The following is a 72,089-nucleotide window of genomic DNA, read 5'->3' as shown; positions in this document are numbered from 1 at the left end:
TTCTGCTACAGTCAGTACCTGTGGATAATACTTCCCTGTGTTCTGCTACAGTCAGTACCTGTGGATAATACTTTCCTGTGCTCAGGTTAGGTAAACATCTCTCATCCAACTGAACCTTATAGATACTCCCTACCTATCTCCCAACTCATAAACCGGTTCCCTAGCCACCAACATCCCCAATGACTTCCTGTGTTCTGCTAGTCAGTACCTGTGGATAATACTTCCCTGTGCTCAGGTTAGGTAAACATCTCTCATCCCAAGGCCGATCTACACTCACAGTGTAAACACTTACAGTGTAAACTTTGGGTCTAACGGTTGATAAGCAGCCACCTGACACTTTCCGTTTACCATCACTCGGTCCCAATCTTCTGGGAGATATGTCAAGTGTTTACATATTCTCCCCTTAGGATGTTGTCAAGAGTATAATTACCCCAACAAGCTATCTTTCCCCAGGTTCGTGGTCTGCTGGTGTCTAAAACTTTCCTTGACCACTTCACTCCTCTAGTTGCTATACTAAAGGGCATCACCGGTGAATAAATCTCCTTTTACGAGATGGCACTTCCCCCACACTATCCTTTGCTGCTCCATCGCCAGCAATGGATGTGTCCACGCTGTCAGCCTCCTGAAATGTTTTTAGTTCTGGTAGCATTAATCTGAAAGTTATTGACTGACCTTCAGCTGATTGAAAAAGTGACAATCTAATTTCGTTCTTTAGACTCTGTGTCATTACGTTCCTTCCACACTCCTGTCTGTAATAAAACTACACCTTGGTCTGAACAGCCTATGTCCAATGTACTAGTCTTGTTATCAAGTCGCTCCACCCAGATCACCATACCTTTGACTAGTGATCTGTCTGGTATCTGTAGCATTAGTACTGACTCTACCCTAATGCATTCTCTTGTCTTCATATTTGGCAACCCATTCTATGCTAATAGTAAATCTATCCTTTTTCATGGTTCAGTAAACATTAAAGCAACTGACACAAAGACTATGGCGGTTGAAGTAGCTCCCAGAACCCACCCAACTGCTTGTTTACAGTGGAATCTAGTCTTCCTCACTCTCTTTAGCTCCTCTTCCTCTGTCATGGCGGCTTCCAGCTCACCCATTATGCAGCTGGACCTCATTTCACGTGAGAAGTGTGAACCCACCGAGGAGAGGCTGTGGGCTTTACTGCTGCAGGTGCTGTAAGGAGAACTGTGTTGTCCAGACCAATGCCGTCCCAACACCCCTGCCTGGTGATCTTGATGTACATTCGGTCTCCAGGATTCAGCCCGTGCTCTCGGTTATCTCCTGGTGCCTGCTCCTCATGTGCTGCTTTCACCTGGGAATATACACACTGCAACGCATGGGTAATTTTCTGACAATAGGACAACATAGACTCTCCCATTATTGCCAGATCAGTAATTTGTGACGTGAATAACAGCTCCTGGTACTCATCGGTTACCCCGTTACCACTTCATGTGGTGTGAGTCCTGTGGTGGCGTTAGTTGATGCCCTCATTGACAGTACCACGGTTCTTCCCTGTGGCTCAGTTGGTAGAGCATGGTGTGTGCAACGCCAGGGTTGTGGGTTTGATTCTCATGGGGGGCCAGTACAAAAAAAATAAGAAATGAAATGTATGTATTCACTACTGTAAGTTGCTCTGGATAAGAGCGTCTGCTAAAATGACTAAAATGTAAATTCGTAACCCAGTCTTTCCCTTCGGTGCTCAACGTCTTGAACAATTTTTCTTTAATCGAACGATTCTGACGCTCCGTAATCCCCACCGCTTGCGGACTATATGGACAATGAAAAGCATGGGTGATTCCCAAAGCCTTACACACCGCCGGTGATACTTTGGAGGTGAAATGTGTCCCTTGATCAGAATCTAATGTCCGGAATAAGCCCCATCTCGGCATCACTTCCCTTAACAAAGTTTGTGCTACAAAGTTCGCTGAAGCTGAGGAAGTTGCAAATACTTCTGTCCATCTGGAGAATCTGTCCACCACCACCAATGCATTAGTCTTTCCCCTGCACCCATGTTCTAACCACTCCCACATTTCTTTCTTGTTAGTTTGCTGCTGTAACTCTTTTAGACTTGAATCCCAGCCCTTATATTCACAATATTTACATGCGGTTCCTTAACACCTTCCCATCAAATCAAATCAAATTTCATTGGTCACATGCAGATGTTAATGCGAGTGTAGCGAAATGCTTATGCTTCTAGTTCCGACAGTGGAGTAATATCTAACAAGTAATCTAACAAATTCACAACAACTACCTTATACACACATGTAAAAGGGATGAATAAGAATATGTACAAATAAATATATGGAGTGATGGCCGTGCGGCATAGGCAAGATGCAGTAGATGGTATAGAAAACAGTATATACATATGAGATGAGTAATGTAGGATATGTAAACATTATTAAAGTGGCATTATTTAAAGTGACTAGTGATAACTTGATTAAATCCATTTAGTAAAGTGGCCAGAGATTTGAGTCTGTATGTTGGCAGCAGCCTCTATGTTAGTTATGGCTGTTTAACAGTCTGATGGCCTTGAGAAAGAAGCTGTTTTTCAGTCTCTCGGTCCCAGCTTTGATGCACCTGTACTGACCTCGTCTTCTGGATGATGGTGGTTGTTGTCCTTGATGATCTTTTTGGCCTTCCTGTGACATCGGGTGCTGTAGGTGTCCTAGAGGGCAGGTAGTTTGCCCCCAGTGATGCGTTGTGCAGACCGCACTACCCTCTAGAGAGCCTTGCGCTAGAGGGCGGTGCAGTTGCTGTACCAGGTGGTGATATAGCCGACCGGATGCTCTCGATTGCGCATCTGTAAAAGTTTATGAGTGTTTTTGGTGACAAGCCATATTTCTTCAGCCTCCTGAGGTTGAAGAGGCTCTGTTGCGCCTTCTTCACCACGCTGTCTGTGTGTGTGACCATTTCAGTTTGTCTGTGATGTGTATGCCGAGGAACTTAAAAAACCTTCCACCTTCTCCACTACTATCCCGTCAATGTGGATGGGGGGGGCGTGCTCCCTCTGCTGTTTCCTGAAGTCCACGATCATCTCCTTTGTTTTGTTGACGTTGAGTGAGAGGTTATTTTCCTGACACCACACTCCGAGGGCCCTCACCTCCTCCCTGTAGGCCATCTCTTCGCTGTTGGTAATTAAGCCCTACCACTGTAGTGTTGGAGTTGAGTTGGAGACGTGCACGGCCACACAGTCATGGGTGAACAGGGAGTACAGGAGAGGGCTGAGAACGCACCCTTGTGTGGCCTCTGTGTTGAGGATCAGCAGGGTGGAGATGTTGTTTCCTACCTTCACCACCTGGGGGCGGCCCGTCAGAAAGTCCAGGACGCAGTTGCACAGGGCAGGGTCGAGACCCAAGGTCGCGAGCTTAATGACGAGTTTGGAGGGTACTATGGTGTTAACCTGTTGGGGATAGGGGGCAGTATTTGCACGGCCGGATAAAAAACGTACCCGATTTAATGTGGTTACTACTCCTGCCCAGTAACTAGAATATGCATATAATTATTGGCTTTGGATAGAAAACACCCTAAAGTTTCTAAAACTGTTTGAATGGTGTCTGTGAGTATAACAGAACAAAAACCTGAGAAGATTTCATGCAGGAAGTGGCCTGTCTGACAAGGTGTTGTTGTTCTTGCCTCTGTTTATTGAAGAGTCAGGATCTTAGCTGTAACGTGACACTTCCTACGGCTCCAATAGGCTCTCAGAGCCCGGGAAAAAGCTGAACGATGTCGAGGCAGCCCCAGGCTGAAACACATAATCGCCTTTGCCAAGTGGCCGATCAGAGGACAAAGGAATTAGGCGCGTGCCCGAGTCGACCCAGTGATATATTTTCTTTCGGCTGTTTACCTAATTGCAGATTCCCGGTCGGAATATTATCGCTTTTTTACGAGAAAAATGGCATAAAAATTGATTTTAAACAGCGGTTGACATGCTTTGAAGTAAGGTAATGAAATATTTAGAAATCTTTTGTCACGAAATGCGCCGTGCGCGTGACCCTTATTTACCATTCGGATAGTGTCTAGAACGCACAAACAAAACGCCGCTGTTGGAACATAACTATGGATTATTTTGGACCAAACCAACATTTGTTATTGAAGTAGAAGTCCTGGGAGTGCATTCTGACGAAGAACAGGAAAGGTAATCAAACTTTTGTAATAGTAAATCTGATTTTGGTGAAGGCTAAACTTGCTGGGTGTCTAAATAGCTAGCCCTGTGATGCCGGGCTATCTACTGAGAATATTGCAAAATGTGCTATCACCAAAAAGCTATTTTAAAATCGGACATATCGAGTGCATATCGAGTTCTGTATCTATAATTCTTTAAATAATTGTTATGCTTTTTGTGAACGTTTATCGTGAGTAATTTAGTAAATTGTTAGTAAATTCGCCGGAAGTTTGCGGGGGGTATGCTAGTTCTGAACGTCACATGCTAATGTAAAAAGCAGTTTTTTTTATATAAATATGAACTTGATTGAACAAAACATGCATGTATTGTATAACATAATGTCCTAGGTGTGTCATCTGATGAAGATCATCAAAGGTTAGTGCTGCATTTAGCTGTCTTCTGGGTTTTTGTGACATTATATGCTAGCTTGAAAAATGGGTGTCTGATTATTTCTGGCTGGGTACTCTGCTGACATAATCTAATGTTTTGCTTTCGTTGTAAAGCCTTTTTGAAATCGGACAGTGTGGTTAGATTAACGAGAGTCTTGTCTTTAAATAGCTGTAAAATAATCATATGTTTGAGAAATTGAAGTAATAGCATTTCTAAGGTATTTGAAAATCGCGCCACAGCATTCAACTGGCTGTTACGTAGGTGGGACGAATTCGTCCCGCCGGTCCTAAAGAGGTTAAATGCCGAGCTGTAGTCAATGAACAACATTCTGACACAGGTATTCCTCTTGTCCAGATGGGATAGGGCAGTGTGCAGTGTGATGGCGATTGCATCGTCAGTGGACCTATTGGGGCGGTAAGCAAATTGGAGTGGGTCTAGGGTATCAGGTAGGGTGGAGGTGATATGGTCCTTGACTAGTCTCTCAAAGCACTTCATGATGACAGAAGCAAATGCAATGGGGTGATAGTAATTTAGTTCAGTTACCTTAGCTTTCTTGGGAACAGGAACAATGGTGGCCATCTTGAAGCATGTGGGGATAACAGACTGGGATAAAGATTGGTTGAATATGTTCGTAAACACACCAGCCAGCTGGTCTAGGGGACGTGGCTAGGGATGCCGTCTGGGCCGGCAGCCTTGCGAGGGTTAACATGTTTAAATGTTTTACTCACGTTGGCCACGGAGAAGGAGAGAACATAGGCTTTGGTAGAGGGCCGTGTCAGTGGCACTGTATTGTCCTCAAAGCAAGCAAAGAAGTTGTTTAATTTGTCTGGGAGCAAGACGTTGGTGTCCGCGACGTGGCTGGTTTTCTTTTTGTAATCCGTGATTGACTGTAGACCCTGCCACATACGTCTGTAACAGCTGTCGTAGAGAGGGGACCAAGATGCAGCGTGGCACGTGTTCATGATCTTTTATTTGAATCAAACAAACACTCTAACAAAAATAACAAAAATAACAAAGGGAAAACGAAAGCGCACAGTTCTGTCAGGTACAGAAAACTAAACAGAAAACATCTACCCACAAACACAGGTGGGAAAAGGCTGCCTAAGTATGATTCCTAATCAGAGACAACGATAGACAGATTGCTCTGATTAGGAACCATACCTGGCCCAAAACAAAGAAATACAAAACATAGAATGCCCACCCCACACCCTGACCTAACAAAATAGAGAAATAAACCATCTCTCTCAGGTCAGGGCGTGACAACGTCTCGTGTTTGAGCCGTTGAATTGCGACTCTACTTTGTCTCTATACTGACGCTTTGTTTGTTTGATTGCCTTGCGGAGGGAATAGATGCACTGTATGTATTCTGTCGTGTTTCCGGTCACCTTGCCATAATTAAAATCAGTGGTTCGCGCTTTCAGTTTCACGCGAATGCTGCCATCAATCCACGGTAATATGCTCGGAAGCGGTGGATGGTCTGCTTGCCTTCTGAGTCTGACAAATAAGCCGCTCTGTCTGCCTCTCCTGCGGCGACCGCGTTGTTTTGGGTCGGCCTCAGGGATAAGATCGCATGTTCAGGGTGGAGGAATTAGTAATATTTGAGCGCAGGTATCTATTCGAAAGTTGTGTGAGACGTGACCTCGTATGTCCCGCTTCACATAGAAACCGTCATCTCTATGAACCATTATACACCGCTATGTGAAGGTTCCCTGCCCCGCTGCTTTGAAGAGTGTTTACTCCTGTTCTTTTGTCAAAGATGCAAACGCTTACATCAAAGCATTCACTCCAAATGCAGCGGGTGCAGTAGGCTCCAGTACTACCCTACACTCCCTTTTCCAATGACCAACAGCCCACACCTAAAACAGGGCTCTGATGATTTGCCCTTTCCTCACTGTTTCTTTGTCTTGGGCCATTGAAACCACTGTTAGTGATTCACTGCCCAAATTTAACTGCCTGCTTCTCATGCACAGAAGGTAGGATATGCATATTATTAGTAGATGTGGATAGAAAACACTCTGAAGTTTCTAAAACTGTTTGAATGATGTCTGTGAGTATAACAGAACTCAAATGGCAGGCAAAAACCTGAGAAAAAATACTACCAGGAAGTGACTTGTAGTTTTTCTATCTAATCCCTATCAAAACTACAGTGTCTGTGGGGTCATTTTGCACTTCCTAAGGCTTCCATTGGCTGTCAACAGCCTTTAGAAACTTGTTTCATGCGTCCACTGTTACTGGGAAGAGAATAGGAGCTCAGTCAATCAGTGGACTGCCTGGGACCAGTGAGTTGTTTACTGCGCAGGCACGCTGGTTTTGCGCTCTCGCGTTATGCCTTTGGATTAGTGATCTGAACGCGCGAACAAAACTGAGGTATTTGGACATAAATATGGAGTATTTCCTGGGAGTGCAGTCCTGGGAGTGCATTCCGACGAAGATCAGCAAAGGTTAGGGAACATTTATAATACTAATTCTGAGTTTAGTTGACTCCAGAACTTGGCGGGTAACTGTATAGTTTGCTTTGATGGCTGAGCTCTGTACTCAGAATATTGAAAAATGTGCTTTCGCCGTAAAGCTATTTTAAAATCTGACACAGCGGTTACATTAAGAAGAAGTCTATCTATAATTCTTTCAATAACTGTTGTAAATTTTATCAACGTTTATGATGAGTATTTTTGTAAATTGATGTGCTCATTCACCGGAGGTTTTGGTGGGAATACATTTTCTGAACATCACGCGCCAATGTAAAATGGGGTTTATGGATATAAATATGAACTTTATCAAGCAAAACATACATGTATTTTGTAACATTGAGTCCTGGGAGTGTCATCTGATGAAGATCATCAAAGGTTAGTGATTAATTTTAGCTGTATTTCTGGTTTTTGTGACGCCTCTCCTTGCTTGGAAAATGGCTGTGTGGTTTTTCTTGTCTCGACGCTGTCCTAACATAATCTAATTTTATGCTTTCGCTGTAAAGCCTTTTTGAAATCGTACACTGTGGTTGGATTAAGGAGAATCTTATATTTAAAATTGTGTATAATACAAGCTTTGAGAAATTTGAATGATGAGATTTTTGTTGTTTTGAATTTGCCGCCCTGCTATTTCACTGGCTGTTGATAGTGTGTACCGCGGGTGGGATGTCCCAGAGAGGTAAAAAAAAAATTCATGTTAGCAGGCAATATTAACTAAATATGCAGGTTTAAAAATATATACTTGTGTATTGATTTTAAGAAAGGCGTTGCTGTTTACGGTCTTCCCTGTGGCTCAGTTGGTATGGTGTTTGCAACACCAGCATGGTGTGTGCAACGCCAGGGCTGTGGGTTTGATTCCCACGGGGGGCCAGTACAAAAAAAATAAACATGAAATGTATGCATTCACTACTGTAAGTCGCTCTGGATAAGAGCATCTGCTAAATGACTAAAATGTAACGGTTAGGTACACATTGGTGCAATGACAGTGCTTTTTTCGCGAATGCGCTTGTTAAATCACCCGTTTGGCGAAGTAGGCTGTGATTCAATGATAAATTAACAGGCACCGCATCGATTATATGCAACGCAGGACAAGCTAGATAAACTAGTAAAATCATCAAACATGTGTAGTTAACTAGTGATTATGTTAAGATTGATTTGATTTATAAGAGCTAGCACCTTACCTTGGCTCCTTGCTGCACTCGCATAACAGGTAGTCAGCCTGCCACGCAGTCTCCTCGTGGAGTGCAATGTAATCGGCCATAATCGGTGTCCAAAAATGCCGATTACCGATTGTTATGAACACTTGAAATCGCCCATTGCGATTAATCGGTCGACCTCTAGTCAGAACCGTCCAGAGTAGTGATGCTAGTCGGGCGGGCGGGTGCGGGCAGCGATCGGTTGAAGAGCATGCATTTAGTTTTACTTGCATTTAAGAGTAGTTGGAGGCCACAGAAGAAGTGTTGTATGGCAATGAAGCTCGTTTGGAGGTTTGTTAACAGCGTCCAAAGAAGGGCCAGATGTATACAGAAGGGTGTCGTCTGCGTAGAGGCGGATCAGAGAATCACCAGCAGCAAGAGCGACATCATTGATGTATACAGAGAAAAGAGTCGGCCCGAGAATTGAGCCCTGTGGCACCCCCATAGAGACTGCCAGAGGTCAGGACAACAGGCCCTCCGATTTGACACACTGAACTCTGTCTGAGAAGTAGTTGGTGAACCAGGCGAGGCAGTCATTTGAGGAACTAAGGCTATTGAGTCTGCCGATAAGAATGCGGTGATTGACAGAGCCGAGCCAGGTCGATGAAGACGGCTGCACAGTACTGTCTTTTATCGATGGCAGTTATGATATCGTTTAGGACCTTGAGCGTGGCTGAGGTGCACCCATGACAAGCTCCGAAACCAGATTGCATAGCGGAGAAGGTACGGTGGGATTCGAAATGGTCGGTGATCTGTTTGCTAATTTGGCTTTCAAAGACTTTAGAAAAGCAGGGCGGGATGGATATAGGTCTGTAACAGTTTGGGTATAGAGTGTTTCCCCCTTTGAAGAGGGGGATGACCGCGGAAGCTTTCCAATCTTTAAGGATCTCAGACGATACAACATATTGAATACATAATTTAAACATTCATTTAAACATAGGTTGGAAAAAGTATGTGAACCCCTAGGCTAATCTACAAAAGATAATTGGAGTCAGGGGTCAGCTAACTTGGAGTCCAATCAATGAGACGAGATTGGATATGTTGGTTAGAGCTGTCTTGCCCTATAAAAAACTCACAAAATTTTAGTTTACTATTCACAAGAAGCATTGCCTGATGTGAACCATGCCTCGAACAAAAGAGATCTCAGAAGATTTAAGAGATTAAGAATTGTTGACTTGCATAAAGCTGGAAAGGGTTACAAAAGTATCTCTAAAAGCCTTGATGTTCATCAGTCAGCGACAAATTGTCTATAAATGGAGAAAGTTCAGCACTGTTGCTACTCTCCCTAGGAGTGGCCATCCTGCAAAGATGACTGCAAGAGCACAGCGCAGAATGCTCAATGAGGTTAAGAAGAATCATGGTGTGTCAGCTAAAGACTTACAGAAATCTCTGGAACATGCTAACATCTCTGTTGACGAGTCTACGATAGGTAAAACACTAAACAAGAATGGTGTTCATGAGAGGACACCACACGGAAGAAGCCACTGCTGTCCAAAAAAAACCATTTCTACATGTCTGAAGTTTGCAAAAGTGCACCTGGATGTTCCACAGCGCTACTGGCAAAATATTCTGTGGACAGATGAAACTACAATTGAGTTGTTTGGAAGGAACACACAACACTGTGTGGAGAGAAAAAAAGGCACAGCACACAAACATCAAAACCTCATCCCAACTGTAAAGTATGGTGGAGGGAGCATCATGGTTTGGGGTTGCTTTGCTACCTCAGGGCCTGGACAGCTTGCTATCCCAAGTTTATCAATACATTTTGCAGGAGAATGTTAGGCTATCTGTCCGCCAATTGAAGCTCAATAGAAGTTGGGTGATGCAACAGGACAATGACCCAAAACACAGAAGCAAATCAACAACAGAATGGCTTTAACAGAAGAAAATACGCCTTCTGGAGTGGCCCAGTAAGAGTCCTGACCTCAACCCGATTGAGATGCTGTGGCATGACATCAAGAAAGCAGTTCACACCAGACATCCCAAGAATATTGCTGAACTGAAACAGTTTTGTAAAGAGCAATGGTCCAAAATTCCTCCTGACCGTTGAGCAGGTCTGATCCGCAACTACAGAAAACGTTTGGTTGAGGTTATTGCTGCCAAAGGAGGGCCAACCAGTTATTAAATCCAAGGGTTCACATACTTTTTCCACCCTGCACTGTGAATGTTTACACAGTATGTTCAATAAAGACATGAAAACGTATAATTGTTTGTGTGTTATTAGTTTAAGCAGCCCGTGTTTGTCTATTGTTGTGACCTAGATGAAGTTCAGATAAAATTGTATGACCAATTTATGCAGAAATCCAGGTATTTCCAAAGGGTTCACATACTTTTTCTTGCCACTGTACATTCTTAAGGATCGGACCTTTTTTCAATTTTCACCTAAAATGACATACCCAAATCTAACTGCCTGTAGCTCAGGACCTGAAGCAAGGATATGTATATTCTTGATACTATTTGAAAGGAAAGACTTTGAAGTTTATGGAAATGTGAAAATAATGTAGGAGAATATAACACATTAGATCTGGTAAAAGATAATACACAGAAAAAAAAGTGTTTTTTTGTATTTTTTGTACCATCGTCTTTGAAATTTACATTTACATTTTACATTTTAGCCATTTAGCAGACGCTCTTATCCAGAGCGACTTACAAATTGGTGCATTCACCTATAATATCCAGTGGAACAACCACTTTACAATAGTGCATCTAAATCTTTTAAGGGGGGGGGGTTAGAAGGATTACCTTATCCTAACCCAGGTATTCCTTGAAGAGGTGGGGTTTCAGGTGTCTCCGGAAGGTGGTGATTGACTCCGCTGTCCTGGCGTCGTGAGGGAGCTTGTTCCACCATTGGGGTGCCAGAGCAGCGAACAGTTTTGACTGGGCTGAGCGGGAACTGTGCTTCCTCAGAGGTAGGGAGGCGAGCAGGCCAGAGGTGGATGAACGGAGTGCCCTTGTTTGGGTGTAGGGCCTGATCAGAGCCTGAAGGTACGGAGGTGCCGTTCCCCTAACAGCTCCGTAGGCAAGCACCATGGTCTTGTAGCGGATGCGAGCTTCGACTGGAAGCCAGTGGAGAGAGCGGAGGAGCGGGGTGGCGTGAGAGAACTTGGGAAGGTTGAACACCAGACGGGCTGCGGCGTTCTGGATGAGTTGTAGGGGTTTAATGGCACAGGCAGGGAGCCCAGCCAACAGCGAGTTGCAGTAATCCAGACGGGAGATGACAAGTGCCTGGATTAGGACCTGCGCCGCTTCCTGTGTGAGGCAGGGTCGTACTCTGCGAATGTTGTAGAGCATGAACCTACAGGATCGGGTCACCGCCTTGATGTTGGTGGAGAACGACAGGGTGTTGTCCAGGGTCACGCCAAGGCTCTTAGCACTCTGGGAGGAGGACACAAGGGAGTTGTCAACCGTGATGGCGAGATCATGGAACGGGCAGTCCTTCCCCGGGAGGAAGAGCAGCTCCGTCTTGCCGAGGTTCAGCTTGAGGTGGTGATCCGTCATCCACACTGATATGTCTGCCAGACATGCAGAGATGCGATTCGCCACCTGGTTGTCAGAAGGGGGAAAGGAGAAGATTAATTGTGTGTCATCTGCATAGCAATGATATGAGAGACCATGTGAGGATATGACAGAGCCAAGTGACTTGGTGTATAGCGAGAATAGGAGTGGGCCAAGAACAGAGCCCTGGGGGACACCAGTGGTGAGAGCACGTGGTGCGGAGACAGATTCTCGCCACGCCACCTGGTAGGAGCGACCTGTCAGGTAGGACGCAATCCAAGCGTGCGCGGTGCCAGAGATGCCCAGCTCGGAGAGGGTGGAGAGGAGGATCTGATGGTTCACGGTATCAAAGGCAGCAGATAGGTCTAGAAGGATGAGAGCAGAGGAGAGAGAGTTAGCTTTAGCAGTGCGGAGAGCCTCCGTGACACAGAGAAGAGCAGTCTCAGTTGAATGCCCAGTCTTGAAACCTGACTGATTAGGATCAAGAAGGTCATTCTGAGAGAGATAGCAAGAGAGCTGGCCAAGCACGGCGCGTTCAAGAGTTTTGGAGAGAAAGGAAAGAAGGGATACTGGCCTGTAGTTGTTGACATCGGAGGGGTCGAGTGTAGGTTTTTTCAGAAGGGGTGCAACTCTCGCTCTCTTGAAGACGGAAGGGACGTAGCCAGCGGTCAAGGATGCGTTGATGAGCGAGGTGAGGTAGGGGAGAAGGTCTCCGGAAATGGTCTGGAGAAGAGAGGAGGGGATAGGGTCAAGTGGGCAGGTTGTTGGGCGGCCGGCCGTCACAAGACGCGAGATTTCATCTGGAGAGAGAGGGGAGAAAGAGGTCAAAGCACAGGGTAGGGCAGTGTGAGCAGGACCAGCAGTGTCGTTTGACTTAGCAAACGAGGATCGGATGTCGTCAACCTTCTTTTCAAAATGGTTGACGAAGTCATCCGCAGAGAGGGAGGAGGGGGGGGGAGGGGGAGGAGGATTCAGGAGGGAGGAGAAGGTAGCAAAGAGCTTCCTAGGGTTAGAGGCAGATGCTTGGAGTTTAGAGTGGTAGAAAGTGGCTTTAGCAGCAGAGACAGAAGAGGAAAATGTAGAGAGGAGGGAGTGAAAGGATGCCAGGTCCGCAGGGAGGCGAGTTTTCCTCCATTTCCGCTCGGCTGCCCGGAGCCCTGTTCTGTGAGCTCGCAGTGAGTCGTCGAGCCACGGAGCAGGAGGGGAGGACCGAGCCGGCCTGGAGGATAGGGGACAGAGGAGATCAAAGGATGCAGAGAGGGAGGAGAGGAGGGTTGAGGAGGCAGAATCAGGAGATAGGTTGGAGAAGGTTTGAGCAGAGGGAAGAGATGATAGGATGGAAGAGGAGAGAGTAGCGGGAGAGAGAGAGCGAAGGTTGGGACGGCGCAATACCATCCGAGTAGGGGGAGAGTGAGAAGTGTTGGATGAGAGCGAGAGGGAAAAGGATACAAGGTAGTGGTCGGAGACTTGGAGGGGAGTTGCAATGAGATTAGTGGAAGAACAGCATCTAGTAAAGATGAGGTCAAGCGTATTGCCTGCCTTGTGAGTAGGGGGGGAAGGTGAGAGGGTGAGGTCGAAAGAGGAGAGGAGTGGAAAGAAGGAGGCAGAGAGGAATGAGTCGAAGGTAGACGTGGGGAGGTTAAAGTCACCCAGAACTGTGAGAGGTGAGCCATCCTCAGGAAAGGAACTTATCAAGGCGTCAAGCTCATTGATGAACTCTCCAAGGGAACCTGGAGGGCGATAAATGATAAGGATGTTAAGCTTGAAAGGGCTGGTAACTGTGACAGCATGGAATTCAAATGAGGAGATAGACAGATGGGTCAGGGGAGAAAGAGAGAATGTCCACTTGGGAGAGATGAGGATTCCAGTGCCACCACCCCGCTGGCTCGATGCTCTAGGGGTATGCGAGAACACGTAGTCAGACGAGGAGAGAGCAGTAGGAGTAGCAGTGTTATCTGTGGTGATCCATGTTTCCGTCAGCGCCAGGAAGTCTAGGGACTGGAGGGTAGCATAGGCTGAGATGAACTCAGCCTTGTTGGCCGCAGACCGGCAGTTCCAGAGGCTGCCGGAGACCTGGAACTCCACGTGGGTCGTGCGCGCTGGGACCACCAGGTTAGAGTGGCAGCGGCCACGCGGTGTGGAGCGTTTGTATGGCCTGTGCAGAGGAGAGAGAACAGGGATAGGCAGACACATAGTAGACAAGCTACAGAAGAGGCTACGCTAATGCAAATGAGATTGGAGTGACAAGTGGACTACACGTCTCGAATGTTCAGGAAGTTAAGCTTACGTTGCAAAAATGTTATTGACTAAGATGATACAGTACTGCTGGCTGGTGGAGTAGGCTAGCTAGCAGTGGCTGCGTTGTTGACTTTGAACGTGTAGCTGGCTAGGTAACCTCGGTAGTTTCAGTACTACACCTTGTCATGATACAAAGCAACTTTGTAGCTAGCTAGCTAACATAACACTAAGCAAGAGAAAGACCATAATGTATTCTTCCAGCCCAGACGCAAAGTTGTCTGGGCTGGATCCAATGAACCATTGCATATCTGTTCAAAATGTTGTATCAAGACTGCCCAAAAGTGCCTAATTGATTTACTGTTACATTTTCAAGTTCATAATTGTGCACTCTCCTCAAACAATATCATGGTATTTTTTCAGTAATAGCTACTGTAAATTGGACAGTGCAGTTAGATTAACAAGAATTTAAGCTTTCTGCCTATATCAGATATGTCTATGTTCTGGGATTTTTTTTTGTTACTTACAACCTCATGCTAATCACATTAGCCTACGTTAGCGCAACCATCCCGCGGGGACACACACACACACACACCAATCCCGTGGTGTAGCAAGTATTTGAAATTACAACCCAACAGCTACAAGTGGTAAGCATAGTCCAAATAGATTGTGACTGTGATGGGCTCAGAGATAAAAGTATCAGAAGCTTATATTGGGTTTAAACAAATGTCCCATCCTTTTGCAACCCTGTGTGAAATAAGAAACTAACCTGACCAAGTTGTCTGCCTCATGATAGAAAAGGAAAGTGTTCCTGAAGGAGCTAGAGCTGGACTATTGGTTTGAGGAAGAGGAGGAAGAGGCTCCACAAGGCAGGGGATTGAGGGATGAAGAGGTGAAGAAGCCACCAAAGAAAAAGGTGAAGCTTGGAAGACATCAACTCCCTGTATTTAAAAGACAATACCGCCATCTTTTGACATCCCACTGCACACGCTGGTTAAATTAACATTGTTTAGACGTGGAATAGACGTTGAATTGACGTCTGCACACAGTGGGGTGGATGCTTAATCATTTTTACCTTGATTGCAGTTAATTCCTCAAAACCATTGTTAGCAGTTGATGTTGTTCTTCAACAACACAGACCCCAAAGCAAATCAGGAGAAAAATGTATTTATTCAAAGAGAACAAATCATAGTTGTTATGCTTGAAAGTGGATGTTCGATGTTCGTCCTTTCCTTTTCTCGCTGAACAAAGAGACAAGATGTAGTTTATGCCAAACGCCTAGCCTGTGGTTGACCAATTAGAATTCATTGCAGTAAAATTGGGCCAATGGCCAAATACAAAGTATACCATTTCAGGCTTAAATGTAAAGATAGTTTGGCTAAATGAGAACTTGCCACACAGATTCTAAACAGATGATGAACTGAAAAACAACTACTTCCATTGGTCTCTAGTTCTCTGCGTTTTGTATTTGTCTTTGAATATTCTTAAACCGTTTTTCGATAAGAAAATTGGTATCCATGTTTTGCTGATTTTTAAGAATAAACTAACAAAGTAAGAGTGATAAAGAACCCACATTTTCAAAAATGGGTATTATCCTTTGTATTACAATGTTTATGTTACATTGTATTAACATGTTACATTAGAATGACATGCTATACAAGACTCAGCTTTTTCTTTCAGATATTGTCTGAAGCAAGGACAAAGGACAGTATGGAGGGGCTGTCCTCTCTGCCAAGGCATAATGTAAGCACTCTCAAAATGTTCCGCAGTTTTGTTTGATTTTCAAAATAGTTGTGTGTTTGTTTGATGCAAAGACACACATGACCAGCAAATGGACAATGATATACTATTTATTCAAGTCTTTCTCCTTAGAATCTTGAAAGTGACCACCTAAAGCAAAGAGTAGAAAGATTGGAGAGAAAACTAGATAAAATGGAACACATCACAAGACTGGAGAAAGAAAACAGAAGGCTGCTTATGCTTGTGGGAGACCAGCCAAGAGGAGGGTTTAGTTTTGTATCCATTTGATAATCCAAATGTTTGCCTTAATTTTTTTTTAAACAAAGCAAGCACATCAGTTGAAAACAAAAAACCTGAGCAGCTGGTGTGTGTGGTCACCAAAATGCCAGGTTTCAAAGAGAGAGGACTTGGTAAGTATAATAATTTCTAATAATAATAATCTAATTTGTTCAGAGAGTATGGTTCATTTCCAAATTGGCAATGTGACACATAACTGTTTTTTTTTTTTTCCAGAGCTACTTCATAGCTGTCCTGTTACTAATATAACAGATTACTATAGATCTCCTTAGTTTATGGAAAACAATAACCTGGCTCTTAAATTCTAGGTTGATCTGGGATTTGGTGTTCAGGTGGCCAAAGAGATGTCACTGGTCAACAAAACAAGATTCAAAAGGATGACGTGATACTCAGGGATGTAAACTGCTGAGGGCCCAAAAATGTGACTTTTTTTCTTCTCACTGAAACATGCAATAAATCCCTGCCAGGGGGAATTGCAGGTTTTAACTAATTAAACAACAAACAATATGATCTACATGATCAGTCTGTGTGTAAAATAAAAAGTGGTTAATGTGAACCTAACTCACAGCTAAAAAATTTAAAGAAAGCAATCCGATGTTATTTGTTGCCTAGACTTTACTGCAAATGACACTCAAGTCTTCAGAAAAAAACAATACTCAAATATTGCAGTTAGCCATGACAGCTTTTATAACAGAAGGCTTGTCACCAAACACAAATATTGCAGTTAGCCATGACAGCTTTTATAACAGAAGGCTTGTGTGGTGGATGAATCAGAATTAGTTGGGTAACATAGATAATTAAGATGTTTTATTAGGATAATATGCTTATGTGAGATACTTGTCAATAGAAAGTGTCCTTTGGACTCGGGTGTCTTTCAGTTGCACGTTTCCCTTAGCTGGGGCTCAGTCACTTGGGGCCCAAGAGAGGGGAGAGGTCAGACTTGTTTTTTACATGTCTCTGTTGCTATGCAGAATATCAGCAAGAGGACAGAATGAAATATTGTCTTCATATGTGAATGTGTCTTTACCTATTCTTAAACCATGTGAGGGGATGGCGTGATTCATGGGGAACCAATTATTTGTCTCCACAATGTCTGTGCGCAGGTCACTCCCCTCAGTGAGCTTGTCCAGGAGTGGGAACAAGAGGTGTCTTACTGAGGATGGGCCTCTATGAGATAGCACTGACAGAGGAGATTTATGGTGTATTTTGATAAGAACGCCTAAAAAGCATTCCAGAGGACATAAGCTAATGGTTCTGTTCTATACCGTACCAGGGAGGGACGGTTCTAGGGAGACCAGACACCGGTCTATATAATAAACACTGTTGAGATAGCAGTTGCTGTCTACTGTGTTTTATAGATATCTTTTCATACAAAACTTAACCTTGTGACCCATTTTATGTATCTGTGGTTCGTCAATGTACGTTGAAGGGGCGGATTCTTGGGTATAAAATATCTCAGTAGCCATTGTGCTGGAACCTTTTTCAATGGCATCATTGAAGGTCAAGTGCTTTTGCAAAAGTATCTTAATTATTAAAGATGTAGTTAACTCAGACTGGTGTGTTTGTAACTCTCCTCATTTGGTAATGCAGAAATTAGCCACCACATTTGTCACCAAACTTGGGGAAAAAACATCTTAATGTAGAAATAGAATGAAACAAATAGGCATTCTACTTTTGCTCTATTATAGTGGCTACTATAGACATCGATCAAGTGCACAAGGCTACATGTGTGCAAAAATAACGTTCACTGAATAAAGAAAAGTATAATCCCCCTCACATACACACGTGTTACTGTCAAGTTCAGCACAACAAAAGCACTCTCTTTGGGCTACACTGCACATTATTACATAGTACACTTTCTGCCTGTGGACATCTGTTCTACAATGTGCACGCAAAAGTGAGAAAGTGTGTGGTGTTCCTTTCACCTCTATAGTGGCATCCAGCTTAAGTCAGGCCCAGCTCCAGCTACACTTCATCCCTGAATCCACTTGTTTAATAACAAGCAACTCCTCATTTTCACCTAATTCTCATTCTGAAAATTAACCACATACTTACTATACATTAGTTAACAGATAGTGGTTAGTTCATTAGCTAGTTAACATTTCACAGATTGTCAGGGACCAGTAAGCAACTAACGCGTTATAAAACTTGAAGAACGGCAAGGAGTCGTATACCAGTTAACGAATTGGTTAGGTTACTAATGTCAGCTCATCTGATGTAACGTTAGCCGTTAGCTGTCTGACTTTATTAGCAAGCTAATTTTCACACCATAAATGAGTTGGCTACTGTTCCTCAACATTTCTCTGGCTAGCTAACGGAGAATTGGATCCAGGTAGCAAGTTACTTATCAATGCTAATACTTGTTCCACCACACTTTCTCCCTCACCTCAAACGTTCCAAATGCCAGTTGTTTTTCGGTTACAGCTCATGAAGTACGCTTCTTCACCTTCTCACCCACGTCTCCATGGTCAGGCTTCTCACCTAACCTAACCTCTTCGTTATCGTTCAGGGGACGCGCTGCTGTAACTGGCATGCTGCCTTTGCAGAGCACGGACTGATGCTCTAACCAGTAAATTGGTTGTCTCTTCAGGTGCTGCATTCTGTTGTTATGTAAACGATGGGCTGAGCCTTGGATACAGCCAGTATTGCTCCAAACGTGCATCACTCGTTCGCTTACAGCCAGTAGTGATGGTTAATGGTACCAAGACAAGCAGTAACAAGACAGATCTCTTTATTTCTGCTGACACCTTAAATCTATTTGTTTTCCATCTGGGAATGTAGGTGTACATACCAAATGGCACCCTATTCCCTACATAGTGCATTACTTTTGACCAGGGCCTTATGGGCCCTGATCAAAAGTAGTGTACTACATACGGAATAGGGTTCCATTTGGCACGCACCTCGTCCGCCTTGAATAACATAATATTATCAACATTGGCCATTTGCACATAATACCAACAGTCAAAGTACAAAACCTTTCAGTAGAGAACCAATTCATCTGGTGTAGTCTTCTCTATGGCCCCAGCCTTTGGAAGGAAAAAAAAAATGCCACAAACCATATATTTGTTGTTCATAGTCACTCACACAGATACCACATACGATACAGTGTCTGGTTCCACACACAGAGAAACAGAGGGAGCAAGCTCAGTATCTGCCTCTTACTCTGTCACAGTTCTTCTGTAGTCGACTTTACAGGAGGTTATAGAGACATTTATATTGCTCATTAATGATTGGACATGACTTGACATGTAGGTAGGCTATCAGAGGATGAAATGTCATGGGAACAGGTTTGATCAGAACAACAGTCCCATGGGCTGCAGAGATAATGTAATACAAAAACAAAATGGCCTCCTGTCCTGAAACAGAACGTCTCAGTCTTTCAAAAATTCTGTCCAGTTTATTTTCTCATTTCTCTTTATAAAGTCTTTTCTTTTATGCTTGTACGATGGATCAGGCTACAGCGACAGGGGCCCAAGGATCAAGAGTCCTCCAGACACTGAGAGGTAACTCAAGAGGAGGGCGAGGGTGGATGATCACCTTTCTGCTCTAAATGAAGGCATGACCAAATCCACACATCTCCCGCTCTTTCTTTCTCCCTCTCGGTCTCAGGAGTCTGAGTCAGATCCGTTACTGCTCTCCCGGCTGATCTCAATCTGTAGCGAGGGCAGGTTATCAAGCCGACTCTTCTTCATCTTGTGGGTCTGCCGTTCCTTCTGTTTGATCAAGGCCCCCCACACCTTCTGCAGTGCAGAGTCGTCCTCCTCCTCCTCCTCATTTTCCTCTTCTCCTTCCCGCCCCCCCAACCTGGAGCTGGCTGATCCCGAACCCGCACGGCGACTGGAAGGCTTCCGCTCGGGAACACCACCCTTATGGGAGGAGGGGCCGAGCCTGCTCCACAGACGACCTGGGGGAGGGAGCAAGGGTTCAATTTTAAAGCCCTTTCAGTGTCTTTTCAACTAATGTACTGCATTATTGACTAATAGCAGTAGATGTGTTTTTGTTCCTTACTTGATTTCCTGTCTTTGGACGAATCAGAATAGAGGCCGCGGGAGTCTAGTTTGGCCATGCCCAGTCGGCTGTGGACGTCTGTGATTGGCTCTCGGGGAGGGGGTGAGTCTCGGGAGGTGACAGGGGAGGCGGAGTGTCGTCTCTCAGGAGAGTAGGGTCTCTTCCCTAACCTCTGCCTCACATCTACACACAACACAAGGTTAAATACACTATACACACAAACCAGAAAAAAAAACATTATACCACATCATTGATATTAACCTGGTCCCCAGGATATTGCGCACATAAGTCTGGGACATCAACGATTCAAAGTTGGCCTAAGTGGGAGTGACCATAGATATCTTTAAACGGGTGGGTTGTTTAGCAACAGTGGAGCAAAACAGGTGGGTTGGCTTAGAATCAAAGGATTGTTGGCAACATGGAAACTATATTTCTTCTCCAAATCTTTATTGAAAACAAATACATTGTTACTAGGGATGTGCATCTTTCCCTTTCAAGACGATTCAATGCGTATCTATCTAGACACATGGGCTCCGATACGTTTAAGTTTGATTTGAGGAATGAATCGATGCGATTCGGTGCACTAACATTTGTTGCATAAACACATTACATTTCCATTCCAAACTGAAATCTGTTGCTGATGGAGCTCAAGAGCTGGGTGTCTCAGCTGGATCAGTCTGAGCCAACTTTGGTGTGTGTGTGTAACTTAAGTACAGTATATATCTATGTAGGCACCTGAGCTACGCCATAAGGGAGACTGGACATCTACCACCCCACTACCAGTTAGGGGGGGACAATGTTTGCATTCTGTCCCCCCCCCCCTTTTGATCTGAAATCAGATTAAAAGTGTTAATAGCTAGTAATGTATCAATATTTATCTTTAAAAAAATTTGCTATGACAGTAAATTAATATATAGCACAACTTTGGATTTCACCCGTCTCATAAATCACATGGTTTAGACCGTTTTGACAGTGAGCTTCTACTGTCCTCGTTATGAAATGATCAACTTTACCCTGTATATCTAAAAATGACAATATATACTGATTGTTCCAGGCAAAAATACCAAAACTATCGATGAACCTGAACAATCAGATGTAATGCAAGCTTCGATTAGCATGAAGCCGACCTATAGCCTGATGAGTTTAGGCTACTTTTAAATCTGGCAAAATAATTTTCAGCGCATTTGATTCAAAATAATCTAGCAAATTACATTGGTTGTCATTCAACTAATAAAGCATAATCTTGCGCAAGCCATTTTACAAAATGCTTAACCTGTTAGGGCTAGGGGGCAGTATTGACACGGCCGGATAAAAAACGTACCCGATTTAATCTGGTTACTACTCCTGCCCAGTAACTAGAATATGCATATAATTATTGGCTTTGGATAGAAAACACCCTAAAGTTTCTAAAACTGTTTGAATGGTGTCTGTGAGTATAACAGAACTCATATGGCAGGCCAAAACCTGAGAAGATTCCATGCAGGAAGTGGCCTGTCTGACAAGTTGTGTTTCATCTTGGCTCTTTTTATTGAAGACTGAGCATCTTTGCTCTAACGTGACACTTCCTACGGCTCCCATAGGCTCTCAGAGCCCGGGAAAAAGCTGAACGATATCGAGGCAGCCTCTGGCTGAAACACATTATCGCTTTTGGCAAGTGGCCGATCAGAGTACTATGGGCTTAGGCGCGTGCCCGAGTCGACCGAATGCTTTATTTTCTTTCGTCTGTTTACCTAAACGCAGATTCCCGGTCGGAATATTATCGCTTTTTTATGAGAAAAATGGCATAAAAATTGATTTTAAACAGCGGTTGACATGCTTCGAAGTACGGTAATGGAATATTTAGAATTTTTTTGTCACGAATTGCGCCATGCTCGTCACCCTTATTTACCCTTTCGGATAGTGTCTTGAACGCACGAACAAAACGCCGCTGTTTGGATATAACTATGGATTATTTTGGACCAAACCAACATTTGTTATTGAAGTAGAAGTCCTGGGAGTGCATTCTGACAAAGACAGCAAAGGTAATAACATTTTTCTTATAGTAAATCTGACTTTGGTGAGTGCTAAACTTGCTGGGTGTCTAAATAGCTAGCCCTGTGATGCCGGGCTATCTACTGAGAATATTGCAAAATGTGCTTTCACCGAAAAGCTATTTTAAAATCTGACACCGCGATTGCATAAAGGAGTTCTGTATCTATAATTCTTAAAATAATTGTTATGTATTTTGTCAACGTTTATCATGAGTAATTTAGTAAATTCACCGGAAGTTTTCGGTGGATATGCTAGTTCTGAACATCACATGCTAATGTAAAAAGCTGGTTTTTGATATAAATATGAACTTGATTGAACAAAACATGCATGTATTGTATAACATAATGTCCTAGGAGTGTCATCTGTTGAAGATCATCAAAGGTTAGTGCTGCATTTAGCTGTGGTTTTGGTTTTTGTGACATATATGCTTGCTTTGAAAATGGCTGTGTGATTATTTTTGGCAGGGTACTCTCCTGACATAATCTAATGTTTTGCTTTCGCTGTAAAGCCTTTTTGAAATCGGACGATGTGGTTAGATTAACGAGAGTCTTGTCTTTAAAATGGTGTAAAATAGTCATATGTTTGAGAAATTGAAGTTATAGCATTTTTGACGTATTTGTATTTCGCGCCACGCGATTCCACTGGCTGTTGACTAGGGTGGGACGCAAACGTCCCACCTAGCCCATAGAAGTTAAGGTGTCGGTATGCTTCAGTTCTGCTGGCGCCTAGCCCAAATCTGTGTGTGCTCGCATACTCCCTTAGAAGACCTTCACTTGACACATTTGAAAAAAGCGTCAATAGTACTCTCAGAATTAATCTAAGAAATGAATGACTGATTTCTTGAGTTATAAGTTTTGCCAAGGAGATCTTAGTCGCACAAGATGTTTGGCGCAGTATTTCTTTATGAACAAATATGCATGAAAACGAGCAGTCTCGTGGAATGACACCAAAAACTTTATTGAAGAATTCCTATGGTTAACCAATCACTGACGAAGGGGTGTAGACTGCAGCTACCGACTTCAGCTTGCCTCAAGAAACAATGTAGTGTGCCCGAATAGCCCAAAAAAACCTTACCGAAGTCCAAATGAACAAAAGCGTCACAATATATGCACAAACTCTTCTGAACTGTTTCGGCCGGGAATTATGCGGACAACTTTAGGGGAAGGAGTTGTGGTAGATGATTGGTTGGTAGATTAACCTGTTGGGGCTAGGGGGCAGTATTGAGAATTTTGAAAAAAATATGTGCCCATTTTTAACTGCCTCCTACACCAACTCAGAAGCTAGGATATGCATATGAACAGATTTGGATAGAAAACACTCTGAATTTTCTAAAACTGTTTAAATGGTGTCTGTAAGAATAACAGAACTCATATGGCAGTCAAACCCTGAGACAAATTCTGACAGGAAGTGGATACCTCATGTGTTGAATTACTTTTAAGCCTATGCCATTGAAACACATAGGGACTTAATCATTGAGCACTTCCTACGCCATCCACTAGATGTCACCAGTCTTTACAAAGTGGTTTGAGTCTTCTACTGTGAAAACTGACCGAACAAGAGACTTGGAACGTTGGTCATAAGCGGATGGCCGATACTACTCTGGCACGCGAGTGCATGTTTGGGTACTCTCGTTCCAATACGTTTTAAAAGAGAATGCAATCGTCCGCCTTGAATATTATTGAAGTTCTGATTGAAAAAGGCCCTAATGATTTATGCTATACAACGTTTGACATGTTTGAACGAACGTAAATATTTTCTTTCCCCTCTTTGGTGAAGACAAGTCCGGCGGGCGTCGTTCATGTTTTTGAGTAGTCTACAGGACGCGCTAACAACACAGAGCTTTTTGGACATAAATTATGAGCTTTTTCAAACAAAACTACATTTGTTATGGACCTGGGATTCCTGGAAGTGCCTTCTGATGAAGATAATCAAAGGTAAGGGAATAGTTACATAGTATTTTTGATTTTAGATCTCTCCAACATGGCGCCTAGTCTGTATCGCAAAGCCTATTTTTCTGGGCGCAGTACTCAGATTATTGCCAAGTGTGATTTCCCAGTAAAGTTATTTTTAAATCTGGCAATGCGGTTGCGTTCACGAGATGTTAACCTATAATTCTTTGAATGACAATACAATATTTTACCAATGTTTTCGAATAGTAATTATTTAATTTGTTGTGCTGATTGACTGGCGGTATTGGAAGGAAAATATTTCCTCAACATCAACGCCATAGTAAAACGCTGTTTTTGGATATAAATATAAACTTAATAGACAATACATGCATTTTTTGTTCTAACATAATGTCCTAGGAGTGTCATCTGATGAAGATTGTCAAAGGTTAGTGCATAATTTTAGCTGGTTTTCTGCTTTTGGTGACGCCTGTCTTTGCATTGACAAAACATTACACACAGCTATTTTCAATGTACTGTCCTAACATAATCTAACTTTATGCTTTCGCCGTAAAGGCTTTTTGAAATCGGACAACGTGGTTAGATTAAGGAGATGTTTATCTTTCAAAGGGTGTAAGATAGTTGTATGTTTGAGAAATTTGAATTATGACATTTAACCTGTTAGGGCTAGGGGGCAGTATTGACACGGCTGGATAAAAAACATACCCGATTTAATCTGGTTACCACTCCTACCCAGTAACTAGAATATGCATATACTTATTACATATGGATAGAAAACACCCTAAAATTTCTAAAACTGTTTGAATGGTGTCTGTGAGTATAACAGAACTCAAATGGCAGGTCAAAACCTGAGAGATTCCTTTACAGGAAGTGGCCTGTCTGACCATTTCTTGAACTTCTTTTCCATCTCTATCTTTTACTAAGGATCTCTGCTCTAACGTGACACTTCCTACGTCGTCCATAGGCGCTCAGAGCCCGGGAAAAAACAGAATGTCGTCATCCCAGCCCCAGGCTGAAACACATTATCGCCTTTCTCAAGTGGCCGATCAAGGGACACTGGGCTTAGGCGCGTGACCCGACCGCCCCCGCCTTTGTGATTTTTTCCTCTGTTTGCCGAAAAGGAGATTCCCTGTCGGAATATTATCGCTTTTCTACGAGAAAAATGGCGTAAAAATTGATTTTAAACAGCGGTTGACATGCTTCGAAGTACGGTAATGGAATATTTAGAATTTTTTTGTCACGAATTGCGCCATGCGCACGACCCTTCTTTACCATTTCGGATAGTGTCTGGAACGCACGAACAAAACGCCGCTATTCGGATATAACGATGGATTATTTTGGACCAAACCAACATTTGTTATTGAAGTAGCAGTCCTGGGAGTGCATTCTGACGAAGACAACAAAAGGTAATCAAACTTTTATAATAGTAAATATGATTATGGTGAGTGCTAAACTTGCCGGGTGTCTAAATAGCTAGCCCGTGATGCCTGGGCTATGTACTTAGAATATTGCAAAATGTGCTTTCACCAAAAAGCTATTTTAAAATCGGACATATCGAGTGCATAGAGGAGGTCTGTATCTATAATTCTTAAAATAATTGTTATGCTTTTTGTGAACGTTTATCGTGAGTAATTTAGTAAAATGTTAGCGAATTCCCCGGAAGTTTGCGGGGGGTATGCTAGTTCTGAACGTCACATGCTAATGTAAAAAGCTGGTTTTTGATATAAATATGAACTTGATTGAACAAAACATGCATGTATTGTATAACATAATGTCCTAGGGTTGTCATCTGATGAAGATCATCAAAGGTGAGTGCTGCATTTAGCTGTCTTCTGGGTTTTGGTGACATTATATGCTGGCTTGAAAAATGGGTGTCTGATTATTTCTGGCTTGGTACTCTGCTGACATAATCTAATGTTTTGCTTTCGTTGTAAAGCCTTTTTGAAATCGGACAGTGTGGTTAGATTAACGAGAGTCTTGTCTTTAAATAGCTGTAAAATAGTCATATGTTTGAGAAATTGAAGTAATAGGATTTTTAAGGTTTTGAAAATCGCGCCACAGGCTTAAAGTGGCTGTTACGTAGGTGGGACGAATTCGTCCCGCCTAGCCCAGAGAGGTTAATTGTTTTCAAATTTGGCGCCCTTGATATTTCACCTGCTGTTGATAGGGTGTACCAGGGGTGGGACGCTTCCCACCTAGCCCATAGAAGTTAAGCCAATGCATGGAGAGTTTTACCCAATCTTTCTGTATTGGCTAACAAAGGCCAAGTTTGATGTGTTGGTCCAATAGAGTTTGAAATGTCTTGGAACTAGATTACATTGATATTGAGTGTGTAGATTAGTGGATAACTGACCTGTCTTTCCACTACTGGCCACAGGGGTGTGCTGTCTATGCTGGGTTAGGCTCTGTCTTTTTTCCTCCAATAGCTGCCTCACATCCATCACTTTCTCCACTGCACTGCTTTTGGTCCCGCCCACCGATCCTCCACTTCCTCCTCCTCCACCAATCCTGTTCCGGACGCCACTACCCCCCAAGCCGCTGTCACTGCGAACAGAAGAGTGTCTGAAGAACAGACAGGGAGAACATCAACTATTAATTTACTATGTTACCTACGTTAAAAGGTCCGCATTCTGCACACAAAGACAAACCCACACTGTAGGCCCCTGAGGTTGGTCATCATTGCCTTGTAAGCATACATGGTCATGTCACCCACCTCCACACAAACTTTTGTCCACCACACACACCCACTGACCGTATAGTCTTGAGGTTGGTCTCGACCTCGTCTGCGTACATGGTCATCTTCATGCTCTTCTTGGGAGAGGGGGTTGAGATCATCTTGAGCTCCAGGTCATAGTCCATTTCGTCTGAGTCTGACGAGACAGAGGGGGAAGAGGAGGGCCTGCCCAAACGACTCCGCAGGGCCACCCCTGGACCTCCCCCCCTCTCCCTCTTCTCCTTCTCTTTGTACTCCACCACCCTGTCGTCTGAGTCCATGTCCTCCTCTTCCTCATCCTCCTCCTCCTCTTCCTCTATTGGTTCTTCTGGTAGGTTGACCAGGTCAGCTGGAGAGGGGAGAGACGGAAAGGAGGGGGAGAGGAGGGGGAGAGACGGAAAGGAGGGGGAGAGACGGAAAGGAGGGGGAGAGACGGAAAGGAGGGGGAGAGAGGGACGGAGGGATGAGAAGGAAAGGAAGGATGGGGAGAGAGGAGACGGAAAGGATGGGGAGAGAGGAGACAGAAAGGATGGGGAGAGAGGAGACAGAAAGGATGGGGAGAGAGGAGACGGAAAGGATGGGGAGAGAGGAGACGGAAAGGATGGGGAGAGAGGAGACGGAAAGGATGGGGAGAGAGGAGACGGAAAGGATGGGGAGAGAGGAGACGGAAAGGATGGGGAGAGAGGAGACGGAAAGGATGGGGAGAGAGGAGACGGAAAGGATGGGGAGAGAGGAGACGGAAAGGATGGGGAGAGAGGAGATGGAAAGGATGGGGAGAGAGGAGAGACAGAGGGGGAGGAGAGAGGAGAGCAAGAGGAAGTCACAGATTACCACAGGAGATGTGTAAATAAATGTTAGAGCATAACAATTAGGCCTGGTCTGTAAACGTTTGTGTGAATCTTCCCACTTCAGTGTCTGTAGGGTGGTATGAGTGTGTGTTCGTACCGGAGTGTCGGTGTGCGCAGGGCAGGGCGTGCGTGCGTTCTTACCAGGGATGGTGTGTGTAGGGCAGGGCGTGCGTGCGTTCTTACCAGGGATGGTGTGTGTAGGGCAGGGCGTGCGGCGTTCTTACCAGGGATGGTGTGTGTAGGGCTGGGCGTGCTTGCGTTCTTACCAGGGATGGTGTGTGTAGGGCAGGGCGTGCGTTCTTACCAGGAATGGTGTGTGTAGGGCAGGGCGTGCGTTCTTACCAGGGATGGTGTGTGTGTGTGTGTGTGTCCTTACCAGAGTGTCTGTGTGTGTAGGGTGATGTGTCCCCCATGCTGTCCCCTATCAGGGGTTTCTTGCTCTTGCTCACGATTCTGCGTGTGTGATACCGTCTCTTCCTGCAGAAGGTAACAGAGAGATATTAGCAACAACATACCCACCCATATACTTCTCCCCGTACAGTCTATACGTAACCTAAGACCCACCCTATACCTTCAAGGTCTAACCTAACCGTATCCCCTAAACCTTCTAGACCAGGGGTATTAAAATCTTACCCTATTTGATCTGGCGTATTGCTGGTTTTCTGTTCTACCTGATCATTTATTTAACACACCTGGTGTCCCAGGTCTAAATCAGTCCTGATTAGAGGGGAAGAATTAAAAACAAACAGTGGAACTGGCTTCCCGGTCCATATTTGAATTTGAGGGTTCTCAACTAACCAGCATGTCTTTTTTCCTGATAGCAGGAAGGGTGTCAAAAGGGGGAAAAAAAACAAAAAGAAAATCAGGGAAAACAGATGAGAAGTAGAGGAAATGAGAGAGATAAAAGTTAAAGATAGAAGGTGGGGGGGCAGAATGACATGGTCAAGCAGAGGACGATAAACATAGATGTTAGTACTACTATACACTAACGTTTTTTGCTGAATATGGGAAGGCGCAAACAAAGAAAAAGTGAGTGAAAGAGACAAAAAGCAGTACAATGTACAACAGTGTAGCAGCATATCAGTTCCAGTCAGCCATGGTGGTGCTGAGGATCTGGCTGTAACATGATGGTTTAGAACAAAGAAAAACAAGAAACTAATTAAAGGAACTCAGTCCAGCTTTCAACATACTCTTGAAGGTTGTAATAGTGGAATGCACAAATTGGGCAGTGCATCAGTTTTCCTCGTCATGTCAGTTATTGCATATCTTAGAAATCAATTTATAACTTGTCAGAAATGTCCAGATCAACTAGCCCATGTCAGATGTTTTTTAGCCCATAGATTTTGTTGTTATGGTTGTCACTCAAATATCACATGATTACACATTTGAAGTGGCAAAACGTATCAAATTGCAAGACAATTAGCTTTACAACAGCAACATTTTCTTTGCACCCCATGACAAAATGTGTAGAATTGCAGGAAATAACCTTTAAACCGGCAACATTTTCTCTCCCCCAACAAGAGGGGTGTGAACAGTTTGTTTCATGAACAGTGCTTGTGCCCATAGAAATAGACGGGGCACAAGCTATTCGTACATGCTGGAAGGGGGGCCTGAGTGAAATAGTTTGGGAACCCCTGGTTTAGCACACTGTCCCCCTGAATCACCATGGAGACACACCACAGGGTGCCTATCCAGCATGTATGAATAAAATCAGTGTTGGCCAAGGAAGCATCTGTGTGTGTGGTTACCAAGAGTTGCTGAGGATGCCCCTCATGCCTCCGTAGTTCGGGTTGCCGTACTTCATGTAATATCTGCTCTTCCTCGCAGCACCCAGCTCCTTCTTATCACCTGAAAACACAGAAGGAAAACAGTCACAATCCTAATACGGTGCCTTCAGAAAGTATTCATACCCCTTGAGCTATTCCAATTTTTTTTGTGTTACAGCCTGATTTCAAAATGGATAAAAAAAATATAAAAAAATGTTCTCATACACACAATCAGGTTGGGAAATGACGACCCACGGGTAGATTTTGGCATTGGCGTTTAAGAATGACTATTTCACCAGCCACATTGGCAGGTGGGGTCCCACAGAGCATTTGGGAACATTCAAAATATATATCTCTCCAAAGCCCAAATGTAGAAGTTGATCGAATTAACCCGAAAGGCTACTAAATTGTGACTTGTTCCTCGTGTTTCTTTGCTAGTTACATCGTTTTTATCACATGCTAGCATGTTTTCCAATATTACTTTGAGTTTTCTGCAATTGTCTGCTGCTAGCTAAGAGACAAGAAGATTCTCATGAGGGCCCCCATTACCACTGTAAACCCCTCACTTACAAGGGCAGCTGATCATTTTGGTCTCACCTAATAACTCAAATATTTGGGGTGCATTGTGTTTGATTGAGCATGGAACACTCCAAAAATCTGTATTAAACTTTTTGTAATTTCTTATTAAAACACACATACTTTCATCGTGCTCCTAAACTTCTGCCACTAAATTTCAACTCACAGTGCATTCGTAAAGTACTCAGATCCCTTCATTTTTCCCACATTGTTACATTACAGCTGTGCACCAGGGCCTCCCACTCTTTCTATTCTGGTTAGAGCCAGTTTGCACTGTTCTGTGAAGGGAGTAGTACACAGCGTTGTACGAGATCTTCAGTTTCTTGGCAATTTCTCGCATGGAATAGCCTTCATTTCTCAGAACAAGAATAGACTGACGAGTTTCATTAGAAAGTTCTTTGTTTCTGGCCATTTTGAGCTTGTAATCGAACCCACAAATGCTGATGCTCCAGATACTCAACTAGTTTAAAGAAGGACAGTTTTATTGCTTCTTTAATCAGGACAACAGTTTTAAGCTGTGCTAACATAATTGCAAAATGCTTTTCTAATGATCAATTAGCCTTTTAAAATGATAAACTTGGATTAGCTAACACAACGTGCCATTGGAAGACAGGAGTGATGGTTGCTAATAATGGGCCTCTGTACGCCTATGTAGATATTCCATACATTTTTTCCAGCTACAATAGTCATTTACAACATTAACAATGTCTACACTGTATTTCTGAGCAATTTGATGTTATTTTAAATGGACAAAAGAGTGCTTTTCTTTCAAAAACATGGACATTTCTTAGTGACCACAAACTTTTGAACGGTAGTGTATATACGGTTGCAGTCGGAAGTTTACATACACTTAAGTTGGAGTCATTAAAACTCGTTTTTCAACCACTCCACAAATTTCTTGTTAACAAACTATAGCTTTGGCAAGTCGGTTAGGACATCTACTTTGTGCATGACAAGTAATTTTTCCAACAATTGTTTACAGACAGATTTCACTTATAATTCCCTGCATCACAATTCCAGTGGGTCAGAAGTTTACATACGCTAAGTTGACTGTGCCTTGAAACAGCGTGGAAAATTCCAGAAAATGTTATGGCTTTAGAAGCTTCTGATAGGCTAATTGACATCATTTGAGTCAATTGGAGGTGTAGCTGTGGATGTATTTCAAGGCCTACCTTCAAACTCAGTGCCTCTTTGCTTGACAGCATGGAAAAATCTAAAGAAATCAGTCAAGACACCAGAAAAAAAATTGTAGACCTCCACAAGTCTGCTTCATCCTTGGGAGTAATTTCCAAATGCCTGAAGGTACCACATTGATCTGTACAAACAATAGTACGCAAGTATAAACACCATGGGACCACGCAGCCGTCACACCGCTCAGGAAGGAGACGCGTTCTGTCTCCTTGAGATGAACGTACTTTGGTGCGAAAAGTGCAAATCAATCCCAGAACAGCAGCAAAGGACATTGTGAAGATGCTGGAGGAAACGGGTACAAAAGCATCTATATTCACAGTAAAACGAGTCCTATATCAACATAACCTGAAAGGCCGCTCAGCAAGGAAGAAGCCACTGCTCCAAAACCACCATAATTAAGCTAGACTACAGTTTGCAACAGCACATGGGGACAAAGATCGTACTTTTTGGAGAAATGTCCTCTGGTCTGATGAAATAAAAATATAACTATTTGGCCATAATAACCATCGTTATGTTTGGAGGGAAAAGTGGGATGCTTGCAAGCCAAAGAACACCACCCCAACCGTGAAGCACGGGGGTGGCAGCATCATGTTGGGGGGTGCTTTGCTGCAGGAGGGACTGGTGCACTTCACAAAATAGATGGCATCATGAGGTAGCAAGATTATGTGGATATATTGAAGCAACATCTCAAGATATCAGTCAGGAAGTTAAAGCTTGGTCGCAAATGGGTCTTCCAAATGGACAATGACCCCATGCATACTTCCAAAGTTGTGGCAAAATGGCATAAGGACAACAAAGTCAAGGTATTGGAGTGGCCATCACAAAGCCCTGACCCCAATCCCATAGAACATTTCTGGGCAGAACTGAAAAGGCGTGTGCGAGCAAGGCCTTCAAACCTGACTCAGTTACACCAGCTCTGTCAGGAGGAATGGGCCAAAATTCACCTAACTTATTGTAGGAAGCTTGTGGAAGGCTAACTGAAACATTTGACCCAAGTTAAACAATTTAAAGGCAATGCTACCAAATACTAATTGACTGTATGTAAACTTCTGACCCACTGGGAATGTGATGAAAGAAATAAAATCTGAAATAAATCACTCTATTATTCTGCCATTTCACATTCTTAAAATAAAGTGGTGATCCTAACTGACCTAAGACTGGACATTTTTATTTGGATTAAATGTCAGGAATTGTGAAAAACTGAGTTTAAATGTATTTGGCTAAAGTGCATGTAAACTTCCGTGGACGTGTAATCTACTCAACTAAAATATTTTATTAAAGTAAAGTAATTGTGAATAAATGATTAGCAGTAATGGGCAGTCCCTACCATCATGGAACTTTTAATTGTTTTATTATGTGTTACAGCATTCTACCCACATAATGTATTAAAAAAAAATCTAAATTGAAAAGTGATCTTTTTTTTTTTATCTAATGGAAACTGAACCGACCTCAAAAAGCACTAATTGGTCAGCACTACTGTACAGTAACATCCTTTTACATGACAGAGCTCTAGCTCCGCGTTTCATGTCGCTGTATGGGGTTTGACTGACAGACATTCTGAACTTGAGCAATGCACGCTACAAGAAGTTGCCCCCATCCCACCCGGTAATTGGGCAACTTTTGCACATTTTCTGTTGTCCAAGTGAGGGAAATGCTGTAGATTATGAGGATTCTATTTATTTGGAAAGATATTGATTATAATAAATACCGCTTTCATGTCATAAAAGCACGCCAAAACGCCCGTGAGCCCAAATGTGCACTTCTACAAGTGTCCTTGCTCTAGTTTCTCAACGGCACAGCTAGGAAAGCAAAAAAAAGTACCTTATCGTTGATATTGCTTCGGAACTGTGCACACTTTGAAGGTGTGGGGCCACTTGGAGACACACGTTAGTCCTCTCACTCAAATCCTTTTCTAATGTTACTGAAGGTATCCAGAGTATTTTCAATTGGCTAGAAAAAAAATCTGTTATTTCGACCAATCGATTGGTTGAAAGTTTTTAAACGTCTATTTTTCTATATTTTTATTTATTTATTTTTATTTCACCTTTATTTAACCAAGTAGGCAAGTTGAGAACAAGTTCTCATTTACAATTGCGACCTGGCCAAGATAAAGCAAACAGTTTGACACATACAACACAGAGTTACACATGGAGTAAAACAAACAAAGTCAATAATATAGTAGAAAAATAAGTCTATATACAAAGTGAGCAAATGAGGTGAGATAAGAGAGGTAAAGGCAAAAAAGGGCATGGTGGCGAAGTAAATACAATATAGCAAGTAAAACACTGGAATGGTAGATTTGCAGTGGAAGAAAGTGCAAAATAGAAATAATGGGGTGCAAAGGAGCAAAATAAATAAATACAGTAGGGGAAGAGGTAGTTGTTTGGGCTAAATTATAGATGGGCTATGTACAGGTGCAGTAATCTGTGAGCTGCTCTGACAGCTGGTGCTTAAAGCTAGTGAGGGAGATAAGTGTTTCCAGTTTCAAGTTTCAGAGATTTTTGTAGTTCGTTCCAGTCATTGGCAGCAGAGAACTGGAAGGAGAGGCGGCCGAAGGAGGAATTGGCTTTGGGGATGACCAGAGAGATATACCTGCTGGAGTGCGTGCTGCTATGGTGACCAGCGAGCTGAGATAAGGGGGAACTTTACCTAGCAGGGTCTTGTAGATGACCTGGAACCAGTGGGATTGGCGACGAGTATGAAGCGAGGGCCAGCCAACGAGAGCGTAAAGGTCGCAGTGGTGGGTAGTACATGGGGCTTTGGTGACAAAACAAATGGCACTGTGATAGACTGCATCCAATTTATTGAGTAGGGTATTGGAGGCAATTTTGTAAATGACATCGCCGAAGTCGAGGATCGGTAGGATGGTCAGTTTTACGAGGGTATGTTTGGCAGCATGAGTGAAAGATGCTTTGTTGCGAAATAGGAAGCCAAATCTAGATTTAACTTTGGATTGGAGATGTTTGATGTGAGTCTGGAAGGAGAGTTTACAGTCTAACTAGACACCTAGGTATTTGTAGTTGTCCACATATTCTAAGTCAGAACCATCCAGAGTAGTGAGAGATAGATAGACAAACATCCTATCCATTTCAATCATATCAACTACATGCACTGAGTGTGTCTGAAGCTTTAAACGAACTGTTTGATTAAATAATTAAGACAAATGACTAGAGGGAGTCCGACCGCAATCTATTTTATTGTGCAGCCTGGCTCAGACTTGCTGCGCTTTGTTAAAAAAAGACATTGAGTGACAGAGAGTGACAACAGGTGCTAGTCAGTCACTCAATGGCTTCTTTTTTTTTTTTTTTTTTAACACAGAGACAACAGGTGCTTGTCACACTCTCCCTGATGCAGCAACCACCACACATCAACAGTGTGTATAGTGCTGTCCGTGTTGCTGAAGCTGCAACATTCATTTCTGAATGAAATTGTGTTACCGAAATCCCTAATTTGTTTAGGAAAAACATTCCCTGTTCCCTCAACCCTTGCTCTCCTTACGTGACACATGTATGCTTTGAATGCATGTGACTAATAGGGCCTGACCTATAGCATATCATAATCACATCAATACATTTGTTATAAACTCGGAACACTAACACATGACAGCAAAATGGATGCAGAGGACATGACAAACTCGAAAAGGAGGAATGTTTACTGTTTGCGCAGGAGGTAAAGGGGAAGTCAGGTGTGTGGAATAAGTTTGACTAGTTGTGGAAAATACTGGAGATCAAGAAAAATGAGTAAGCGCTGTGTGCATATTGTGTGTGCCAAACAGGTGCTGTTAGATTACAATTTCATTTTTTTGACTGTTCGGAAGAATGCAAATACTAAATAAATCATAAGTGTACCAGAGAGACTGTTGTAACATTTGTTGTAAAGCATTCATTACAGCAAAGACTAAAAACAGTCGCATTCATTCGTGAATGCAATTTCCGGCCTATTTATTATTTACGCTAATTATTCAATGGTCACTTTGTTATTTCAAAACTAAAAGGCTTGATTGCATTTCACATCATGAATGACAGGGATTTATACATTAGCCTAAATAAATACTGAAATATAGGCCTAATTATTATTTACATAAGTATTCAGACCCTTCGCTATGAGACTCAAAATTGAGCTCAGGTGCATCCTGTTTCCATTGATCATCCTTGAGATGTTTCTACAACTGTGGTAAATTCAATTGATTGAACATGATTTGGAAAGGCACACACCAGTCTATATAAGGTCTCACAGTTGACAGTGCATGTCAGAGCAAAAACCAAGCCATGAGGTCTAAGGAATTGTCCATAGAGCTCTGAGACAGGATTGTGTCGAGGCACAGATCTGGGGAAGGGTACCAAAACATTTCTGCAGCATTGAAGGTCTCCAAGAACACAGTGGCTTCCATCATTCTTAAATGGAAGAAGTTTGGAAACACCTAGACTCTCCCTAGAGCTGGTCGCCCGGCCAAACTGAGCAATCGGGGGAGAAGGGCCTTGGTCAGGGAGGTGACCAAGAACCCGATGGTCACTCTGACAGAGCTCCAGAGTTCCTCTGTGGAGATGGGAGAACCTTCCAGAAAGAAAACCATCACTGCAGCACTTCACCAGTCAGGACTTTATGGTACAGTGGCCAGACGGAATCCACTCCTCAGTAAAAGTCACATGACAGCCCGTTTGGAGTTTGCCAAAAGGCACCTAAAGACTCTCAGACCATGAGAAACAAGATTCTCTGATCTGATGAAACCAAGAATGAACTTTTTGGCCTGAATGCCAAGCATCACATCTGGAGGAAACCTGGCACCATCCCTACAGTGAAGCATTGTGGGGGCAGCATCATGCTGAGGGGATGTTTTCAGTGGCAGGAACTGGGAGACTAGTCAGGATCGAGGGAAAAATGAACGGAGCAAAGTACAGAGAGATCATTGATAAAAACCTGCTCCAGAACAGACCTCAGAACAGGATGAAGGTTCACAACGACACTAAGCACACAGCCAAGACAACGCAGGAGTGGCTTCAGGACAATTCTCCGAATGTCCTTGAGTGGCCCAGCCAGAGCCCGGACTTGAACCTGATCGAGCATGCCCAACCTGACAGAGCTTGAGATGATCTGCAGAGAAGAATGGGAGAAACTCCCCAAATACAGGTGTGCCAAGCTTGTAGTGTCATACCCAAGAAGACGCGAGGCTGTAATTGCTGCCCAAGGTGTGTCAACAAAGTACTGACTTAAGGGTCTGAATACTTATGTAATTGTAATAATTCCGTATTTCATTTTTAATACATTTGCAAAAATGTATAAAAAACTGTTTTTTTGTTTTGTCATTGTGGGGTGTTGTGTGTAGATTGATGAAGGGGGGGGGGGGGGGACAATTGAATCCATTTTAGAATAAGGCTGTAACGTAACAAAATGTGGAAAAAGGGTCTGAATACTTTCCAAATGCACTGTCTTGGTAATCTGTATCTCGCAATGGCTTGTATGCCTCACAAAGTATCCTAAAGTTTGCCTCTTCCTCTCTGGTTTTATTGAAATTACACATTTTCCAGGACTTTATAGCCTATTGTCTAGTTCGACTATAAAACGGAAAATATGTTTTGTGTTAACTGCACTGACTAATTTTGTGGGGGAAAACTTTTTGGCACCAGCGAAGAGCATTGGCCATGCCCCCAGTGAGTGCGCACTTCGCATATTCACTGTTTATCATTATAAGTTTGTTTTTGAACAATAATTTCCACATCCAGTTTTGATGGACGTCACATTCTATTTGTGTCTCGTAGGCCTATTATATGAAAAACGTTTTTCTTGATCTGTTTGTCAGTGTCAGCAGAGTAGGCTACCATGTAATTTGTGGTATAAAAGAATATCCAGCTTATGTCTCCAGTCATAGTGTAGTAGAATTGCATGAAATGTGTTTTTCCCGTGCAAAGAAAATTATCTGATACAGCCTATAGCCCAGGCCTCTACATGCTCAGCCATGCATTGAAATGTATTTTTTTGCAAACAGTGATGGAGTTATATTAGCATAAATTATGACTATCCAATCTACTCATCACAAATAGTAGGATAACTTACATAAGTCTGCAAATGTGGTGATACTGTACATGGAATGCTTTATTATAAAGTATCATTTTTACGGTTAAAATTTGCTTCCCCAAACATAACTCACGCGCCGCCTAGGCTAGTGAATTTGCTGTTCGTTACTTGTCTTGTTGGCTGAGGAAACGTAAACGTGAACAGTTATTCTAACATATTCAAAGTGCGTGGTAATGACACGTCATTGCATCCTAGACTTGCATGTTCTGTTAAGATTAATTACCATAATCTAAATGTGATTTCTGTCATTCTGAGCACCGTGGGAGGACGAACTAATCAGGTTACGCAGCCAATGCATATGGATCCGGTATATTTCTCAAATGTCCGGTAAATTTAAATGCTGCCGGTCAAATGTCCGGTGCCACATTTTCATTAGGGAGACCCTGGTGTGTGTGGTGTGTGTGTGTGTGTGTGTGTGTGTGTGTGTGTGTGTGTTTGTGTCTCTCACCGTGAGTGGCCAACCTCAGGAAGAGTTTGTTGCCCTTGAAGGGTTTGATGGCCGGTCGTAGGTCGTTCCGGAGCAGAGACTCACTCTCTGCCTGAGACAGCAGGTCCACCTCAAATGCACACAAACACACAGGTAACTAATATGCAATGTTTCCCCACACACCCACAGTCTTGAACACAGTTTTACCTGGGTGGTCTCAGGTTCTGTTTTCTTCTCCGTCTCTCCCTCGCAGGCTTTCCCCTCATTCTCCTTCACCATCTCTTTCTCCTCCTCATCCACCTCTCCATCATCGTCATCCGAGCCTCGTTCTCTGCGAGCTGAGACAGAACAGCAAGGAACATTCAGTGACAAAACACATTAAGTACATGCCTCATGACTGACAAAACACAATGACCACAAACACAACGTCGCAGTCCTGACCAACACAGAATTACCCACTACACTAATCATAAAACATATAAAGACAGTGAACATTGGAACATGGACACACACTGGACAGTGCATGGACACACAGCACACTCACCCTTGCTCTCCTGGGTGGGATCACCAGGTTCTTTGGTGCAGTCTGTCTCCGTGGTAACCACCTCTGGGTCAGGCATGCGGCTGATGTTGATCAGAGCCCGGGTGGAAGTGACATCATCCAGCCACACCACATTACCTAGGAAACAATATTTAATGGCATGTTAAAAACAGCCCACTTGTTGTCAGTCGCTTCTGTGTGTGTGTTACTCACAGGAGGTGTCGTCAATCCACTCGATGTGTGCTGGAGGGTACTCCTTAAAGTAGCCAAACACATCCTGGGTGCTCATATCATCAACACCCGCCACGTGCAACGCCTCCAGACGCAAGTTAGGGATGGCTGAGAAAGGGAAGGAGAATATAGTCAGTGTGTGTGCGCAATATCGCGATATTCATTAGTATCGTGGCAAGGAAACAAAACACGAAGGGGATTTCACTTCTTTAAGAAAACAGCACTAATGTTGTAAAAAAATTTTTTCCCTTTTTCAGGACCCTGCCTTTACCATGCTTGTTCAATGAACCATAAACAATGAATGAACATGCACCTGTGGAACGGTCGTTAAGACACTAACAGCTTACAGACGGTAGGCAATTAAGGTCACAGTTATAAAGAGGCCTTTCTACTGACTCTGAAAAACACCAAACGAAAGATGCCCAGGGTCCTTGCTCATCTGCTTGAACGTGCCTTAGGCATGCTGCAAGGAGGCATGAGGACTGCAGATGTGGCCATGGCAATAAATTGCAATGTCCGTACTGTGAGACGCATAAGACAGCGCTACATGGAGACAGGACAGACAGCTGATCATCCTCGCAGTGGCAGACCATGTATAACAAAGCCTGCACAAGATCAGTACATCCGAACATCACACCTGCAGGACAGGCACAGGATGGCAACAACAACTGCCAGAGTTACACCAGGAACGCACAATCCCTCCATCAGTGCTGACTGTCCGCAATAGTCAGAGGCTGGACTGAGGGCATGTAGGCCTGTTGTAAGGCAGGACCTCACCAGACATCACCGGCAACAACGTCTCCTATGGGCACAAACCCACCGTTGCTGGACCAGACAGGACTGGCAAAAACTGCTCTTCACTGACGAGTCGCGGTTTTGTCTCACCAGGGGTGATGGTTAGATTCACGTTTATCGTCAAAGGAATGAGCGTTACACCAAGGCCTGTACTCTGGAGCGGGATCGATTTGGAGGTGGAGGGTCCGTCATGGTCTGGGGCGGTGTGTCACAGCATTTTCAGACTGAGCTTGTTGCAGGCAATCTCAACGCTGTGCGTTACAGGGAAGACCTCCTCCTCCCTCATGTGGTACCCTTCCTGCAGGCTCATCCTGACATGACCCTCCAGCATGACAATGCCACCAGCCATACTGCTCGTTCTGTGCGTGATTTCAGTGTTCATACAAATATTTGCACATGTTAAGTTTGCTGAAAATAAACGCAGTGAACAGTGAGAGGACGTTTTTTTTTTTTTTGCAGTTTATTTATTTCCAAGCTATAATACACAATATATTTACATACAGTTGTGTAAAAAAAGTGTCGTCTGCTTTGTGTTTTAATTTTTGCCATGGAACAAATATAGCGAAACTAGTCACAGCCCTAGATAGGGGGCAGTATTTTCACGGCCGGATGAAAAAACGTACCCGATTTAAACTGGTTACTACTCTTGCCCAGAAATGAGAATATGCATATTATTAGTAGATTTGGATAGAAAACACTCTGAAGTTTCTAAAACTGTTTGAATGGTGTCTGTGAGTATAACAGAACTCATATGGCAGGCAAAAACCTGAGAAAAAGTCAACCAGGAAGTGTAGGATCTGAGAAATGTAGTTCTTTCTAGTCTCTTTCGAAACTACAGTATCTGTGCTGTTACGTTGCACTTTCTAAGGCTTCCATTGGCTGTCTAAAGCCTTCAGAAAGTGGATTGAGCCTTCTCCTGTCTCTGGGCAGAGTATAGGAGCTCAGTTAGTGAGTGGTCTGCCTGAGGACAAAGAGATTGGATATGCGCGTTCCCGCGAGCACGCTGTTTTTTCTTTTCCTCCTTGAATGAATACACTATTGTCCGGTTGGAATATTATTGCAATTTTACGTAAAAAAATACCATAAAGATTTATTTTAAACAGCGTTTGACATGCTTCTAAGTACGGTAATGGAACATTTTGACTTTTTGTGTCTCGAAATATGCTCGCGCATTACCCTTTGGATAGTGACCTGAACGCACAAACAAAAAACGGTATTTGGACATAACTATGGATTATTTAGAACAAAAACAACATTTCTTGTGGAAGTAGCAGTCCTGGGAGTGCATTCTGACGAAGATCAGCAAAGGTAATACAATATTTCTAATATTAATTCTGAGTTTATGTTGCCCCGAACTTGGCGGGTGTGTACTCAGAATATTGAAAAATGTGCTTTCTCCTAAAAGCTATTTTAAGTGATTAAAAAGCCAAGTAAGTGTATACCTTCCATCTTTATCCAGCACTTTGTGTGTGTGTGTGTGTGTGTGTGTGTGTGTGTGTGTGTGTGTATATATATATACAGTACCTTCAGAAAGTATTCATACTCCTTGACTTTACACATTTTGGTGTTACAACCTGAATTAATAATGGATTATAAAACCTACACACACACACACTCACACACAATACCCCATGACAAAGTAAAAACCTTTATTGAAAATTAAATACAGAAATATCTCACTTACATAAATATTCACACCTATTTGCTCTGAGTCCAAATTGAGCTCAGGTGCATCCAATTTCCTTTGAATCCACCTGTGGCCAATTCAATTGTTTGGACATGATATAGAAAATAAACACCTGTCTATATAAGGTCCCACCGTTGACAGTGCATGTCAGAGCAGAAACTATGGCTGTGTTCCAATACCCATACTAACATACTGTACACTATATACTTAATGAGTATATACACTACATTCTATTAGTTCATTTTGCTATACTGTAAACAAATGGTCCCGGAAGTTGATGCTGTTGCTATGCAACCTCTTGCTAGCTTGTTAGCATAACAAATGACTAGCTAAGCATTTTACGATTTTTGGTGTGTTCGTAAATTCAATCTGCAGTGCCAGAGTGAACTCTAGGCGTTTGTAAATCCAGAGCGTTGTCAGATTGTAAATTCAGAGCGTTTGGCTCTCAGAGCGCACACTAGGGTTGATGCAAGTGTTCAACGGCAGTCAAGCACCCAAGCTAACTGGCTAACGTTGGCTAGCTACTTCCAGACACAATTGAGAGAACACCTCACTGACCATTATACTCGCCATAGCAGAGCTGGTTAGGCTGTTTTCATGTTATCCAGAGCGTTGGTGACCAACTGTGCTGCTGACAACAATTTATTATGGGTTTTCTTGCCGACATTTTCTGACACCGGCCATATTCAACAGTGCGCGAGAGTGCTCTGAAATCGGAGTAGATAACCAGAATTAACAATGTCCATTGAAATGCACAACAACTATACCACTTAGCTAAGAATTATGTGAATAATCAAGTCAATAAAAGTTGGTTAGTTATTTAATATACTGCCTGCCAAGTTCGATGTATTAGTATCCAACTAATGTTAGGCAACTAGCTAATAAACCTGTACATACTGCTGTAATACTATGCGGTTCGTATGGATAGTGTAGCTAACAAATTGTCAGCCAACATAACGTGTAATTTAACTTATTTAAAGTCAACATTTGTCATTAGTTCAATTAATTTGTATTTGCTCTCATCGGACTTCGGCTGCATATTTTCCACTATTTTCTACAAATCTGAAAACGTGAAGCCACGCCCATTTCCTGAAGAATTGCATTATGGGACCTAAAAGTAGGTAAATAGTGTCCTCTGTGTGTATACTTCGCAGTTTGGCAAATTTAGTATGACATCTGGGAACTTTTGGCATACTAACTATATCCATACTATGACAAATAAGCATACTATATACTCAATTCACGTCACAAATGGTACAGTTAGTGCGGTCAGTATGAGTATTCGAACACAGCTAACTCCATGAAGTCCAAAGGAAATGTCCGTAGATCTCCGATAGAATTGTGATGAGGTATATATCTGGGGAAGGGAATAAAACAATTTCTAGTGTAGAAAGTTTCCAAGAGCACAGTTGTCTCGATCATTGGGAAATTGAAAAATTATGTAACTACCCAGACTCTGGGATGGCCGTCCAACCAAACTGAGCAACCGGGCAAGAAGGACCTTGTCAGTGAGGTTGCCAAGAAGCCAATGACCACTGACAGAATTAGGCTGAGATTGTTGTCCTTTTGGCAGGTTCTCCCGTCTCGACAGCACTTCCCCAATTTGGCCTTTATGGGAGAGTGGCCAGACGGAAGCCACCTCTGAGAAAAAAGGCACGACAGCACACCTGGAGTTCGCAAAAAGGCATGCGAAAGACAGATCATAAGGCAAACGATTCTGTGGGTTGATGAGACAAAAAAAATGTATCCACTGAATATCTGGAAAGACTTGAAGATTGCTGTTCACTACCACTCCCCATCTAACCTAACACAGCTTGAGAAAATCTGCAAGGAAGAACGGGAGAAAAATCCCCATATCTAGATGTGCAAAGGTGATACAGACATACCCAAGAACTCAGAGCTGTAACAGCCACCAAAAAGTGCTTCTACTTAGTATTGTCTCAGGGGTGTGAATGCTTATGTAAATGTTATTTCTGTATTTCATTTTCAATAAATTTCCAAAAACATGTTTTCACTTTGTCATTATGGGTTATTGTGTGTAGATGGATGAGAAAAACATATATTTAATCTATTTTGAATTCATGCTATAACACAAAATGTGGAATAAGTCAAGGGGTATGAATACTTTCTGAAGGCACTGTACGTGTGTGTATCTACCTTTCTTCATGGTGTCTCTGTCCAACACCACATTCTTCTGGGCCAGGTTGGCCTCTGCACGGAAGTGGAACCTTTCCGCTCTCTTCTCCTTCCTCTCAATCGCCTCCTAGACACACACAGTTATAGTAAGACGAGTTATGGCAGTTAAAGTTTAACTGTTGGTTTACCATCTCACTTTTGAGTGATGGAACTAGTATTAGTGTGAATGTTTGCCAGACCACTTTCAGGTGTGGTTACAATACTTGTACCTTTGATGTGACATCGATTCCAGTGATGAATGTGCCAGCTTTGTTCTCATACCGCCGACTTGTGTCCTGGTTAAATGTCAATAAATATGTATACATTAGAGGCTCTTTCTTACTGTGGGGTAGCCTAGATAACAATGTATTGATCTGACAGCTTATGCTTGTTCTGAACAATGAATGACTGTCGACAAAACAAGAAAGTGTGCATTGAGTATATCATACAACACCCCCCCACCCAAAAAAAGCTGGCAAATTGAAAGTGGCAAGATCTCGCACCAAACCTCTGTCCTTGAGGATGTTAAAATGAGTTAGCTAACTAGTGTAACTCACTAGTACGTTGTATTATTAACTATGTAGCGAGGGGGTTTCTGTCATGAAACTTAACGTCAAGTGAATTAGCTAGCCACCGGTAGTTAAGCAGAGTTAAATGCTAAGATAGCCGTTGTTTGTCATAAAATATGTAAAGTTAGCTTGCTTACGCTAGAATCAACAATATACTGTAACACAGACAGGTATGATGTTAATATCAACTAGCTACACTGGGTAACACTAGCTAGTCACTAGCTACCGAGCTATCTTGTTAGCTCAAGGCACGCTGAGCTCCTCCAATACCAACGCAATATTCACAGGCCCCCGAAGGTACGCGAGCCCGCGATCTGGTGAGGCCTACTTCCCTCACCGGCAACAATTCCTTCAAAGACCGGTTAACGGGGATGTTTTCCACCTCGAGTTCACCCTCCTCCACCTCCATCGGTTCAGATTCACGGGCACCTCGGTCCGAGTCTGAATCGGAGTCCGATTCTGAGTGGTCTGGCCCAATGTCTGGCTTTACCGACACCCGTAGACTGCGCACTGCCGCCATGGTCCTAGCACTCCGTCCGCAAACGCTTTCGAAGCAGGAAGACGTGAGTGTGCAGGGAAAGGCTATACGGACACGCCTGGTGCCTAATTTTAGTGAGAGTCGAGTCAAAAACAGTACAGTAAAAAAAGATATCCATTAAAAAAGTACAGTTGCATATCAAATCATGAAAACAATTTATTGAAAGCCAAAGCTATTCTTAACAGTTGGCTTCAAAGAGACGTATAATACACGGATCAAAAATATAAACGCAACATAAGGTGACAGAGGTAAAAACAGTTTCAAGTAGGATATTCGACGAATATTTGCGCTTTCAAACCACTTGAGCCACAGACTCCAAATAAGTGTCATGATGTTAGAAAAATTGCGCACAACATTGCACAGGCCTTATTTTCACGATTTGGACATGAATTCGCTTTCCAAAGCTAATAAACATATGGAAATGTGAGCAGCATTTTGTATTCTTAGGTGAATTAGTTAGGGAGCGTAAACAAAGTCGAAACTTTTTTTTACATTCAAATTTCAATAGCTCTTTGGTCATGTGACCTACTTGACTCAAACAAGGTTCAGAATGTCCACTGACTTCCCTTCTATTGTTGCACACCCTTTGGTTTGTTAATTTTCATCTCACACATTTTTACATGACTTTTTCAAACATTCTAATTTCAATAGCTCCTTGGTCATGTGACCTACTGGACTTCAAACAAGGTTCAGAACGTCCAATCAGTGGGCCTACACTTTGCACACCCTTTAGTTTGCCCATTTTATTCTCACTCAATATTACATGACTTTTTCAAACTTAAAAATGTCAGTAGCTCCTTGGTCATCTGACCTACTGACTTCAAACAAGGTTCAGAATGTTCACTCAGTGGGCCTACACTTTGCACACCCTTTAGTTTGCCCATTTTATTCTCACTCAATATTACATGACTTTTTCAAACTTAAAAATGTCAGTAGCTCCTTGGTCATCTGACCTACTGACTTCAAACAAGGTTCAGAATGTCCACTCAGTGGGCTTACACATTGCACACCCTTTAGTTTGTCCATTTTCATCTCACTAGGTTTTACATTAATTGTTCAAACTTTTACATTTCAATAGCTCCTTGGTCATGTGACCTACTGACTTCAAACAAGGTTCAGAATGTCCACTCAGTGGGCCTACACACTGCACACCCTTTAGTTTGTCCATTTTCATCTCACATGTTTTTACATTAAATTTGTGAACTTTCACATTTCAATAGCTCCTTGGTCATGTCACCTACTGGACTCAAAGAAGGTTCTAAATGTCCACTGACTACCCTTCTATATTACATACCCTTTAGTTTGTCAATTTTCATCTCACATGATTTTACATTAATTTTTCAAACTTTCAAATTTCAATAGCTCCTTGGTCATGTGACCTACTGACTTCAAACAAGGTTCAGAATGACTATCGTTATTACATTGTACTGGATCTAATGCATATTAGCATTTTACATACATTCATAAGTGTAATAATTTTTCATGACATACTGTGAAAAAGTCTCTTGGCTGCTGGCTCTGTCACTTTCAGACACGCGCAGAGCAGACTGAAAGGGAAGGGTAGCTCTTGACTTCAACCACAGGGGTTCTCTGTAAAGAGAGAGTAATCCAAAAGGCACAGACACACCCCTTGACTTTCAATTGGTACCCTTGACCTGTATGTATTCTCTGCTGATTGGTCTCCGTGGTGCTCAGTCAATGGGAACTCCGTTGCCGGCCCCATCATAAAGTTTTTACACAGTCTGGCAGTCTGACTAAAGTGCCAGAGGTATGAGGAAAGACATCCTCCTTTGTATTGATGGGAACAAATATTTCCTAACACTTTGGATCCTATTCTTGGACAGATAGAAGACACAATGCATCAATGCAAAAAACAATGTTACTAATTATTGTCCATGAGTAACCTCAACCTTGTGAGTCTGTGGGTGTTGGGGCCAATCAAGTGCCATCTCAATTCTACCACTGACTAGTCTTTCATGCCTCTATGAACGGGGACACAGAGCAATAGTTTTTAATCTAAACCAGCCCTTTTTTACTGGAGTACACTAACCCCTAATTGGGGCTCTTTTCTTGACACACAGCAGCAGTTTATCAGATAAGAAGTCAAGAAGATCAAAAAGTAGATTGTTGTAAGGGTGTATTACGTCCTGTGCTGGCCCCATTGTCATATCCATTCTGGATTCTGAGTGGTAAAATCACAGCTGCAAAAATTCCTCTATGTATGTGTATACTGTATGTGGGAATGTCTTATGTCCATCCTACATGTAGTGTTGATACATGGAATATTCCTCAACTGCATATATAATATATTGCTATTGCAAATAGAAGTACTTTGTTCAACAACTGACATTTTCAGATATTATTTTGACAAACACACTTTAACACACTTTGGTGCTTACAATTCATTCTCTATTGTCATAGACTTGATGGGCACTGTCATCTGTGATCTTTGTGATATGACTTTCTATAAGCACGTACTGATGAAACTGTCACTTAATATTTGTTTCTTAAAGTCTACAAACGCTCTACATTTATTCACTCTGTGATAGGGTTGGATCCTATATGCTACTTTTATTATTCTCCTGTAAATGGTTCAGTGCCTATAATTTAGGCTGTGTGTAGAATGGGGCATAAAGGAAATTACCTCTACTAGATTATAGTGATAAGGAAATCAGCATACAGTTTTGGCCTGTGTATTAATTTGCCTATAACTAATCATAATTCCATTATTTTTACATAAAAAAGAGAATATTTCAAAATGAGAAGATCCTGCCATGGAAAGGATGACTGGGTGGACAAAGTGGAAAGGAGGGGAAATAACTTACATAATTTATATTTTCAATAATGAATGGTTAGCTGTTATGTGACAATTAGGTCAAAAACTCTATTTATTTTTTTTTGGTGTAGATGGCCAAGGAAGTTGCACAGAACTTCCCCAACATCCCCTCCCAAATTGATATAGAACCTTCACAAGAACACATGGAGCAACTGCGAAAATAAATGGCTGAGGATATACTAAAAATGGCTGGTATGTAATGACATTTAATTCAAAGTAAATGTAAATTCTTTATTTTTATGTAGTTGTGTGGGACAGCCATATGTTCAGTTCAAGCCTATGATTTCAGAGTTCAACAAAGCCAACAACTGCTTCATGTGTGCCACTGATAAATAACCTGGATATGGCCCAAAGACTGACTGGGTTAGTAACTTTATTTAACATGTTTATAATCTTTTGACAACATTGACAGCATGTAAGACAATTTATGATATAACACAATGGATGGCTAATTCGTCATAGTGCATTGATATTTGATATTATTTATAACGTGTTACGCTTTGTTTTGTTTTAGATTTAATGTTTTGTATGCAAATGGTGGTTCCATGTGCTGTGCCTAGGAATGAAGACAAAAGAGTTCAGAGTGAAGAGCACAAACTGGAAGTGCTGTCTTTGTTGTTGAAAATGTATGCAATACTCTACCCACACTGAAGAGGCTCTGAAATGTTCATCAACCAGGGATAAAGACAAAGTTAACACTGTGAAATGTTTTGAACTTATTTGAAGTAAAGTATCTGTTGACATGTTGGAAAAGACTAAAGGTCTACAATTTCTGTTTAATTTGTCAATATTCCATTTTTATTCATTGATTTTCTGGCCACCATTACTGTGGTTACATGTTCAGTATATGTATTGACCAGCAAAGCCACTGCAGCCTACCTTACTGGCTCACTCTCCATCCCTGCTATGGACAATTAATAGCATGACTCTCATACTTTGCCCTTTTCCTTTATGGTTGATATTAACGATGAAAGGAGATACTATCTGTCTCTCTCCTATTGTTGTTAAATACTGTGGAAAAATAAAAAACAGGGACAATAAGTACTTAGAACTACCAATTATTATAGATAAATATGAAAGAAAAAAGGGTAAACACAACACTGGACTGAACCCCCTAATTGTCAAACTAATATTAATGTACAACAATATAGAAAATACATAACTAGAAGTAATGCAATATGGGTGTATATCCACTGCACGCTTCTTAGGTGTGTAATTGACATGACCAAGGAGCTATTGAAATGTAAAAATATGAAAAATGTACGTTACACTGTGTGATTTTACCGTACACATTCAAGAGTGTGCAATACATAAGGCTAGTCCGTGGACATTCTGAAGTTTGTTTGAGTCCAGTAGGTCACATGACCAAGGAGCTATTTAAGTTTTAAATTCTGAAAAATTTATGTAAAATCAAGTGAGATGAAAATGGACAAACTAAAGGGTGTGCAATATATAAGAGTAGTCAGTGTACATTTTGCACCTTGTTTGAAGTCATTAGGTCACATGACCAAGGAGCTATTGAAATTTGAAAGATTGAAAATGTCATGTAAAATCATGTGTGAGATGAAAATGGACCTATGGTGTGCCATGTGTAGGACCACTGAATGGACATTCTGAACCTTGTTTGAAGTCAGTAGGTCACATGACCAAGGAGCTATTGACATTTTTAAGTTTGAAAAAGTAATGTAAAAACATGTGAGATGAAAATGGACAAACTAAAGGGTGTGCAATTGTAGCGTGGTTCGTTCTGCGTTGTGTACTTTTATTTAGGACACTGCCACAACTGGAATTCTGATGGTTGGATCATTTTTATTCGACCTGCACACGAAGAGACAACACACAATATGTTAGCCCTCGGTGCAGTCACAGCACTCGGGGACCTTGCTAGTTGAAGGTCAGGCAAAAGAGAGCGGGAACTGCATGCACACATTCAGTGCCCAACAGCACACTATACAATACAAGTAAAATGATATACAACATAATTCGGACAAAATAAAAGACATACCTGCACACGAAGAGACAACACACAATATGTTAGCCCTCGGTGCAGTCACAGCTCTCGGGCACCTGCGTGAGCACATAGAAACTCACTCAAACACGGTCCCAAATACTCCCGAGTTACAATAGGTACCCTAATTAGCGAGCTCAGTGAAAGTTGTTAACATAAATCTTTATAATTGTCCACATTGTAACAAAACCTATAGTTGCGTAACAGCACTTTATGTAACTTTACCACAGTTTTATATTGACAAATTACGGCGCCAAGGACAACATACCTTGCTAGTTGAAGGTCAGGCAAAATAGAACAATAAGAGGGTACATAAGTACAGATAACCCGCGATGGCCAAACCAAAATATACAAAACTTTTACAATTAGGTGTATTTACAATATAGATATCAAAAAAATGGTACACCGAAAAATAACATTAACTATGCAGCTGTAATTAAATAAAGAAAACACATTGAATTATTATTATTGTTATTAACTTATTAACATCCCCTCTTGACCTGGCCTACTTGAACTGTCCTTGTGTGCAACTTGGTGCATAATCTAGGGGAACAACATCACTCTACTACATTATGTCTAGGCCCACTGAGTGTACATTCTGAACCTTGTTTGAGGTCAGTAGGTCACATGACCAAGGAGCTATTGAAATTTGAATGTAAAAAAAGTTTGTACTTTGTTTACGCTCCCTAACTAATTCAACTAAGAATACAAAATGCTGCTCACATTTCCACCTATTTATTAGCTTTGGAAAGCGAATTCATGTCCAAATTGTGAAAATAAGACCTGTGCAATGTTGTGCTCAATTTTTCCAACATCATGACACTTATTTGGAGTCTGTAGCGCAAGTGGTTTGAAAGCTATTGAGGTTTGAAAGCGCAAATATCCGTCCAATATCCATCCAAAAACTGTCTTTACCTGTCTGATTTTACGGCTACAGACAAATGTAAATTGGGTTATTTGCGGGGTTTCTTCGTCATTTCAATAGCATTTGGTCTATGGTATGGACTCAAATCTGGGTTTCTGATTGTAATTCAACTATTGGTATGTTTTGCCTGGATAGATACGGCCGCCAGTGTTTGCTTAAGTTATAATCTGAATGTTTTAACAGCTTGCTTAGTTTAAATTGAAAGACTAATTTATTCAACATAAATAGCGAGGCGATTTCGATGTAATACGTTGTCTTTTGCCAAAATGGTCTGCTGAAATAACATATTGAGAATGGAGTCATTTTTAAATAACTGAATCAAAGAAGAGACAGTTACCTAAATCTAATGAATTCTAATAATAGCGGATAGGTAATTGCGAAAGAGCTGTGCCCACCGAAAAGTTTTTTTTATTATTCTTATGGATTTTGACTGATGTATTTTATAAATTTGGCGCATTACATGTTATTTTTAAAGTCTTGGACATTTCATAAGTGTGAAGCCGAAAAAGAAGAGAAAGTTGTCAAGTTTGTTATTAACCTTATGATAGAGGTAAGCGCAGAACGTTGTTTGAGAATGGGTTATATTTTTTTCCTACTGGTAAGAATAGGAGACTTAGAATGGGCTGTAAGAGATTCAGGTCTGAATAGTTGAATCGGAAACGTTTTGTGATCGTTTGTGATTACTGTTGCTGGGGTTTATTGTTTAGGTAACACCAGGGAATTTGAGCAGGAAGTTCATGTATTCTAACATTATAATCTGTTTCCATTAAGTGGAACAATGTCTGGTCATTAAAGTGGATTGCAGTTTGAGTTTATATTTATTTTTATAGGGACAGTGCACATTAATCACAGTTGTGTGTGTGTGTGTGTCTGATGGCAGGGTATTCCAGACATGGGAAGCCCTCACAGAGAAAGCAGATCGATTAAAGGTGCTTTTCCTTAATTAAGGGAACTATACAGTCACCTCTCATGGCAGACCTTGTGGATCTGCTGCAGTAGGTTTGGGTTTTCTGTTTAACAAAAGTAATGAGTGGAGGGGGAGCCAGGCCATTTAGGATCTTGAATACAAGACATGCGTCAGTGATGATGGCTATTGGGCTTCCTATCAAGCACTTTGAGAGCCTGTTTGCAGACAGACTGAATGGGTTTTAATGTTGTACAGCAAGCTTGGGCCCAACTAGTCAAGCTTGGACCCAACTAGTCAAGTATCATAGATTTTAAGTACTGTTTTTCTTCGTCTGTAGTCTAACAATTTCAAATGTATTGGAAATTAGCTAGGTTGAATTTGGTTATTTGAGTTACCTTTTTCATTTGGTTTTTAAAAGAGAGGTTGGAATCAAGTATGATGCCATGGTACTTAATCAAGTATGATGTCTGGAGCTTTTCCCCTGACACATAGACATCTGGCTCAGTGGCATCAGTTGTCCTCTTTGTGAGGAACATGCAGATTGTTTTTTTACATTGAGATGCAAACATGAGTCCCTGAGCAACTTTGTCACCTGGACCATTACAGTAGTGAGTTCTTCTGTAGCTTGTTGTTTGCTCTTTGCATGCACATATCACTGTATCATCTGCATACATTTGAACTTCAGACCCAGTACAGACAGAAGGCAGATCATTAATGTACAGGCTGAACAGTATTGACCCTTGGGGCACGCCCACATCGTAGCTAAGAGTTAAACAGTTAGTTTGGACTATTACGCTGATGAGACAGCACCAACTTTTTAAAGGTTCTAGATTTGTTAAACAACAGGTTTATATTTTTACTACATTTGTTGCAACAGGTTGAAATGGTTAGATTACTGGAAAGGGGTTACGGGTTTGTTTATTGTTTATTTTAGGTGTTGATATCACTTAATGAAACACTGTATTATCTGATGTGTTTTTAGTAGAAATCTTCCTTCTCTGACTGATGGAAGTCCGCTACAGTATGTATGTTAAGGGAGACATAGGAGAACACGTCACAAACAACTTTTTACTAACAGCCTGGGATCAAATATCGCTGATTCCTTACGATGAGAAATGTACTACATTTGCGACAGGAAAAAGCATTACATTTAGAGGGGTAACAGGAACTATCTAAGGCGAAACAGCTACCAATGTTGGACATTGGTCCAGTAATGATGCCAGGATAATTTTATATGGTTATGGAACAAAGAGACCAGTCATATAATATAATATGGGAGTGAATTGTTAGACTAGTGTCAAGATACATGTTGCTGTGTCTAAGGGTAGAACATGCTAAATTAAGCGCATATAAACATTGAGGTAGATTAAAACAAACGATTCATGATTTGAGGGAGTACAGTGGACTTATCATGATTATCAGGTTTTGTTTGTAGTTAAAACTTGTGGGTTGCTGAATCAGTGTAGTATAATGAATGCTAATGACGTGTTTTGTGTTTTTTTCCTGGAGAATGGGGGTTTCATTGTCTCTCTTTGAAATGTTTCCTGGGGCTGTGGTCTTGGGAAGAGCAGTGAGTGAGATTAAGGCCGTAAACTACCAAATTAAATAAGGCTTGGCCGTTTTTGTTTGTTTTTACCTTAAGGTTTGCAAATACCCACACACAACACACTTGTTATGACTATTTGTTGGTGTTTTTAAAATACTATGTTTGATTTGTGTGTTCTATTTCCTTTGGGTTTAGTGAGTTTTCCATTTGTCTTAGTGCCGAAGTATCTTAAAGGGGCACACACACACATGGAATTTTCAGAAGTTTTTATTTTCTGAGTTTTAATTAAACACGTGAATTATTTTGATAAAGAAATGTACTGGAAACCTAGGATACGACATGTATGAAATGTTTGAATGTTTTTCATTAATTTGTCTAATATAGTAAGAAACACTTATTTGAAGGGTTTGTATGACCTCTGACCTCTGTCCTGACTTTCCAGTGTGATTTGTTCACCCTCATTGGAAAGCCATTTGGATAATGAATTTAAGGTAATTTGTAATATTGATAATTATGATGAAGTTTTTAGTTCTTAGCCATATTTGTGATTTGGACCAATATGAAGAGGGAGCCTTTGACTAAGGGTAGACTGCCGTATGTTTATTTTCCTATGACCGTATGGATACACTTATTTTTCTTATGGACCTTATAGTGATTGCATTAAGATACTGATCTGTATATAATTGTGATAAAGAAGTTAATAGTTGAATTATAGGATAATTATACTGGATGTTAAAATTAATGTACATTCTGTAAGGTTCTGTATTTATTTTCTTAGTCAACCTTGTGTTCTGTTTCGTTGTGTTCTTGAACGTAGCCCTGTCTTTCATTTTTGTTAATTGATTTCACCTGTCAGTTACTCACCTGGTCTCATCAGCTCCTTATTTAGTTCAGTTCATTCTGTTTGTGCCTTTGTGAGGTATTGTTCGTTTTGACTCTATTAAGCCTCGTCCTAGCTAGTTTGTGAGAACCAGTTATAGCCTTCAGTCCTAGTTTTGATTCACCTGCCTGTTTGCCTACCTGTGTATGACCATTGCCTACCTGTGACCACGATTCCTGCCTTCTGCGAAGGCAAAATTAACACCTGCCACGCTCTGCGCATTAATCTACACCTCTTTCTCCTTGAGTATTCATTACACATTCTGCCAAAGTTGATGTGTGTTAAATTGAGGGTTTTTGACTTTGAGTGATAGGACCAATTAGAATCACTGAGCAAAGTCATTCTAAATTTTGGTTGGATAATTAATTGGGTTTTGATAATGATTTGGAAACTGAAGGATTGATTTGAGTTTAGTATGTTAATAACTATATGAGTGAAGCAATTAATGTAGTATGGATTGATTGTTTTGATTGCTGTTATGAACAAAAGATGTTGACACTATTCTCAGCATGCCCTGGTAAATGGAGAGGGTGAACTCTGATCCGGAGAGTGAAACTGATCTAATCTATTTGATCTATAGGCATTGCCTTATAAATAGTGGCATCATGATGCTTGTCTTGGGTCATGTTCATTAGGCACCAATGGAATACATTTTACTTTAACCAGGAATCACTACCTGGATTTGTCCAACTAGATATACTCATTTTAGTTTCTGGGATGGAAATAGTTACCATGCTGATCCATTGGAGTGTGATAGATAACTAAAGTTTATTTTATTAAACACCATTGTTGCATGCACTGCATTATGCATTACATATGTGCTTTTCACTGTCTATGAAGATATAGCTTTGAATCTAATAAACTGTATGCATCTTCTGTTTTTCTTCATGGGTTTGTGCAGGTGACTGTATCATGACCTCCCCAGAGAAATTGCTAGAATGCTTAGAATATGTGTTGGAGGTTGAAATGGGAGACAGTGCTAAGTTTCTTGGGAGAAGGGTGAGCCAGTGCTATAGCAGCGTTTAAACACTGTTTCCTATGCTTGTTCAATGAACCATAAACAATTAATGAACATGCACCTGTGGAATGGTCGTTAAGACGCTTACAGACGGTAGGCAATTAAGGTCACAGTTCTGAAAACTTGGGACACTAAAAGAGGCCTTTCTACTGACTCCAAAAGAAAGATGCCCAGGGTCCCTGCTCATCTGCGTGAACGTGCATCAGGCATGCTGCAAGGAGGCATGAGGACTGCAGATGTGGCCAGCGCAATAAATTGCAATGTCCGTACTGTGAGATGCTTAAGACAGCACTACAGGGAGGCAGGACAGACAGCTGATCGTCCTCGCAGTGGCAGACCACGTGTAACAACACCTGCACAGGATCGGTACATCCGAACATCACACCTGCGGGACAGGTACAGGATGGCAACAACAACTGCCCGAGTTACACCTCAATAGGCTGAGAGAGGCTGGACTGAGGGCTTGTAGGCCTGTTGTAAGGCAGGTCCTCACCAGACATCACCGGCAACAACGTCGCCTATGGGCACAAACCCACCGTCGCTGGACCAGACAGGACTGGCAAAAACTGCTCTTCACTGACGAGTTGCGGGTTTTTCTCACAAGGGGTGATGGTCGGATTCACATTTATCGTCGAAGGAATGAATGTTACACCGAGGCCTGTACTCTGGAGCGGGATCGATTTGGAGGTGGAGGGTCTCGCAGCAAGAACTGGAGAATCTGGTGCAGTCCATGAGGAGGAGATGCACTGCAGTACTTAATGCAGCTGGTGGCTACACCAGATACTGTTACTTTTGATTTTGACCCCCCCTTTATTCAGGGACACATTTTTCCATTTCTGTTAGTCACGTCTGTGGAACTTGTTCAGTTTATATCTCAGTTGTTGAATCTTGTTATGTTCATACAAATATTTACACATGTTAAGTTTGCTGAAAATAAACGCAGATGACAGTGAGAGGACGTTATTTTTTTGCCGAGTTTATGAGTAATTGTCCTTAAATCTTGTAATTTTCTTTTAAGTTGAGAGGATTCTCAAAATGGGGGATTATGGTGGAAAATTGCAGGTGATGTTATAATAGTTTTATTGCATCTGTCACGCCCTGAAATTAGAGAGGATTTTTCTTCTCTATTTTTGTTAGGTCAGGGTGTGACTAGGGTGGGCACTCTAGTTTTGTATTTCTATGTTGGCCTGGTATGATTCCCAATCAGAGACAACTGTCTATCATTGTCTCTGATTGGGGATCATATTTAGGCAGCCTTTTCCCACCTGTTTGTTGTGGGATCTTGTCTATGTATAGTTGCTTGCGAGCACTACATTGTCTTCACGTTTCGTTCTGCTCTTTATTGTTTTCTGTGCGTTTCACTCGAATAAAGATGATGAAACCATTCCACGCTGCACCTTGATCCGATCATTACAACAACGCTCGTGACAGCATCAAATGGTTGTTTTATGCAACAGAATAGAGGATTCTTATAACTATTGTGTGTGTTCTACTGAGGATGGGCCACTGGGATATAACATTAACAGGAGATTTACAATAAAACCTAAAGAGCATTCCAGAGCATGAGTTAATGTTTCTGTTCTATACGGTACCAGGGAGACTTGGCTCCAGTATGGAGTTGGGGGCCCAGACACTGGTCTCTACACAATGAAAACTGTTGACACAGCAGATACTGTCAGAGTCTAGGTGATGTGGGTAAGGCGGAGTCAGGCGCAGGACACAGAAATGAGTAATAATAGTAACTTTACTCAAAATAATCCTCCAACGAGAACGAAAATCCAGAATCACATAAACGAGACAACTGACAACAATAAACACGCACAAAACCATGATGGCTCCAGAGGGTTAAATAGGAAAATAATTAAAATGAAATGGGAACCAGGTGTGTACAATACATACAAAACAAATGGAAAAAGAAATGTAGATCGGTGGAGGCTAGAAAGCCGGTGACGTCAACCGCCGAATGCCGCCCGAACAAGGAGAGGCACCAACTTCGGCGGAAGTTGTGACAGATACTGTCTGCGGTGAATTATAGGTATCTTTCATACAAATCTTAACGTTGTGACCCATTCTATACATCTGTTGTTCGTCATGTAGGTTGAAAGGGGTGTATCTTGGCTATGAAAAGACCTTTGTACTTTTGTCTCGGGCTGTCAACGAATCATCTGAGCGTGAATTGTCGACCAGCCATCATTATCGTAGAGCAGTCAATCAATTCACTTTATATGTGTGCGTTGTATTGACTTGCTGATTAAAGATTTAGTTTAAATATAACTCTGACTTGCGTGATAAGTTTGTCTCTCCTCATTTGATAGTCAAGAAATTAACCACCACATACCTTATTCTAGAATTATGATTCACATAATATGACATGATGGTATGAGTATGATATTAGACAATTAGCCTATGCTTTTGTGTTCATATTGACAGATTATAAAAATGCACATTGTCCTCAATTTCAGAAATGCCGGGATCAACAAAAAAAATGTGTCCAAGCTGTGCCCAAGAACTTGGGGTGAGGGCTAAAAAATTTAAGTTTTGTGGGGTCCCACAAATAAAGAAAAAATCCAGAGGCTGGAAAAAATCAAACAAGGGGGTTCAGGACTGATGCTGAATTTGTCAAAGACTGTGGATAATGCATACGTCCATTTAAGGAAAAATATTGTCATCACAAGCATATCTGTTGATATTTGTTTGTTGAGCCAGACTGGAAAAACTTTTTTGTAAGACAATAACTTTTGAACCCTTAGAATGTAAAACCACGAGCAAGAAGACTTGTGTGACTTTTCATTTGACATTGTACAGAAATAATGACCATAACATACTTTTGTGGTTTTAGCTTCTTAGTCTAAAGGCAGCAGCATATGTCCCCATACTGTTTCTGGGGAAAAAGAAGAAGACAGGAGGGTTTAACCTGTCTGGGATAGGGGGCAGTATTTTCACGGCCGGATAAAAAAACGTACCCGATTTAAACTGGTTACTACTCTTGCCCAGAAACTAGAATATGCATATTATTAGCGGATTTGGATAGAAAACACTCTAAAGTTTCTAAAACTGTTTGAATGGTGTCTGTGAGTATAGCAGAACTCATATGGCAGGCAAAAACCTGAGAAGATTCCAAGCAGGAAGTGGCCTGTCTGCGAATTTGTAGTCCTTCTGTTGCTTCTCTATCGAAACTACAGCATCTGAGCTGTTACGTGACACTTTCTAAGGCTTCCATTGGCTCTCTAAAGCCGCCAGAAAGTGGAATGGGGTGTCTACTGTCTCTGGGCAAAGAACAGCAGCAGAGTTTGTAAGTGGTCAGCCTGGGGACAGTGAGATTGAAATGCGCATTCACGAGACTTCACCATTTTTTTTCTCTCAGCCTTTGAATGAATACAACGTTGCCCGGTTGGAATATTATCGCTATTTTACGAGAAAAATAGCATAAAAATTGATTTTAAACAGCGTTTGACATGCTTCTAAGTACGGTAATGGAACATTTTTATTTTTTTTGTCTGGAAATGCGCGTTACCCTTTGGATAGTGACCTGAACGCACGAACAGAACGGGGGTATTTGGACATAACTATGTATTATTTGGAACAAAAACAACATTTGTTGTGGAAGTAGCAGTCCTGGGAGTGCATTCTGACGAAGAACAGCAAAGGTAATACCATTTTTCTAATACTAATTCTGAGTTTAGTGAGCCCCGAAGTTGGCGGGTGTCTGAATAGCTAGCCTGAGCTATGTACTCAGAATATAAGCTCTACCACTTTCCTGATTATACCTATCCAGACCCTTCAGAAAAATCTAAGGGTTAGGTCAGAGCCAAGGAGGAGGGGTGGTAGGGAGTGAATTTGGACCAGCAAATAATGTGTACGTACCACCGAAGAGTTTTAATATCAATCATGTCTGTGTGTGTTCATTCAGGTTGAAGTTCACAGTGAAAGAGATGCAGGGGTCCATTGTGACCATGGAGGACGACTCTAGCACTGCAGAGTGCCAGAAAATACAGAAACCAAAGAGCAAAGGTATATGGACATATATTTAATTTGTCACAGAGAATTATCTTTGTCTGGGCTGTCATCTCTATTGTACAACACATGATCTTAGTTGTTTATTAGTGTACCAGCAATGACAGTGAAAGTCGACTAAGTTATCAACAGCATGTACTGCTATGTTTGTGGCCATGACTAAAATACATTATTATTCTATCAGGTGTAAGAATAAAATGAATGATATATATACACTACCGTTCAGAAGTTCACTTAGAAATGAAAGAAGAAAAAAAATTGTCCATTGAAATAACATCACATTGATCAGAAATACAGTGTAGACATTGTTAATGTTGTAAATGACTATTGTAGCTGGAAACCACAGATTTTTTTATGGAATATCTACATAGGCGTACAGAGGCCCATTATCAGCAACCATCACTCCTGTGTTCCAATGGCACGTTGTGTTAGCTAATCCAAGTTTAGCATTTCAAAAGGCTAATTGATCATTAGAAAACCCCTTTTGCAATTATGTTAGCACAGCTGAAAACTGTTGTCCTGATTAAAGAAGCAATAAAACTGTCCTTCTTTAGACTAGTTGAGTATCTGGAGCATCAGCATTTGTGGGTTCGATTACAAGCTCAAAATGGCCAGAAACAAAGAACTTTATTCTGAAACTCGTCAGTCTATTCTTGTTCTGAGAAATTAAGGCTATTTTATGCGAGAAATTGCCAAGAAACTGAAGATCTCATACAACGCTGTGTACTACTTCCTTCACAGAACAGCACAAACTGGCCCTAACCAGAATAGAAAGAGGAGTGGGAGGCCCAACTGAGCAAGAGGACAAGTACATTAGAGTGTCTAGTTTGAGAAACAGATGCCTCACAAGTCCTCAACTGGCAGCTTCATTAAATAGTACCCGTTAAACACTAGGCTCATCGTCAACAGTGAAGAGGCGACTTTCTCGTGTAGGCCTAATATCAAAGTTAGAATGCAATCAGGGTTAGGCCAAGTATAATTTATTTATATTTTTTATTAACCTTTATTTAAACAGGTAGTCACATTGACATAAAACAATTTTACAAGAGAGCCCTGTATATGTTTACAAATAAAACCCAGTAAATACATAAAACATAACAGCTCTACAGTACCAGTCAAAAGTTTGATGACAGCTTTCCACACTCTTGGCATTCTTTCAACCAGCTTCATGAGGAATGCTTTTCTAACAGTCTTGAGGGAGTTCCCACATATGCTGAGCACTTGTTGGCTACTTTTCCTTCACGTTTCGGTCCAACTCATCCCAAACCATCTCAATTGGTTTGATGTCTGGTGATTGTGGAGGCCAGGTCATCTGATGCAGCACTCCATCACTCTCCTTGGTCAAATAGCTCTTACACCTCCTGGAGGTGTGTTTTGGGTCATTGTCCTGTTGAAAAACAAATGATAGTCCCAATAAGCGTAAACCAGATGGGATGGTGTATCGCTGCAGAATGCTGTTGTAGCCATGCTGGTTAAGTTAGCCTTGAATTCTAAATAAATCACAGACAGTGTCACCAGCAAAGCACCCCCACACCATCACACCTCCTCCATGCTTCACGGTGGGAAGCACACATGCAGAGATCATCCATTCACCTACTCTACGTCTCACAAAGACACGGCAGTTGGAACCAAACATCTCAAATTCAGACCAAAGGACAGATTTACACCAGTCTAATGTCCATTGCTCGTGTTTCTTGGCCCAAGCAAGTCTTTTCTTATTATTGGTGTCCTTTACTAGTGTTTTCTTTGCAGCAATTTGACCATGAAGGCCTGATTCACGCAGTCTCCTCTGAACAGTTGATGTTGAGATGTGTCTGTTACTTGAACTGTGTGAAGCATTTATTAACTCTAATAAATGTATCCTCTGCAGCAAAGGTAACTCTGGGTCTTCCTTTCCTTTGGCGGTCGTTATGAGAGCTAGTTTTATCATAGCGCTTGATGGTTTTTGCGACTGCACTTGAAGAAACGTTCAAAGTTCTTGACATTTTCCGGATTGACTGACCTTCATGTCTTATTAAAGTAATGATGGACTGTCATTTCTCTTTGCTTATTTGAGCTGTTCTTACCATAATATGGACTTGGTCTTTTACCAGATAGGGCTATCTTCTGTTTACCACCCCTACCTTGTCACAACACAACTGATTGGTTCAAACGTATTAATAAGGAAAGAAATTCTACAAATTAACTTTTAACAAGTCACACCTGTTAATTAAAATGCATTCCAGGTGAATACCTCATGAAGCTGGTTGAAAGAACGCCAAGAGTGTGCAAAGCTGTCATCAAGGCAAAGGAAGGCTACTTTGAATGATCTGAAATGTAACATATCTTTTGATTTGTTTAACACTTTTTTGGTTAATACATGATTCCATATGTGTTACTTCATAGTTTCAATTTGGTCACTATTATTCTACAATGTAGAAAATAGTAAAAAGAAAGGAAAAACCCTTGAATGAGTAGGTGTGTGTAATGCCCTGGCCATAGAGAGGGGTTTTTTGTTCTTTATTTTGGTTAGGCCAGGGTGTTACATTGGGTGGGCGTTCTATGTTCCTTTTTCTATGTTTTTGTATTTCTTTGTTTTGGGCCGAGTAGGGTTCCTAATCAGAGGCAGCTGTCTATCATTGTCTCTGATTAGGAATCATACTTAGGCAGCCTGTTTTCCTTTGGGGTTTTGTGGGTAGTTGTTTCTGTTGTGTGGTTTGCACCGACAGAACTGTTGGCTTTTGTTTTCCCTGTTTGTTTTTTGAAGTGTATCATTAAAAATCATTATGACCACTTACCACGCTGCGCTTGGTCCCCTCTTCCAGACGATCGTTACAGTGTGTCCAAACTTTTGACTGGTTTGGTACATTACAAATAAAACACACTATAATAAAACCCATAATACACATTAAACATATTTAAGAAAAGCAATCGCAGTCTGTAACATAAAAGTCTCTAATCATTAATTTAAGGATCCAGAATATCTAATTGCAAGGAATTCTGTGTATTGTTCCACACATAAGGGGCAAAAAAAACTAAAAGCAGATTTCCCCAATTCTGTGGCGAACAAAGGGATCTCCAGAGTTAAATTAATATATAAAAATGTAGTTCAGTAACATGAACAATTCTCAGGTCAATAAACTGCTAAAATATGTAAATGGCATACATTCATTAGCTGGCAATAAAATTCATACTTAATCGGTATGTTCCTAGTCTATTTTGAAGTGTTATTGTTTGTACCGCTGACATGATTGCCTCTACACAAAACATTTCTACGTGACCGTTCTGTAACGTTGAGCCCTGCTGAACAGGTCCCGTATTTTAGGCAACAGCAACGTTCAACTGTTAATATACTTGGCTACAGAGACGAGTATGGAGGATTTCAGAGGTATAATGACCATATTCGTAATCACTTGAACTATCTATCATAGCGTTCACAAGGATCCACAGTGGTAGATAGCAGAGAAATAAAGCATAATGTAATCGTGTTGGCCAAAGCTGCTGTTATATTTGGCATCACAGCACACCACCAGAACACTTCTCAACAAGAGCACTTGTGTTTGTTCAATGCAGGCAAGGCTAAGGCTGTACGATGGCTCAGTTATTATACAAGTAGGGAGTGGGAACTACCAGCCAATCATGATGGGGAAACATATATGCTAAAGTTCCAAATGGTGAAAACCTTGTAGCAGACTCTCCTTTCAGCAGGAGAAAACCTTGCAGCAGCATCTCTTTTCAGCAGGTGAAAACCTTGCAGCAGCCTCTCTTTTCAGCAGGTGAAAACTTTGCAGCAACCTCTCCTTTCAGCAGGTGAAAACCTTGCACCATCCTCTCCTTTCAGCAGGTGAAAACCTTGCAGCAGCCTCTCTTTTCAGCAGGTGAATACCTTGCAGCAGCCTCTCCTTTCAGCAGGTGAAAACCTTGCACCATCCTCTCCTTTCAGCAGGTGAAAACCTTGCAGCAGCCTCTCTTTTCAGCAGGTGAAAACCTTGCAGCAGCCTCTCCTTTCAGCAGGTGAAAACCTTGCAGCAGCCTCTCCTTTCAGCAGCTGAAAACCTTGCACCATCCTCTCCTTTCAGCAGGTGAAAACCTTGCACCATCCTCTCCTTTCAGCAGGTGAAAACCTTGCAGCAGCCTCTCTTTTCAGCAGGTGAAAACCTTGCAGCAGCCTCTCCTTTCAGCAGCTGAAAACCTTGCACCAGCCTCTCTTTTCAGCAGGTGAAAACCTTGCAGCAGCATGTCAGCACACCTCAGAACACCTCAGATGCAATACTGAAACAGTTTGAGGATGTTTTTGATGGGACGGGGGCGCTGCCAGGTGAGCTCCACCTGGTGGTGGATGAGTCTGTCAGACCAGTTTATTAACAGATTCCTCGCTGAATCCCCATTCCACTGAAAGAAAAGATACTAAAGGCGGTTGATTCAATGGAGGAACAGGATGTCATTACGAAGGTCACCAAATCTACTAAGTGGATAAGCAACATGGTTGTGGTGGAAAAGCATGGCAAAATAAGAGTCTGCCTCGATCCAAGTGCCCTGAACAAAGCCGTATGTAGGCACATTACCAAATGCCTGCCATTGAAGATGTACTGCCAAGCCTGTTAAAAGTGAAAATCGTTTCTGTTAGGGATGAAAAAAATGGGTACGTTTGGATGGAGAGAGTAGTTACCTCACCACATTTTGGACCCCCAATGGTAGATACTGGTAGACAAGGTTATCTTTTGGAGTGAAACCATCTGCAGAGGAATATCAGTGAAGGCAACATGATGCACTGGGACTGCCAGGAACTGCCAGGAATAAGCGTCATAGCTGATGACGTCCTACAGCTGGGATACAATGGAAGAAGCAGTGCAGGACCATGACCACAACCTGACAAGGGAGATGAATCTAAAGCTGAATAAAGAAAAAGTTAAGCTCAGGCTCACAAGTATTACATACATGGGACATCTCTTGACAGCTGAAGGCCTGAAGCCAGACCCCAAGAAGGTGGAGGCAGTACAGAAAATGCCGCCATCTACAGACGCTAAGGCAGTGCAGCGACTGCTTGTTTGTAAATTACTTAGCCAAATTCTTACCTCCTCTGTCTGACATATCTGAGCCATTACGTCAGCTGACCAATAAAGCTGTACTGTGGGCATGGCTTCCTCAACATGATGCTGCATTGGAGCAAATCAAGAAATTGGTAAGCAACTAACCAATTTCTGAGGTACTATGACCTCTCTGAAGAAGTGACCCTACAATGTGATGCAAGTAACAAAGGCCTAGGGGCTTCACTCTTGCAGCAGGGGCAGCCCATTGCATTTGCTTCAAGGACATTGACACCCACGGAGAAAGGATATGCCCAAATTGAAAAGGACTGCCTAGCCATAGTGACCGTTTTGATCAATGCCTTTATGGTAGGGACTTTATCTCGGTGCACACTGATCACAAGCCGCTTGAGGTTATCTTCAAAAACCTCTTCTGTCTTGCCCCTAAGTGACTACAGAGGATGATGCTAAAGCTTCAGCGTTATCAACTATAGGTAGTATACAAGAAAGGAATAGAGCTTCACATTGCAGATTTTTTGTCCAGGGCAGCACTAACAACAACTAGTCACCCATGATATTGGATAAATGAGACAGTATATGCTTTACAGGCTGAGTTTGAAGATGTGAACCATGATACTGATCAAAACTTCTCCCCGCAGACACGGGATGCTATTAAAGCTCATTCAGCAGAGGACAAGACTTCTCGAATGCTTCAGTCTTTTATCCTAAGAGGCTGGCCGGACACAAGAAAGAGTACGCCCATCTTGTTGAGGGACTACTGGACACGCAGAGACAAACTGACAATGCAGGAAGAGGTCGTCTACAAAGACGACAGGGTGGTAGTGCCAGAAACTCTATGCCTAATGATTCTCTCTCGTATCCATGCAGGGCACTCAGGGGTCGAAGCCAGTCTCAGGAAAGCCAGAGACTCAGTATTCTGGACCAACATGACTCAAGAAATTAAACATTTTGTGGCTGTGTGCAGCATATGTAATGCTAATCTACCTAAGCAGCAAAAGGAAACGCTGCACCCACATGACGTACCAGCACGTCCTTGGTCTAAAGTGGGAATGGATCTGTTCACAGTCACGAATGTTCCTTTTCTGATTATAGTGGACTACTATTCAGATTTTTGGGAGGTGGAGAAAGTGATTGACATAACAGTGCTTGCATGATCGACTGTTGTAAGCAGCAGTTTAGCAGATATGGCATACCTGACAGTGGTGTAGTTACGGATAATGGTCCCCAGTTCATGAGTCAAGACTTTGCTATGTTTGCAAAAGCCTGGGAGTTCCAACATGTGACCTCCTCACCCTATCACAGTCTGAGTAATGGTAAGGTGAATTCAGCAGTGAAAATAGCAAAGACTCCCATCACAAAGCATTGCAGGAAGGCACAGATGTGTGGCAAGCGATTTTGGCATGGAGAAATACCCCCACAGAGGGCTTCGGCAGCAGTCCTGTCTTGACGCACTCGCTCTCTGTTGCCAACAACTCCCAAGCTCCTCGCACCAAAGGTCATTAGGGATGTTCAGACACACAAGCATGCACGTCAGGACAAGTCAAAACATTACTATGACCAGCATGCAAAAAATCTGCCTGTAATTAAACAAGGCCAAGCTGTCAGAGTGCTCCTGTCACCTCAAGCCAGGGATGCCACATGGAGATTTGTCACATACATAGGGCACATCAGCGTAAGGTCATATGAAGTGTTAGTAAAGGGCCACAAGTATCGAAGGAACCGGAGGGACATATGTGCAGTTCAGGAGAGAATAGGGCACAGGAGGGCCACATGGGAAGACTGTGAATATCCTCTGGATGGTGTGGGCAGGACACATAATGAGGAGACGGGGAAGACCCCATCAGGGCAGTTATCTCTGCCGACCGTGCCACCACAATTTCAGAAAGATGTGGCAGAGGAAGGAGAGGCCCTGAGGCTCCTAGAGGTGCCTAACATCCCAGAGATGCCAGGAGAGGTCCTGAGGCTCCCAGAGGTGCCCAACATCCCAGAGGTGCCTTAAGAGATGGACAATTAATTTTAGTATAAAAAAAAGTGTTGACAAATAGGTATTTTCACTGTAGTATTAAAAAGGTATGAAGAGCTCGTGCTAATTCTATATGAAAAAGAAGATGTTGAGGTAATGGGCATAATGCCAACCCAGAGATGGTGCTAGTTGGGGCCTATGATAGATAAACAGGTGCATTGTAAGTGTCAGATTAGGATGTCGTGATCTGTAACGTAATACCTGACCTAACTCTCCGACATAAGTTATTAACAGCTAGTAAAGCTCGCAATTGCTTGTATTATTATTACAGTTAGACATTTTACAGGTTATGATCATAACAACAACTAAGTCTCTGACATAATAAAGAGGGAGAATGGTAAACATGCACTTCGAACAGACATCTCTATGTCGTCTTTGTGTTTTGGGTCACTGCTGTATTCTTCTTGTACGGTTATGTCGCGTGACGTCACGTGACATTGACACTCCTTTGTAGTAAGGGTATCATGTGATCCTGTCAGATTTATATTATTACTTCTTTACAGTATTCATCATTTATTGTAGCTGTATCTGTCTGTAATTTGAATCACGTTTGCGTTTGCTTATGCAATATCCGTTTTTTATGAAATCATATGTTTACAAATTCATCAGAGTGGGTGGCAAGGAATAAGTTAGCCCTAAATATTTCTAAAACTAAAAGCATTGTATTTGGAACAAAACACTCACTAAACCCTAAACCTGAACTAAATCTTGTAATAAATAATGTGGAAATTGAGAAAGTTGAGATGACTAAACTGCTTGGAGTAACCCAGATTGTAAACTGTCATAGTCAAAACATATTGATGCAGTAGTAGCTAAGATGGGGAAAAGTTTGTCTATAATAAAGCAATGCTCTGCCTTCTTAACAACACTATCAACAAGGCAGGTCCTACAGGCCCTAGTTTTGTCGCACCTTGACTACTGTTCAGTCGTGTAGTCAGGTGCCACAAAAAAGGACTTGGCTCAGAACAGGGCAGCACAGCTGGCCCTTGGATGTACACAGAAAGCTAATATTAATAATATGCATATCAATCTCTCCTGGCTGAAAATGGAGGAGAGACTGACTTCATCACTACTTTTATTTATGAGAGGTATTGACATGTTGAATGCACCGAGCTGTCTGTCTAAACTACTGGCACATAGCTTGGACACCCATGCATACCTCACAAGACATGCCACAAGAGGTCTCTTCACAGTCCTCAAGTCCAGAACAGACTATGGGAGGCACACAGTACTACATAGAGCCATGAATACATGGAACTCTATTCCACATCAAGTAACTGACGCAAGCAGTAAAATTTGATTTAAAAAACAGATTAAAATAAACCCTTATGGAACAGCGGGGACTGTGAAGCAACACAAACATTGGCACAGACACATGCACACACACACACACACACACACACACGCACGCACGCACGCACGCACGCACGTACGCACGCACACAATAACATACTGTCACGTCCTGACCTGAGAGAGACAGTTTATTTCTCTATTTTGTTAGGTCAGGGTGTGGGGTGGGCATTCTATGTTTTGTATTTCTTTGTGTTGGGCGGAGTATGGTTCCTAATCAGAGGCAGCTGTCTATCATTGTCTCTGATTAGGAATCATACTTAGGCAGCCTTTTCCCACCTGTGTTTTGTGGGTAGTTATTTTCTGTTTTGTATTCGTTACCTGACGGAACTGTTTGGCTTTTCATTTTGTTTCTTTGTTATAGTGTTTCATTGTTTAATAAATAACATGAACACTTACCACGCTGCGCTTTGGTCCCCTCATTGCGACGGTCGTAACAGAACTATCCACCACCAAAGGACCAAGCAGCGTGGTCAGGAGAACTGGACCTGGGAGGAAATCCTGGATGGGGCAGGACCCTGGACAAGGCCTGGGGAGTATTGCCATCTGCAAGAGGAGATAGAGGCAGCGAAAGCGGAACGGCGATACTATGAGGAACAAGCACGGCAACAACGGAAGCCTGAGAGGCAGCGGCAAAAAAAACATTGGGGGGGGGGGCACACGGGGAGCTTGGTGAAGTCGGGGTTGAGACCTGAGCCAACTCCCCATGCTTACCGTTGGGAGCAAGTGACCGAGCAAGCACCGTGTTATGCGGTGATGCGCACTGTGTCGCCAGTGCGCACTCACAGCCTGGTGCGCTCGGTGCAAGCTCCTCACAGTTGCCGTGCTAGAGTGGGCCGTCAGCCAGGAAGAAGTGTGCCGGCTCAGCGTTCCTGGTCTCCAGTGCGTCTCTTCGGCCCAGGTTATCCTGCGCCAGCTCTACGCACGGTACCCCCCATTCACCTGCACAGCCCAGTTCGTCCTGTGCCAGCGCTCCGCCCTCGCTGGGCTAAAATAAACATCCAGCCAGGACGGGGTGTGCCAGCCCTAAGCTCCAGACCTCCAGTGCGCCTCCACGGCCCAGTATACCCTGTGCCTGCTCTGCGCACCCAATCTTCCATGCGTCTTTCCAGTCCGGTGAGACCGGTTCCAGCTCCACGTAGGAAGCCTGTAGTGATGATCCATGGCACGAAGCCTGTAGTGATGATCCATGGCCCGGAGCCTGTAGTGATGATCCATGGCACGGAGCCTGCAGCGACGGTCCCCGGTCCGGAACCTACAGCAACGCTCTTCAGTCCGGAGCCTCCAGCGACGCTCCCCAGTCTGGAGCCTCCAGCGACGCTCCCCAGTCTGGAGCCTCCAGCGACGCTCCCCAGTCCGGAGCCTCCAGCGACGCTCCCCAGTCCGGAGCCTCCAGCGACGCTCCCCAGTCCGGAGCCTCCAGCGACGCTCCCCAGTCCGGAGCCTCCAGCGACGCTCCCCAGTCCGGAGCCTCCAGCAACGCTCCCCAGTCCGGAGCCTCCAGCAACACTCCCCAGTCCGGAGCCTCCAGCGACGGCCTGCAGTTCGGAGTCTTCAGCGACGGCCTGCAGCCCGGAGTCTTCAGCAGCGGTCGGCAGTTCAGAGCCTCCGACGATGATCCACGGTCTGGTTCCTCCGGCGACACAGAAGCGGGGGGATCAGCGGGCGGTGTGGGGGCTACGCCCCGAACCAGAGCCGCCGCCAAGTATAGATGCCCACCCGGACCCTCCCCTATAGGTTCAGGTTTGCGGCCGGGAGTCCACACCTTTGGGGGGGGGGGGGGGGGGGGTACTGTCACGCCCTGACCTGAGACGGTTAATTTCTATATTTTGTTAGGTCAGGGTGTGGGGTGGGCATTCTATGTTTTGTATTTCTTTGTGTTGGGCCGAGTATGGTTCCTAATCAGAGGCAGCTGTCTATTGTTGTCTCTGATTAGGAATCATACTTAGGCAGCCTTTTCCCACCTGTGTTTTGTGAGTAGTTATTTTCTGTTTTGTATTCGTTACCTGACGGAACTGTTTGGCTTTTCGTTTTGTTTCTTTGTTATAGTGTTTCACTGTTTAGTAAATAATATGAACACTTACCACGCTGCGCTTTGGTCCCCTCTCTACGACAGCCGTGACACATACACACTATACATACACATGGATTTAGTACTGTAGACATGTGGTAGTGGTGGAGTAGGGGCCTGAGGGCACACAATGTGTCGTAAAATATGTGAATGTATAGCGTGTTTTTATAATTGTATAAACTGCCTTAATTTTGCTGGACCCCAGGAAGAGTAGCTGCTGCTTTGGCATATATTTCTATAATACAAAAATACAAATATATGCAAAAATAATAACACATTTTCTTCCCTAAACCGGATAAGTTGTGAAGTACAATATGCAGACATTTTGTAGTTTATTTTTCTAACCCTAATCGGATTTTTATCAATATATTCGCCAATATCATTATAATATTGCACAAAATATGTCTGAATCATCCCAAATATACACTGCTCAAAAAAATAAAGGGAACACTAAAATAACACATCCTAGATCTGAATGAATGAAATAATCTTATTAAATACTTCTATCTTTACATAGTTGAATGTGCTGACAACAAAATCACACAAAAATAATCAATGGAAATCCAATTTATCAACCCATGGAGGTCTGGATTTGGAGTCACACTCAAAATTAAAGTGGAAAACCACACAACAGGCTGATCCAACTTTGATGTAATGTCCTTAAAACAAGTCAAAATGAGGCTCAGTAGTGTGTGTGGCCTCCACGTGCCTGTATGACCTCCCTACAACGCCTGGGCATGCTCCTGATGAGGTGGCGGATGGTCTCCTGAGGGATCTCCTCCCAGACCTGGACTAAAGCATCCGCCAACTCCTGGACAGTCTGTGGTGCAATGTGGCGTTGGTGGATGGAGCGAGACATGATGTCCCAGATGTGCTCAATTGGATTCAGGTCTGGGGAACGAGCGGGCCAGTCCATAGCATCAATGCCTTCCTCTTGCAGGAACTGCTGACACACTCCAGCCACATGAGGTCTAGCATTGTCTTGCATTAGGAGGAACCCAGGGCCAACCGCACCAGCATATGGTCTCACAAGGGGTCTGAGGATCTCATCTCAGTACCTAATGGCAGTCAGGCTACCTCTGGCGAGCACATGGAGGGCTGTGCGGCCCCCCCAAAAAATGCCACCCCACACCATGACTGACCCACTGCCAAACCGGTCATGCTGGAGGATGTTGCAGGCAGCAGAACGTTCTCCACGGCGTCTCCAGACTGTCACATGTGCTCAGTGTGAACCTGCTTTCATCTGTGAAGAGCACAGGGCGCCAGTGGTGAATTTGCCAATCTTGGTGTTCTCTGGCAAATGCCAAACGTCCTGCACGGTGTTGGGCTGTAAGCACAACCCCCACCTGTGGACGTTGGGCCCTCATACCACCCTCATGGAGTCTGTTTCTGACCGTTTGAACAGACACATGCACATGGAGGTCATTTTGCAGGGCTCTGGCAGTGCTCCTCCTTGCACAAAGGCGGAGGTAGCGGTCCTGCTGCTGGGTTGCTGCCCTCCTACGGCCTCCTCCACGTCTCCTGATGTACTGGCCTGTCTCCTGGTAGCGCCTCCATGCTCTGGACACTACGCTGACAGACACAGTAAACCTTCTTGCCACAGCTCGCATTGATATGCCATCCTGGATGAGCTGCACTACCTGAGCCACTTGTGTGGGTTGTAGACTCCGTCTCATGCTACCACTAGAGTGAAAGCACCGCCAGCATTCAAAAGTGACCAAAACATCAGCCAGGAAGCAGGAACTGAGAAGTGGTCTGTGGTTACCACCTGCAGAACCACTCCTTTATTGGGGGTGTCTTGCTAATTGCCTATAATTTCCACCTGTTGTCTATTCCATTTGCACAACAGCATGTGAAATTTATTGTCAATCAGTGTTGCTTCCTAAGTGGACAGTTTGATTTCACAGAAGTGTGATTGACTTGGAGTTACATTGTGTTGTTTAAGTGTTCCCTTTATTTTTTGGAGCAGTATATTTGTCTGAGCTACAAAAAAACTAAACTATAATTGTAGGATTCCATGTATAGAGCTTCATGGCAGAAAACAAGTGTATGTATGTAAATGTTTATACATACTGTTTTATTTTGATATTGGAGCCTTGAGAACCTCAAAAATATACTATTTAAACATTCTACACCCTTTATATGTAAATGTGATATTTCTGATTTAATTTTTAAATAATTCTAAAAAGTTGTTACTGCTTTGTCATTATGGGCTATTGTGTGCAGATTGATGAGGAAAAAAACCTATAAAAAAAAGTCAAGGGGTCTGAATACTTTCTGAAAGCACTGTATATTAATCAGCATTGTGCCAGGTGCCTATCTTACTAGGCTATAGTTTGTGAACTGTATACTGTAAAATGCTATATTTTTTTAGACCTTTGAATATATTCATTTACATCAATGAAGTTTGGTAAAACAACTATCAAATCATATGCTGCTGTAAATAGGAATACGTTATTGTACTTCATCAGCCAGTAAGCTTCAATAGGACACATGGAAAGAGACACTATGTCCTACCATTGTAAATTATGGTGTAGGGTACAATGCACTGCTAAAATATATGGGTTGGGCAACAGAACATTTCCCTGGATGGGTTCAGAAGGTGAGGGGTCAGGAGTCAACGTCGGGGGACCTGGCTGCTCTTGAGGGAGGTGGAGGCGGCCTTCTCCCTCTCCTGCGGGAGAGAGAGAAACCGAGAAAAAGAGGCAGGGGTGGTGTATGATTTCAGAAAGCATAGTAGTCGTCATCTGAGCTCTCAGCAATAGGACTTCTATCTTCATCTAAGTTCTCATCTACATCAGAGTCATCAAAAATATCCCCTTCTCCCAGAATCAGATTGTGGTAGGTATTCCTTGTGTTGACTTGGTCTTGTGTCAGTTCACTCAATCTTCTCTTCAGGTGGCAGAGAAGGCCATTCCTCCCTTCCTCTGCATTGCCTAAAAGTGACATGTAAAGCAGTAAATTATTTACAATTCCATTACACAAAATAGTGTGAAGGGTATTTGTAAAGCCAGACAAAAAGTTCAGTCCAAAGATAGTATAAACCTCAACTTACTCTGATCTTGCAGCTGTAGGGACAGTGCCTCCAGAGTTCCTGTGGCTCTTTGTAGGCTCCCCAAGTGCCTCTTCATCTCCTGCACCAGGATCCTCTCTTCCTCCTGCAGTCTGTTCACCAACATCCGTCTGTCGAAGAGTGTCTCTTGGATGGCAAGATGGCTGTTGCCTGTGAAATGTAAACTCACAGAGGTATATAACAGAACAATAGAAATGATTGCAGCCTAAAATGAATGTAAAAATTCAATCACAACAGATACCTTCTGCAATCATAAACTTACTGGTGCCAAGTCTCTCCCATGACCACACAAAGTTGTCAGTATTGATCAGCTCATCCACTGTGGGGAGCCTAAACTCTGCCTGCTG

At 42.5% G+C, this 72,089-nt stretch overlaps 1 protein-coding gene and 1 long non-coding RNA gene across 2 annotated transcripts in view; both read right to left on the bottom strand.

The window, feature by feature from the left end:
• Positions 1-18,703: 18,703 nt before the first annotated feature.
• On the bottom strand, positions 18,704-44,327 carry ncbp3 (nuclear cap binding subunit 3). Its single transcript, XM_014195767.3, has 13 exons — positions 43,864-44,327; positions 43,188-43,253; positions 42,940-43,045; positions 38,283-38,408; positions 38,073-38,207; positions 37,736-37,866; positions 37,550-37,658; positions 29,245-29,344; positions 27,873-27,973; positions 26,688-26,997; positions 26,289-26,497; positions 19,998-20,180; positions 18,704-19,893 (listed from the first exon to the last, which is right to left on the bottom strand). The coding sequence occupies exons 1-13, from the start codon at positions 44,044-44,046 to the stop codon at positions 19,595-19,597; spliced, it is 2,058 nt and encodes a 685-aa protein (XP_014051242.1). The 5' UTR covers positions 44,047-44,327; the 3' UTR covers positions 18,704-19,594.
• A 26,424-nt stretch (positions 44,328-70,751) lies between these two features.
• Positions 70,752-72,089, bottom strand: part of LOC145878636 (uncharacterized) — a 4,906-nt gene continuing 3,568 nt past the window's right edge. The window contains exons 1-3 of the long non-coding RNA XR_014392134.1: positions 72,005-72,089; positions 71,725-71,892; positions 70,752-71,605 (exon numbers count right to left, since the gene is read on the bottom strand). The exon at positions 72,005-72,089 is cut by the window's right edge and continues 3,568 nt beyond it. This is a non-coding gene — a long non-coding RNA (uncharacterized LOC145878636). The remainder of the gene's footprint in view (positions 71,606-71,724; positions 71,893-72,004) is intronic.

The sequence above is a fragment of the Salmo salar genome, chromosome 04, assembly GCF_965601325.2.
Source record: "Salmo salar chromosome 04, fSalSal1, whole genome shotgun sequence".
Classification (NCBI taxonomy): domain Eukaryota; kingdom Metazoa; phylum Chordata; class Actinopteri; order Salmoniformes; family Salmonidae; genus Salmo; species Salmo salar.
Note: the sequence above shows the minus strand (reverse complement) of the source record. Positions and strands in the feature narration are given on the sequence as shown.

What these genes read in the sequence shown, in the direction of transcription:
- ncbp3 (XM_014195767.3), bottom strand. Translation starts at nt 44,046, where the DNA reads ATGGCGGCAGTGCGCAGTCTACGGGTGTCGGTAAAGCCAGACATTGGG. An exon ending in CAGAGACACCATGAAGAAAG is followed by an intron (nt 38,409 to 42,939) that starts GTAGATACACAC and finishes TCCCTTTCTCAG; the next exon opens with CCATCCCTAACTTGCGTCTG. An exon ending in CCTGAGGTTGGCCACTCACG is followed by an intron (nt 29,345 to 37,549) that starts GTGAGAGACACA and finishes CTGTGTTTTCAG; the next exon opens with GTGATAAGAAGGAGCTGGGT.